The sequence below is a fragment of the Mobula hypostoma genome, chromosome 2 (assembly GCF_963921235.1).
Source record: "Mobula hypostoma chromosome 2, sMobHyp1.1, whole genome shotgun sequence".
Classification (NCBI taxonomy): Eukaryota; Metazoa; Chordata; class Chondrichthyes; order Myliobatiformes; family Myliobatidae; genus Mobula; species Mobula hypostoma.
The window spans coordinates 58925360-58997448 of NC_086098.1; the positions used below are offsets into that span (position 1 = coordinate 58925360).

At 40.6% G+C, this 72089-nt stretch overlaps 1 protein-coding gene across 3 annotated transcripts; it reads right to left on the reverse strand.

The window, feature by feature from the left end:
• Window positions 1-22297: 22297 nt before the first annotated feature.
• On the reverse strand, window positions 22298-34231 carry trib2 (tribbles pseudokinase 2). Of its 3 annotated transcripts, none has more exons than XM_063037390.1 (3): window positions 32852-34199; window positions 32145-32437; window positions 22298-25389 (listed from the first exon to the last, which is right to left on the reverse strand). In XM_063037390.1, the coding sequence occupies exons 1-3, from the start codon at window positions 33122-33124 to the stop codon at window positions 24915-24917; spliced, it is 1041 nt and encodes a 346-aa protein (XP_062893460.1). In that variant the 5' UTR covers window positions 33125-34199; the 3' UTR covers window positions 22298-24914. The 3 variants fall into 3 exon arrangements, with proteins under 3 accessions (XP_062893460.1, XP_062893478.1, XP_062893469.1); XM_063037408.1 differs by lacking the exon at window positions 32852-34199 and adding an exon at window positions 34207-34231 and having other exon boundaries at window positions 22299-25389; XM_063037399.1 differs by having other exon boundaries at window positions 22299-25389; window positions 34162-34202.
• Between the last annotated feature and the right edge of the window lie 37858 nt (window positions 34232-72089).

Below are 72089 nucleotides of genomic sequence, written 5' to 3' on the forward strand. Positions count from 1 at the left end.
TGTCAAAAGGACATTATTGTTGCAATCTACAGATCACCATAGCTTTCAACTTAGTTTGGTCAACTGGATGGCTAGTAATGTAAGAAATGTACACTAATTTGACAAATACGCCTTGTCGATATTCATGCATTAGTCTTATCAGCAAATGCTTGAAACTAGGTATATGGGTGACTATAAACACAAGAAATTCTGCAGATGCTAGAAATCCAAAGCAACACACACAAAATACTAGAGGAACTTAGTAGGTCAGGCAGCATCCATGGAAGTCAATAAATAATCAATATTTCAGGCAGAGACCCTTCTTCAGGAGTGAAGATTCCAGAATAAAAAGGTAGGAGGGAGGGGAAGGTGGATAGCTAGAAGCTGATAGATGAAGCCAGGTGGGTAGGAAATATAAAGAGCTGGACAGGAGAGTGGACCATAGGAGAAAGTGAAGGGGGAAGGGACCCCAGGGTTGGGAAGGTGGCAAGGGGTAAGAGTCCATTGTGGGGAATAGAAGAGGAGAGGAAGAGGGAATTCGTTTCACCAGAAGGAGAAATTAATATTCATGCCATCAGATTGGAGGCTACCCAGACAGAATATAAGGTGTTTCTCCTCCACTCTGAGGGTGGCCTCACTGTGGCACAAGAAGAGGGCATGGACCAATATGTCAGAACGGGGAAGGGAATTGAAATTAAAATGTTTGGCCACTGGGCAAAGTTGTTTTTGGTGCATGGAGTGGAGATGCTCGACGAAGCGATGCTCCCAATTTATGATGGGTCTCACCAATGTAGAAGAGACTCATAAGGTGGTAGGGTGAGGACAGGAGGAACTCTATCACTGTTATAGCAGTGGGAAGATGGGGTGAGCATGAATATTCAGGAAATGGAGGAGATGCAGGTGAGGGCAGCATCAATAGTGTAAGAAGGGAAGCCCTGTTCTTTGAAGAAGGAGAACATCTCTAATGTTCTGGAAAGGAAAGCTGCATCCTAGGAACAGATGTGGCGGAGACAAAGGAACTGGAAAAAGGGAATTGTATTTTTACAAGAGACAGTTTGAGAAGAGGTATAGTCAAGATAATCATGAGAACTGGTAGGTTTATAAAAGAATTCTGTTGATAGTTTGTCTCCAAATGTGGTGACAGAGAGATCAAGGAAAGGGAGGAAGGTGTCAGAAATGGATCAAGTGAATTTAAGGGCTGATGAAAGTTGGAGGAAAAGTTGATGAAATTGATGAGCTCAGCACGGGTGCATGAAGAAGCATCAATGCAATTGCCAATGAAGCCAGGAAGAATTGGGGAGTATTACTGGGGAAGGCTTGGAACATACACTGTTCTACGTATTCATCAAAGAGACAAGCATTACTGGGGCCCACGTGGGTGTTCATGGCTACCCCTTTTATCTTGGAGAAATTCCAAAGGAAAAAATTATTGAGGGTGAGAACCGGTTCTGCCAGATGGAAGAAGTTGTTAGTGGAGGGGAAGTGATTGGTTCTTTTATTAAGAGAGAAGCAGAGATTTTTAAGGCCTTCTTGACAGGGGCTAGAAGTGAATAGGGCCTGGACATCCATGGTGAAAATGAGGCGGTAAGAGCTAGGGAATTGAAAGTTAGTGAGGAGATCAAGAAAATGAAAAGTGTTGATGGGAATGGACTGAAACAAGGGGGATAGAATGGAGTCAAGGTATGAGGACACAAGTTCAGTGGGGCAGGAGCAGGCAGAAATAATGGGCCTACCCGGACAGTCAGCTTTGTGGATCTTGGGTAGGAAGTAAAAAGCGTACTGAGTAAGGGAACTATGAGGTTGGCCACAGTGGATGGGAGTTCTCCAGAGTTGATGAGGTCAGTGATGGTGTGGGAGACAGTTAAGTTTCTATTATAGATGTTAGATGCTTTTATAATTGAAACCTAACATCTTGCAGGTAGTGAACAAGATTTTGCTGGTAAGTGGCCTTAAACCATAAGACACAGCCTCTTATGGGATGGGATGACATTCAGCCCATCGAATCTGCTCCACCATTCCTTCATGGCTGACCCCGGATCCCACTCAGACCTATACACCTGCCTGCTTGCCATATCCTTTGATGCCCTGACCAGTCAAGAAACGATCAACTTCCACTTTAAATATATACACGGACTTGGCCTCCACCGCAGTCTGTGGCAGAGTATTCCACAGACTCACTACTCTCTGGCTAAAAATAATCCTCCTGGCCTCTGTTCTAAAAGGTTGCCCCTCAGTTTTGAGGCTGTGCCCTCTAGTTTTGGACACCCCACCATAGGAATTATCCTCTCCATATCCACTTTTTCTAGTCCTTTCAACATTCAGCAGGTTTCAATGGGATTTCCCTGCATTCTTCAAAATTCCAGTGAGTACAGGCCCAAAGCTGCCAAAATAAACCAAAAAAAAAATCTGCCTTCAGCCTGAATAACTTCACTCTCCTTCAGTACGCCTCCCTCAACAGTGGGACGCCACGGTAGCACAACAGTTAGCGTAAAGTTACTACAGCTTGGGGCATTGGAGTTCAGAGTTCATTTCCGATGCCACCTGTAAGAAGTTTGCACGTCCTTCTTGTGAGCACAAAGCCTTCCGTCAGGTGCTGCAGTGTCCTTCCACAGACCAAAATGTAGGTTAGCAGGTTAATTGATCATTGTAAATGATTCTATACCTCGGCTGGGGTTAAGTCAGTGGATTGTCAGACAGTGCAGCTCACTGGGCAGAAAGTGCCGGTTCTGTGTGCATCTCTAAATAAATATTATAACAGAAGGTTCATTTCAACAGAATCAAAGGGAGCACTATTGTCTGTGAACATACATCTGCTTTTCTGACACTACAAGTTCAATTTTTCAGACTTTTTTTCTAGGTCTGCTACCTCAATGGACACTACATACCTCAACTTTGCTTTTGCCAGTTATCTTTTTCAATAAGGAAAGAGGAAAATTCAACATTGTGTAGTGTTTTGGACCCTGAATTCCTGCTCCCTTCCTGTGAAAATCTCACTGTTAAAAACAAACCACATGTTCCTTGGTTGTGCAAGAATAATATCTGCACTTAAATGCTAAGGAAGTTATTAGGATTAAAATGGCATTTCAATCACAAATGATTCTTCCAAGTGAACATTACTGCTAACATTGTTACGTTGGCTGATTGTTTAACTTGGCATGATCAGAAACAAAACGAAAGGTACAATAAACAAGGCCAAACCAAGAGAATTGCATCATAGTTCAAATACTGTGATCATTATCACTATCACACTGCATCAAGAATGCAATTCACGATAAGCTATTGGCAGGCAAAGGTTTGAAACTAAAAGTAACCTTCTAGTTTTGCAATTTCCTTAATTGGCTTAAAGGTGAGCAAGCCAGGCATCTGCAAAGTCAAGATGAGCCAGAGTTCTGGGTAGATTTCTCCAACCCTAACTGGAACAATATCACATAGAAGAAAAATGTGGGCCCTATTCCATCTTTTTTAATGGAAATAGAGAACTGTGGAATGGAAATTTATTTATAGTTTCTCATTCAGCTGTGAACTTTTCTGATCATTTAAGAAAGCGATAGTGATTTCATAAGATTGAAGTAGATTTGAGCAATTTTGTTTCCCATTTGTACATTGATAGATTGCTTTGCAAAGTTTTTTCACTTTGTATTTCTTTCTATTGTCACTAAAACACACACAAGTTACAATTATTTTGGCAGCTTGGTTTTAGCTCCTAGCTTCTCTCTTTAAAAAATGTTTCTCTTTCATGTAGGGAGATAAAGCTCTATTTTGAGAACCCATCATCAACTATTCCATTTTAATAACACCCAGCCTGTCACGGAGTAAATATAAAGATAAAGATTAGCTTCCTTTGTCACGTGTAAATTAAAACGTTGACACATGAATTGTTTGCATCAAATCAAATCAGTGAGGATTGTGCCAGGCAGCCTGTAACACCACACTTCCGAAATCAACATAGCATGCATATAGTCCACTATCCCTAACCCATATGTCTTTGTAATGGGGGTGGAAACTGAAGCTCTTGGCCAAATTAGAGGCAATCTAGTGATGTACACACGACATCTAAGAGCAAAGTGCAGATTATCAAAATTCTTTCACTCCCAACACTGCATTTCTGACTGGAAGAGCAACATGAGGGTACCAGTGATAACTGGCCAGTGGCCGACCAGTAGGTTCTCTAGCATACTTAATTGAAGGTAGAAGCTGACTCTGATTTTATTTTGTCACACTAAGATTAATGCCAGAACACAGAAGTAGGACATCCATAGGATTGCCCTCAGCTATAAAGTGCAACCTTATATAACCATTAGCAGATGTCACTGTGTAATACTAGATGTACCTTTAGGTTTATATAGCTTTTCCCTCGTGTTTACTGGTAACACTTTCCACTGACTTACAGATTTACACACTCTGAAGATGTGTATTCCTGTTGGAGATCCCTGTGTCAATCAACAGAAGTGCCAGATGGAAAATCGAGTGCACAGGTGAACTTCAATATATGGGAATATGTAAGTATCCCAGAAAGTAACAGCTCTGATGACCCATCTCTTTAGATTGTTTAGACCACTGCACAACCAATGTGACCACTTACTGTACAGATAGATGATAAAAATGATCAAGCATTTGAAAATCTAGCAACAGGTTTTTAACATACTTCTAAATGAAACTGTCATGATTATCATGCCTATCATTACATCTACAGACAAATCTAGTGCTCCAAACAAAGATTAACATCACCAATTGCAGTTGCAGCAGGCTCATCAAGTGCAAAAAACAGATTACTGCAGATTTTGCCTGAACAACATAGAATAGTACAGCATAGTACAGGCCCTGTGGCCCACAATGATGTGCCGACCTTTAAACCCTGCCTCCCATATAAACCCCCCACATTAAATTCCTCCATATACCTGTCTAGAAGTCTCTTAAATTTCACTAGTGTATCTGCCTCTACCACTGACTCAGGCAGTGCATTCCACACACCAACCACTCTCTGAGTGAAAAACTTTCCTCTAACCTGCCCTTGAACTTCCCACCACTTACCTTAAAGCCATGTCCTCTTGTATTGAGCTGTGGTGTCCTGCGGAAGAGGCGCTGGCTATCCACTCTATCTATTCCTCTTAATATCTTGTACACCTCTATCAGGTCTCCTCTCATCCTCCTTCTCTCCAAAGAGTAAAGCCCTAGCTCCCTTAATCTCTGATCATAATGCATACCCTCTAAACCAGGCAGCATCCAGGTAAATCTCCTCTGTACCCTTTCCAATGCTTTCACATCCTTCCTACAGTGAGGCGACCAGAACTGGACACAGTACTCCAAGTGTGACCTAACCAGAGTTTTATAGAGCTGCATCATTACCCTGCGACTCTTAAACTCTATCCCTTGACTTATGAAAGCTAAAACACCATAAGCTTTCTTAACTACCCTATCTACCTGTGAGGCAATTTTTAGGGATCTGTAGACATGTACCCCCAGATCCCTCTGCTCCTCCACACTACCAAGTACCCTGCCATTTACTTTTTACTCTGCCTTGGAGTTTGCCTTTCCAAAGTGTACCACCTCATACTTCTCCGGGTTGAACTCCATCTGCCACTTCTCAGCCCACTTCTGCAACCTATCAATGTCTCTCTACAATCTTTGACAATCCTCTACACTATCCACAACACTACCAACCTTTGTGTTGTCTGCGAACTTGCCAACCCACCCTTCTACCCCCACATCCAGGTTGTTAATAAAAATCACGAAAAGTCGAGGTCCCAGATCCGATCCTTATGGGACACCACTAGTCACAACCCTCCAATCCAAACGTACTCCCTCCACCAAGACCCTCTGCTTTCTGCAGGCAAGCAAATTCTGAATCCACCTGGCCAACCTTCCCTGGATCCCATGCCTTCTGACTTTCTGAATAAGCCTACCGTGTGGAACCTTGTCAAATGCCTTACTAAAATCCACGTAGATCACATCCACTGCACTACTCTCATTTATATGCCTGGTCACCTCCTCAAAGAACTCTATCAGGCTTGTTAGATACGATCTGCCCTTCACAAGGCCATGCTAACTGTCCCTGATCAGACCATGATTCTCTAAATGTCCATAGATCCTATCTTTAAGAATCTTTTACAACAGCTTTCCCACGACAGACGTAAGGCTCACTGGTCTATAATTACTCGGACTATCCCTACTACCTTTTTTGAACAAGCGGACAATATTTGCCTCCCTCCAATACTCTGGTACAAATCAAGGTTGGGGTTGGAAACATCTAGCTATGCACAGACTATGTCGAATTATAATTTATGTAGTGCTGACAGGTGGAGGGTTCAACAAATGGAAAAGTTCCAGCAACCCATGTTGCATTTACTCTGAATCCATTGTTAGAGAAAAGCTGCCCCACCAAACATTCTTCTTCCATAAGCAAGCAAGAAGAACAAGAGAAAAGATATTGGGCAAACAAGGGGCAAGATCACAAAAACAATGAGTTGGAATCCTACAAAAAAAAACTATGGGAGTTGAGGGAAAAAGTAACCAGAAATATAAGGTTTTCGGAAGGATAAAATGGGTTTTAAGACTATTATTAAATATCAGGAATAAATCTCTGACATTGCACTGCCTGCCTATTGAAAATGAATCTTTGAAATTGTAATATATCCTGGATAAGAATTTGAAGATTTAGCAAGCAGTGTTGCACTGAAATTTATGACATGTGCACCTGGCAGACAAGGCTTCATTGCTCCCAGCCCAATATGTGAATCTTGCACTAATGAGCCTCATGTCTTTCAGTAGTAAAGTTACACATTACCTCATAAATCATAGATACATTGTGTCCAAGTGACCAGTGAATCAACACAACAGCAGATGACTAACCTGTAATTAAAACTATACGAGATTTACCATATATTATGAATTATGTGCCGCAGTACTCTGATAATAAACCAGATTTAACTGACCAAATATTTCTCTAGATTTTTGAGGATGTGACTAAACACATTGATGAAGGTAGCGCAGTAGATGTAGTGTATATGGATTTCAGCAAGGCATTTGACAAGGTACCTCATACAAGGTTTATTGAGAAATTAAGGAGGCATGGGATCCAAGGGGACATTGCTTTGCGGATCAAGAACTGGCTTGCCCACAGAAGGTAAAGAGTGGTTGTAACTTGTCATATTCCGCATGGAGGTCGGTCACCAGTGGTGTGCCTCAGGGATCTGTTCTGGGACCCCTACTTTTCGTGACTTTTATAAATGAACTGGATGAAGAAGTGGAGGGATAGGTTAGTAAATTTTCTGATAACACAAAGGTTGGGGGTGTTGTGGATAGTGTGGAGGGCTGTCAGAAGTTACAGCAGGACATTGATAGGATGCAAAACTGGGCTGAGAAGTGGTAGATGGAGTTCAACCCAGTTAAGTGTGAGGTGGTTCTTTTTGGTTGGTCAAATATGATGGGAGAATGTAGCAGTGTGTAGGATCAGAGGGATCTTGTGGTCTGAGTCCATAGGACACTCAAAACTGCTGCGCAGGTTGACTCTGTGGTTAAGAAAGCATATGGTGCATTGGCCTTCGTCAATCATAGGACTGAATTTAGGAGCCGAGAGGTCATGTTGCAGCTATATAAGACCCTGGTCAGACCCCACTTGGAGTACTGTGCTCAATTCTGGTCGCCTCACTATAGGAATGATGTGGAAACCATAGAAAGGGTGCAGAGGAGACTTACAAGGATGTTGCCTGGATTGGGGAGCATGCCTTATGAGAACAGGTTGAGTGAACTCAGACTTTTTTCCTTGGAGCACCGAAGGGTGAGAGGTGACTTGATGGAGGTGTATAAGATGATGAGAGGCATTGATCGTGTGGATAGTCAGAGGCTTTCTCCCAGGGCTGAAATGGCTAGCATGAGAGGGCACAGTTTTAAGGTGCTTGGAAGTCGGTACAGAGGAGATGCCAAGGGTAAGTTTTTTTACGCAGAGTGGTGAGTGCGTGGAATGGGCTGCCGGCAACAGTGGTGGAAGCAGATACAATAGGGTCTTTTAAGAGACTCCTGGACAGGTACATGGAGCTCAGAAAAATATAGGACTCTGGTATCCCTAGGTAATTTCTAAGGTAAGGATATGTTCAGCACAGCTTTGTGGGCTGAACGGCCTATATTGTGCTGTAGGTTTTCTATGTTTCTATGTCTATATCCACTATTTATAAAATCTTACTATGAAATGTTTGATCTTCTCAATGATTCTTCATTTTTGTGAACAGACCTTTGCTGTTTATTAAATTCTTCAGTTCTACTGTTTTCAACTCACTTGCTTATCCCCAGTTTATTGGAACACAAAACCCCTTCAGATCTCAGAATTATCTTTGAACTGGAACATTAACCCCCTTTCTGTCTCCACAGCAAAAGCCTGACCTGCAGAGTATTTCCAGCATTTTGTATTTTTATTTCAAAATTCCAGCACCTGCAGTTTTTGGGTCCTTTCAGACTAGCATTCAAAGGGGATCAGGTCTGCTTCCTCCTCAGCGGTAATTCAGGTTTTCCCCACCATTTCCCAAATGAGATAGCAGCTACCCACAGGAAAGAAGTGCCACTCATTTGTTTATTAGTGACATTCAAATCAGACATTGGTTTGTTCAAGGATTGCCGATCTCCATAAGCAGATATTTACATCTTGAATCACTATAGTTCTGGTAGTAGTAAATAGAAAGTTCCGTTTCAGCTTCAATATAGATGAGACAGAGCTTTCTATTTACCACTACCAAAACTATAATGAATTCAAGACCTCCACCCTTCTCAAGAGCTGTCCTCGATAGCCGTATCCATATTTAAAGAATTATTTTTATAATAAAGACAATTGAAACACTGCAAGATCATAGTTGGAATAAAAGAAAAAAGAAGGGTCAAACAAAATCACTACAAAAGTGAAACCATTAAGGAACTGGTAAACTGTAGTTGTGAATGTTACCCGAATCACATCCCAGGAGACATTTTAAAATTAGTTATACAGTTTATGTTTTTGTACATTAACAAGCAGATATTCTCCTGGAGACCCTCTTGGAACAGTCTCCCAAATTCAAAGTACACCTCATCTTTATACACTGAGGATCAAATGTAACAGCACATAATTCAATACAATTCAATAGTTATAATGACATTTTTACTTCAATATTCTGAGTCTGACAATACTTCCTTTGAAATACATATTTCTAATGGGAGACATACCTGAATCTTCTAACATCTTTGCTGGGTCAAAGTAATTCACATACCTGGGCTAAGTTTTGGAGGACAGAATTCCAAGACAGCCAAAATGTAGTTATGAGGGTTGACTCTCTAAATATATATTAATATCCCAAGAATTAATGGGGCAAATATGCCTGTGACCATGACAAATGACAATATGAGTTGGGCCTGCAAGTTTCTTTGAATTTGATATCAAATAAATGTTTTGATGCAGTCCAAATAACATGACCCCATTGATTTACATTTGACTGAAGCATGTTAGAGCATTTCATGGTCACTTCACTTTGCAAATTATATCTCTTGAGCAGCCAGCCCACTGCTATGGTCTAGCAGCCTCTGCCCTGTAGACAGTATTGTTTGTTTGCAAGGTTGCCCTTTAACTTAAAACTGATTACTACTTACAATTTACATTAAGAACAAAAGGCTGGGTTCTTGTTTGAATTAATGGCTGTTATATTCACATAATTCCATAAACTCCTGAATCCTTAAGCACTGTATTCTTTATTTTGTCCAAATATAAATATAGAAATAGAAGAAAATATGATATATGGGAAGAACTTGGTTAAAATAGAAAGCATATCAAGGAACATTATTTACTTATAATAGTCGGAGTGCTATAGAATGAAACAATATTTAAGCTGCTGACTGAAGGGTTGAACAAGAAGTAATAATAGAAATCATAGAAATCAACCACATTATTTAAATACAAGGCATTAGCATCAGCTCAATGACACCATTTGCAAAACTTTATTTTGTTAGACAGATTAAATGCAAATGTTTCTGCATTCAACTCCAATGCTTATTTTATAGTCAAGTTTTTATATTTCATCTAAAATGCAAATACTTTAAAAGGTCATAAATTACAAAATAATGGCATATTTACACCTTTTGAACTCCTACTTTGCAATTTATAACATGATTAATTTTGATGCTAACTAAAAATGTATAGGTATATGATAAAGCTCAAAACCTAGTAATTAATGCAGCTGAAAATTTCGAAAATATCACAGTAAGTATCCTAAAAAGACCGCACTGCTTTTTCCTGATGAAGTATAATAGCTTATTATAATACCATCCATCTGAAGAAAACAGTGACTGTTAGTTGTTAGCACAAGTATAAAACTAATACTTTATTTGATGTGGAGCAGAAGAATTACAAAACCTAACATTTAGAAAGTATTGTAGCTCGACTAAAGTGCAGTTAAAAACAATCAAAAAAGAAATTCTATCTCAATGACTAACAGAAAGCTTGTTTTCACAAGTTGGCAGTGATACCCATCAGTTTCAACATGTCAGTGGTGCAGTATTACATTCCAAAGGAGCCAAGTGACTTGTTTTGATTCATGTGCTGGAAAGATTCATTCCTACAAGTTGTTGAATCAAATTCAAAATGGCTGACAATTTCTGCAATGTCCTGTGGACCAGGCTACTGACGAATCAATATGGATGGCTGAAGCTAGTCATTAATGACAACAGTGCAATACTAGTTAGCAAAAAAATCTCTTTCACTACGACAAATCCAAAACTGTCCCCAGTAGCACATGCTAAACGTATAATAAGGAAGCTTATGCATCCTGAACCAGTTTCCAAGATACAGATCTATTGACTGTAACTGCGACCAATTTTTTAAAAAGCCATTCAAAACACAATAATTGTTTGTTTAGAATAAGCAGCCAAGGGCAAATTTATCTTAAAGCCCAAAGTAAGAGGAAGCACATCTGCTTGGAATTAGGCCATTCAGGAACTCTCAAGAGTATGTTTCTCTGAAAAAGTAATAGGAATCTGGAGTTCTTCCCACTCCCTCCTCCCCACCCAGCTGAACTATTGAACATTTAGCAACTGAGATTGTCAGGCAAGTGTATCGAATCAGAACTTCACAGGGCAGCCAATTTGACCCATCATGGTAAACATTGTTCATACTAGCTGAAAATTTGAACTTAGAACTTCCTTCTTTGTTATTAGCCACCAGGTTAGTTTTTAATATCAGTTAAATTTACACTTAAGGCAAGATCATTATAGAACCTTTCTGTATACACTCCTCCAGTTGCTAATACTCTTGCTTATCATCATCCTAGTTCCTTACCAGAGATAATTTCCTTGGATCCCATGTACTTTTACTTCCTAATTCAGTCTGCCACGTGGGAGTAACAAATGTCATATATAGTATATTCCATCAAATACTCTATCCCCATTGGCACCTGTCATCACTCTCAAAAATTTCAAGTTAATTATACATGAAATTATAATTAACTTGAAATTTTTGACAGTAACAAATCCACACTGAATATACTTGATTATTCCACTGACATTTATAGTGGCCAGTGTGAATGCCCAGGCTTTTTCTTTGAACAATACTATCACAACTTTCTAGCAGTTCGGCGCCATCTCGGTCAAATGAGCAGGTCATCAGGTTGTGCAGGTCGTGGAGCGAGAGATTTGAATTAAGGAGCTTTTGTGGGATTTCAGCGGCACAGTCACAGTTGAATCGATGCAGGAGGCCTCACATATTAGCAAAGGCAAATAGAAATAAAGCAGGGACAAGCGGAACAGCCTTTGTGTGAGGGAGCTAGTGCTAGAGTAGGGAGCCATCGGCTCATCAGGCTTGGGCGAGGTAAGTATCTGGTAAGTTTCTTCTTCTTCATTCCTCATTAGAGCAGTTAGAATGGCTCTAGGGGCTGTGTGGTGTTCTTTGTGTGCGATATGGGAATTCTGGGAGACCTCCACCCTCCAATATAACCTTCTCTAAACCAGGTACACTGAGCTGCAGCTCCTCAGGGAACGTATGAAGGAAGTGGAACTGCAACTCGATCACCTTCAGTTCATACTTAATCGCCCCTAAGTTACAGGATGCTGGAAAATGGAGAGGGAAAGGAAATAGGCAGCCAGAACAGACTAGCCCTGTGGCCATTCCCCTCAATAATAAGTATACAGTTTTGGATACTGCTGAGGGAGATGTCCAACCAGGGCGAGCCACACCAATCAGGTCTCTGGCACTGAGTCTGGTGCTGTGGACAGAAGAGAAGGGGGGAAAAGAGGACTGCAATAGTAATAGAGGATTCCATAATTAGAGGGGTAGACATGAGATTCTGTGTGAGCTATAGAGACAACAGGTTGGTATGCTGCCTCCCAGGTTCCAGAGTCAGGGACATCTCAATTCGGATCCACTGCATTCTAAAGGGGGGGGTGAGCAGCTAGCAGTCTTGGTACATATTGGCACCAATGCACAGGTAGGAAAAGCAAGGAGATCCTAAAGAGAACATTTAGGGAGCTCGGTAGAAAGTTGAAAAGCAGGACCTCCTGGGTGGCAATCTTCAGACTGCTGCCTGCGCCATGCACCATTAAGGGAAAGAACAGGATGGTTTGGCAGATGAATGTGTGGCTGAGAAACTAGTGCAAGGAGCAGCGTTTTAGACTTATTTATTAACTAATTTATTGAGATGAAGTGCAGAATAGGACCTTTCAGCCCTTCAAGCCATGCTGACCAGCCTTGTGCTAACCACTACACAATTGTGGGTCACTGGGATCTCTTCTGGGGAAGGTATGTAGAAAAGGGACGGGTTACACCTGAACCCAGGGGGACCAACATCCTGGAGGGCAGGTTTCCTGCATCTATTTGGGAGGGTTTAAACTAATTTGGCAGGGGATGGGAACTGGAGTAATAGTGCTGTTGGTTTATAAGCAGTGTGTTGTGAGACAGTCAGGAAGGACAGGCAAATAATAGGGCCAAATTGCAGTCAGTAGGATTGAGTTGTAGGGTAGAAAAGGGACAAAATCAAAAGGGATGTAGGATACACAGTTAAAGGTTTTATATTTGAATGCACACAGTATATGGAATAAAGCAGATGATCTCGTAGCACAGTTAGAGATTGGAAGGTATAATGTTGTGGGCATCTCCGAGTCATAGATAAAAGATTATAATTGAGAGCTTAGCATCCATGGATTCACATTGTATCAAAAGGACTGGCAGGTAGGCAGAGGGGGTGGGGTGGCTCTGTTGGTAAACAAAAATGAAATCAAATCTTTAGAAAGAGATGACATAGGATCAGAAGATGTAGAATCCTTGTGGGTAGAGTTAAGAAACTGCAAGGGTAAAAGAATCCTGTTGGGAGTTATATACAGACCTCTGAACAGAAGCCAGGATGTGGGCTACAAATTACAATGGGAGATAGGAAAAGGCTTGTCAAAAGGGCCATGGGAGGTTTCAATATGCAGGTAGATTGGGAAAGTCAGGTTGGTGCTGGATCCCAAGAGAGAGAATTTGTAGAATACCTACAAGCTGGCTTTTTTGAGCAGTTTTTGATTGAGCTGACTAGGGGATCAGCTATTCTGGATTGGGCTTTGTGTAATGAAATAAATTTGATTAGTGAGCTTAAGTTAAAGGAACCCTTAGGAGGCAGTGATCATATTATGACAAAATACACACTGCAATTTGAGAGGGAGAAGCTAAAGTCAGATGTGTCAGTATTACAGTGGAGTAAAGAGAATTACAGAGGCATGAGAAAGAAGCTAGCCAAAGTTGACAGTAAGGGGACAGTAGCAGAGATGATGGCAGAGCAGCAATAGCTGGAGTTTCTGGGAGAAATTCAGAAGGTGCAGGATAGATACACCCGAAAGAAGAAGTATTCTAAAGGCAGGATGACACAACTATGGCTGACAAAGGAAGTAAAAGCCAACATGAAAGCAAATTAGATGGCATATAATAGAGCAAAAATTAGTGGGAAGTTAGAGGACTGGAAACATTTAAAAAACCAACAGAAGGCAACTAAGAAAACCATAATGGGGGAGAAGCTGAAATATGAAGGTAAGCTAGCCAACAATATCAAAGACGATTCAAGTTTATTCAGATATATAAGGAGTAAAAGAGAGGTGAAAGTAAATAATTGACCACTGGAAAATAATGCTGGAGAGGTAGTAATGGGTGACAAGAAAATTGCAAATGAACTGAATATGTATTTTTTCATCCATCTTCACTGTGGAAGGCACCAGCAGTATGCCATAAGTTCAAGAGTGTCAGAGGGCAGAAGTGAGCACAGAAGCTATTACTAGGGAGAAGGTGCTTGGGAAACTGAAAGGTCTGAAGGTAGATAAATCACCTGGACCAGATAAATTACACCCCAGGATTCTGAAAGAGTTAGCTGAAGAGATTGTGGAAGCACTAGTAATGATTTTTCAAGAATCACTAGATTCTGGAATGGATTGGGAGGACTGGAAAATTGAAAATGTCACTTTATTCTTCAAGAAGCAAAGAAAGCAGAAGAAAGGAAATTAAAGCCAGTCAGCCTCATCTCAGTGGTTGGGAAGATGTTGGAGTCGATTATTAGGGATGTGGTTTTGGGGTACTTGGAAGCACATGGTAAAATAGGCCAATGTCATCATGGTTTCCTTAAGGGAAAACCTTGCTTGACAAATCTGTTGGTATTCTTTGAAAAAATATCAAGCCAGATAGACAAAGGAAGAATTTGTGGATATTGTGCAAGGTGCCCCATATGAGGCTGCTTAACAAAATATGAGCCCATAGTATTAGGGGAACGATACGAACATGGATAGAGCATTGGCTGATTGACAAGAGGCAAAGGGCGGGAATAAAGGGAGCTTTTTCCGATTGGCTGCCTGTGACTGTGTTGGGATAGCTTCTATTTATGTTGTAGATCAATAATTTAGATGATGAAATTGATGGCTTTGTGGCCAAGTTCACAGACGATACGAAGCTAAATGGAGGCACAGGGAGCGTATTGGAAGCAGGGAGGCTGCAGAAGTAATTAGACAGATTAGAAATATGGGCAATGAAGTGGCAAATGGAATACAGTGTATAGTCATGCACTTTGGTAGAACATAAAAGCATTAACTCTTTTCTAAACAGGGAGAAAATTCAAAAATCTAAAGCGCAAAGGGACTTGGGAGCCCTCATGAGAGATTCCCTGAAAAAGTTAAGTTGCAGTTTGAGTCAGAAGTGAGAAAGGCAAATGTTAGCATTCATTTTGAAAGGACTAGAGTATAAAAGCAAGGACGTAATGCTGAGGCTGTAGAAGGCACTGGTGATGCCTCACGGAGCACGGTGAGCAGTTTTGGGCCCCTTAGTTAAGAAAGTATGTGCTAACATTGCAGAGGTTTCAAAGGAGGTTCATGAATATGATTTTGGGAATGAAAGGATTATCATATGAGAAACAGTTGATGGTTTTGGGCATTTACTCACTGGAATTTAGAAGAATGAGGGTTTATCTTATTGAACGCTATTGACTGTTGAAATGAGGAGATGGAGTGAACGTGGAGAGTTACGTTTCCTATGGTGCGGGGGTCTAGGACTAGAGGGCACAGCCTCAGAATAGAGAAACATCCATTTAGAACAGGGATGAGGAGGAAGTTCTTTAGCCAGAGAGTGGTGAATCTGTGGAATTCAATGCCACAGATGGCTGTGAAGGCCAAATCACTGGGTACATTAAGATGGAGGTTGATAGGTTCTTGATTAGTCAGGGAGTGAAAGGGTACAGGGAGAAGGCAGAAGAATAGGTTTGAGAGGGAGATGGATCAGCAATAGTAAAATGGTGGAGCAGACTCAATGGGCCAAATGGCTTGATTCTGCCTCGATGTCTTCTGGTCTTATTCCAGTGTCAAGTTTTCAGATGTAAATATATTTGGATGCAGGTATGGATATATAGATCAAGTAAGTGAGTGAAAAACTGGCAAACGTAGTTTAATGAGTGAAAGTGCAATATCAAGTTAGAAAAATCAAAAGAAAGATAAATTCCTTCTAAGGTAAATAAAGTAGTTAAGTTTTTGAGAGATTGTAAAATTAAGAGTCATGGAGATCTGGTGCAGAGGAAGTTTTGAGAACTGGTGACGATCCGATGTGGCGAGGCAGACTGGAGAGGCCACGTGGTCTGTTCCTGCTCCTGGTTTCTTGAGTTCAGTACTTTACTCAGCACCTACATTATCGGGACTTTCAGATCTTGCTTGTCTCCTCGCTATCACAAGCATCCCTTCTTTCTCTCCGCCCATGCTCATTCTTTGCAGCTTAAGACATGATTATTGGTTCTGACTTTTATTCATTTTGATGAAGGGATATCAACATGAAAGTCACAGTTTCACAGATGCTACCAGGATTTAGCTTTTAATCCATTATCGAAGATGCTTTAGCCCTTAATTTATCCTTTATCTTCAAAGACTTTCAACTTCTTCCTCAGCATGAATGCCTATATAATGCTCCTTTTAGTGTGGTTTGGGAGTTGCAGGTTTGGCATTTATTTCCACCTCTTAATTATTCTTAAAATAGTGTTCACCTACCTTTTTTGAACTACTGTCATCTTTTAAGTGAAGTTTGTCTGGTTCAGTGAAAACAAATACCAATACACCAACAGGGTGCAACACCAAAGGAAACAGAACTAGAGTTAGGTTTATTGTCACTGCTTTATATGCTCTGAAATGTGTTGCTGTATGGCAGCAGTGCAGTGAAGTGAAGACATAAAATTAATATAATCACAAAACAAGTAGTACAAAAATAATGAGGTAATGTCGTGGACCATTCAGAATTCTGATGACAAGTGGAAAAAGGCTGTTCCTGAATTGTCGAGTGTGGGTTGTTAGGATCCTGTACCTCCCACCTAATGGTAGTAATGAGAAGAGGACATGTTTCAGGTGGTTAAGGTACTTAATGATGGATGCTACCATCTGGAGGCATCAACACTTTAAGATGTCTTGGATGGTGGGAAGGGCTGAACCTGTGAAGGAGCAGGTTGAGTCAAAAAACCTTCTTCAGCCTCTTGTGATCCTGTGCGTTAGAGCCTCCATACCAGGTTCTGATGCAGTCAGACAGGATAGTCTCCACAGCACATCTTTAGCAGCTTGAAAGGGTCTTAGTTGACATACTAAATCTCCTCAAACACCTCATGAAAAAGAGCCTTTATCATGACTAAATCAGTGTGTTAGGCCCAGATCAGGTCCTTGGGGATACTGACACTTAGGAACTTAAAGTTGTCACCCTCTCCAAAGCTGTTCCCTCAATGAGGACTGGTGCAGGGACATTCCATTGTCACTGAAGCTCCTATCCGACTTTTACGCAATCACTCTACAGCACTTATGACCACCAATCATGGCTCAAGTCCCACTGCTATCTGGAAGGAGATTGTAAATTTCTCCCCATGACTGCGTGGGTTTCCTCCCATATTCCAGAGATGTATGGTTAGTTGTGGGCATGCTATGTTGGTGCTTGGAACATGGCAACACTTGCAGGTTGTGCCCACCACAATCCCCAGACTGTGTTGGTCATTGATGCAAAAACAGTACATTTTGCTGTATGCTTTGATGTGACAGATGAAGCTAACCTTTAACTTTTTTAAAAATTTGGACCAAGGCTTTGATAAGATCTGAAGTTGAGTGGTCCTGATAAAAATCCAAACTAGGCATCAGATTATTGGTAGAGTCCATTTAAACGACTGTTAATTACAGCTTCCTTCAGTGGACAAGATTTAATGCAGACTGATTGGGCAATAATTTACATTTGTCATATCATCTTTGCAGAACACAATTTTTCAGTCAGGTAGATGCCAATGATGTAACAATTCGACATTAGCCTGACGTTAATAGCCGATAAAATAATGGAACTCAATGTTCAAGTACAAAATGCAAATAAGTAGCAATATCCTAATACTCAATATAGAGTAAAAGAGAAAGATTGGACATAAGCATTTTTTTTTACATTAATTAAAACAAAATAGCCTACAAGGGGGAAAAAAGTCATGCATATAAAAAACATATCAGCAAAACAAACCAAAACAGGGACTTAGAAATATAGGACTGCAATTTTACACTAATTTTCCAAAGGCACCAAATTGGCAGCTCTTATTTTTAATTACCATGCTAAAAGAAATCTTGTGCATAACACGAGTTATCTCAAATAAACTGCTGCTAATCTATGATAGCCAAAAGTGTATGCTTTTCCAAGAATTGTAAATGGAAAAAATAAAATAATCATCCATATAAATGCATTCAAGTTACTTCAAAGTCACTCAATAAAACTTAGAACAGAATACCCAAATGAAAATTGTATTATGTAAAAGAATGACAAAGAGCTTCTCAACTCTGTTTGATATGGGCAGCAACTTGCCAGGGAGTTGTTGAAATCTCAAGTTCAATTTTACAAGCAACACATACAAAATGCTGCAGGAACTTAGAAGGACAGGCGGCATCTATGGAAAAAGAGTACAGTCAATGTTTCGGCCCAAGACCAACTCAGCAGGACTGGAAAAAAACAGATGAGGAGTAGATTTAAAAGGTGGGGGTGGGGGAGGGGAGGGAGAAACAATAGTGATAGGTGAAACTGGGAGGGAGAGGGGTGAAGTATAGAGCTGGGATGTTGATTGGTGAAAGAGATACAGGGCTGGAGAAGGGGGAATCTAATAGGAGAGGACAAAAGGTCATGGAAGAAAGAAAAAAGGGGGGAGGAGCAACAGAGGGAGGCAATGGGTGGGCAAGGAGATAAGGTGGGAGAGGGAAAAGGGGATGGGGAAATGATGAAGGAGATGGGGGGGTAAAAAAGAGGCACACCAGAAGTTCAAGAAATTGATGTTCTTGCCATCAGGTTGGAGGCTAACCATACGGAATATAAGGTTTTGTTCCTCCAACCTGAGTGTAGTTTAATTGCGACAGGCCGTGTATTGACATATCAGAATGGGAATGGGAAATGGAATTAAAATGTGTGTCCACTGGGAATCTCGCTTCTTCTGGCGGATGGAGCGTAGGTACTCAGCAAAGCGGGCTCCTAATCTACATCGGGTTTCACTGACATACAGGAGGCCACACTGGAAGCAACCCCAACAGACTCACAGGTGAAGAGTCATCTCACCTGGAAGAACTGTTTGGGGCTCTGAGTGGTATTGAGGGAGGAGGTGTAGGGGCAGGTGTAACACTTGTTCCACTTGCAATGGTAAGTGCCAGGAGGGAGATCAGTGGGGAAGGACGAATGTATAAGGGAGTTGTGTAGGGAGCGATCCCTGCAGAAAGCAGAAAGTGGGGGGGCGGGGAGATGTGCTTGGTGGTGGGTTGTTACAAGTGTAGCTCTTAGCTATTTTATATGCTTATGCACAAACTTCTGCTTCCCTTGTTCTTATAGGAATTTCTGATAGGATATTCAATCTAGAATTTGTGGTTTAACAGTTTTGACAGTCACTTTGTTTGCCCTATATACAAAATAGCTGATTTTAACTGTAATTTGATTCGGAAAATCTGCTGAAATTGCAAGAGACATAAAAATAGTTACTTGCAATTATAATGGAGACCCATATGACATTGTAAACCTGATCATAAAATCTAAGGACACTTTTGATATTGGATCTGGGTGACAGTTCTTTATCTGAATTACCAGATAGACTTGATAGTGCTGGGAAAAAAAAACACATTTTCCAAATAATCCTACTGCTTATCTGTCAAACAAGTCTGCTTCATCACACTTCCTCAGCCTCTCCCCACATTCTTACTGATCAAAAAATACACTCAAAAACAAATATCCACAGCATTTCTGTGGTAAAAAATTCCTAAACTCTGCATAAAGTAAGTGGCTAACTTTTTCTAGATCTTAATCTCAGGACTCTCAAGAGATTGACAGCCCTTTACTCAGTGATCTGCTGCGGACTGAGTTGTGAGTTGGGATTCCAGTTAAACCCACAATTAAAAGGTTCTCATGTCAATAAAGTTAGTTTGATTGTATAGTAGGTAAATGGAAAAGGCAGCTAGCTCAGTATACTGTGAAAGGCAGTGTGCTTTTGTAATTATTAGAGCAAGTTAGAAACACATTGGACTTTGATTCTTATTATCAAAGAACACAAGGAAATACACATCCTCAAAATATGCTCTCCATTCAGTTATTTTGTAATCAACAAAGCAACTATTGCTCAGATGGTCGATGTCTTATATAAACACAATTCCCAGCCTTCTTCCACAAGGAGGCAAATCTGCATGGCAATACAAATCATCTCAATGGCTATTATTGAGGCAATGAGTTTGTTTTGTAGGCAACACCAATATTCAGTAGCTACATATCTGAGCACAGGGCACATGAGCTTTTCATACAGAAAAGACAAACAAGAATACTTCCTATAAAAACTCAAGTACATCATTTGTACAAAAAAAAGCAGAGAATTTAGCATACTGATATGCATTTTAATAAATCAGCTTTAAAAGGCAACAGTTGCAGACAAAGTTATGGATTAGTTAAGTGTGATTTGGCGAAGATGATCTAAGCAGCCAGAATGAATGCTTGCCACACCCCTCCAATCAGAGGAGAGGCAAGGGGTTGAGTAGTCAAGCCCCTGGGTCCGAGATGAACTGGCGTTTCTGTAAGTGAATGAGGAGGTCACCCAAATCTCATTATGCCCGTGTGGCACACCCCAGAAATCTAACAAAGGGCAGAAAACAAAGATCCTAGTACTACCAGTCCCTGCTGCAAAGAGTTGGCAGTTGGAGATATCACACAGGACAGAAAACCCGTGCGCTCTCTTTGAAGCCCAGCAATTAAAAAAAAGTGAAGTCAAAGCTGATGGGCTTGCATCAACCAAAATTTGGATTACTCCCACATACACTGCGCCAAATGACCTGGTCATCAGGAAGATTCTGACATTCGATAGAATAGTATTGATGGGGTTTCAGGGAACTTTCCTGGCTAGGACCAATGAAGCTGACTTACCAGGTCAAGTGCTCCCTAAATCTGGTCTGACAATTTGACCTAATATGGAATGCAAGTCTCTGTAGTAGACACTTGAGATATATGAAGACTGATACCAACAGAACTGTTTTATCTTAAGTAGTCTATCTCTAGAAATTTCCTTTGGGTCAGGCTCGCGGTTCACTACAAATTACAATAGTGTGAGTCAGCTGAAGTAACACATCTGCCAGCATATGTTGACCTGGTCAAAAATTCAAGCATCAAGTCCTCATGCAACAGGAATTTAAATTTACAATGATGAAATAACCTTAAGCAAGAAGGCAAGTTTGCACTTGAGGTTTTCTTGTTTTATTGGGAGGGGTTCGCGTTGGAAGGAGAAAAGGGGAAATAAAACAATGGTAAGTTAATGTAAACATTTTACAATTCTGGTTTCTGAATCTTCAAAGTTCAATAAATAAGAGAAAGTCATCACCAATAGTGCAACTTAATATTATAACCATAATAAGGAGCATAATCTCAGGCAAGATGAATTGTTTTAAGTACAAGCAGGCATAGATAACCCAACCATTCAATCTTTACATATATCCTGTTGTATCCTTTGTCATCCACCATCCGAAAGGTCAGAAATCACAACTATTAGAGAACTGTCCTCTGGGGAAAGTCAACCAAGAGCCCTTTTTTCAAAACAGACAAGTGTGGCTGAAGTTGAAGGGAAAGAGGCTTGGAGAAAACACAGGGAGTGTGTGCGACAGAAGGACATTAAAGTTGTCACAGTAACAACTATTTAAAAAGAATAATCAGCAAGCAGAACAAAATGCTAGCAAGACTGAAACAAATTAAAAAGGTGCAGGCAAAACAAGAATAGCCAAAAGATGTATTGCTGTTCAAGCTCTCATTGGAGTAATACAAGTGACTGCAGAGGCCTGAGTTCCAATGGATGGGGAATAGAAATGACGGGTTACTGGAAACTCAGAGCCAGCAGAGACATGTGATGCAAATTGGTTCCACATTAGGCAGAGTCCTCGTCTTCAGACATGGCACGTTGCAATGCATGGAACTTAATGCACAGTGCAACTAATTCACATGAACACCTCCTTATTGATAGATATAACTAACTTCATACCAATTTGCATCGTTTTGGTCCAAGTGGTGTTTTTAATGTAATTGTTACCTTGACAACTTTGGTCTGCATCCTGAGTATCGATTCTCCTGTCTGCTATTTCTCCTCTCTGCAACTTAAAACACAGTTCACTTATTTCTCCAGTCATAACAAAAAGTCCTGAGCAGAAATGCTGATTCGTTTTCCCTGCATGGAGGATTCTCTTTGACCTACTGAGTACTTCTTTCATTCTGTTCATGTTTCAGACTTCTAGCATCTGGGGGTTTTGGTTTGAAGAATTCATTGGTCACAAAAGAAACAAGGTAAAAATCTACACACACATACACATCTAGAAGAAAAACCAGCACTCAGTAGTTGTGCAATTCACAATTTATTTACTGAAGGAGAAGATTAGGACAAAACATCAAACCAAATACAATACAATCAAAACACCAGAGGCAGTAAAACCCACCATGCAGTCTCCTCTGTTCCCTTTCCACTTAAATTTAAAACAAAGTAGTCCTTCTCAACATAGCACCATCCGCAGAGTGAAAATAAATTCACTCCCATTTTCTTGTGATTTTATTTAAATTAACACTTGGCAGATCAGCTGCAGCTTCCCCCCTCCCCCCACCCCCACCCTTTCCAGGAGAACTTTAATGATTCTCATCTGTGTTTTTAATTGGCATATACAAGCTCTCCTGTAATGCAGGCAAAAGCATCCATAAGCCAAATAGGTCAAGTAGCTGTACGTACATGCAACATACTATAAAAGCACAAATTCAAGTTAACAGATACGTACTACATAGTCCACGCATACCTACGCAAGAACATGACCATTTCACAGAACTGGTACAGGCAGTAATCAAACAATCGAGGTACAGGAGACAACACGGGGCGGATAGAGGGTGGGGCTAGGGGAAGTATGCAAGGCAGAAGGTTCCTAATATTTAGCATTTCAAAAGCAGAAGGAAATTAATCTGGAAAACTAAAATTAAAATCTACAACCTATTCGGGGTTTGAAATACATTATGTAGGCACAGATTAATCTGAGTCCACTTGTTTCAGCTTTGTAGGTCCAATGTGCTTGTAATGAATACAATGTTTTGTAAATGGTCACATCTTATTTTCACAATGTTTTGACCATGGGTAGTAAGACTACAAATTACCAAATTGTCAAAGTACCATATTCCAACTCTTTAGATGAACTGTACAACTTTACAAAATTTAATCTAGGCACACAATGCCTTCATAAGTATTAAAAAACAATCTAATGAACATCTGGTGCTTCTGTATACAGTATTACGCTGGGCTTAATGTGAGAAGATTACAAGTGGACTCTCATAACATTGGAAGATATTTGTGGTCAGTCCCAGATATTGAAAATATTTTATATCACAAATCATGGAAGCCCAACTCACTGAATTAAAACAAAATTCTGACAAAAACAAATTTCATAAATTAATAGTCAAGATCTAACTCAGTTAATTAGAAAAAAACAATGACCTGGAATTGCCAGAAAAGCCAACTATCCAATCCAAAATGGAGTTTTGGGATTCATTAAACCATACAGGACACTCAATGATGACCACCTCTGTTCGTTCACTTGTGCAGCAAGTTAGGCATCTGCATTGTGATATTATTCAATTATGTAGGCTTAACACTGGCACATAGACGTTCTCAGCTCTTGCTACAAGCCAAGATGCCCAATGCTTGCTGAGGGGCAAGACCAGCTAAACATTTCTGTGGATCAAATAATGCTTGCTCTTGTTGTAGTTATCTTGCTCACCAACTGCAAAGTACTCAAATGTCTATTCTTAAGCTCCCTAAACAAGATGCAACAATGCAGATAATTGCATTTCAGTTTGTGACAGTTTCATTCAGTATGTACTCACTTTAAAAATTAGTAACCCCATGAAGTTTATTTAATCTTAAATGTTAGCTAAGAATAAAAGGGCCAGGATAGCTTAACTTCATGTCTGTATCTCTGCACAGCTAAAGGAGTTATTACCCAGAATTAATGGAAGAACAAATAGAAAGCAGTAAGGAGATAAAAGAGTAGTAGTTAATACTGTTGTGGGGTAGAAAATTATATTGAGATTTAAAATAAATACACTATCAAACCCAAAAATTAAGAAAGGAAACAATTTTCTTTACACTAGTACAACAGTTTCAGTCGGTGTACTTCAAACCCTGAATATTTGCCACTATGGACTTCACTACCAGTAAAGTCACATGTATGACATGTCATTTTAATAGTTCCTGCCAAGCTGCATCAAAAATATTGTACACAACAGATAACTTATTTCCTCCAAGGGAACGGAGCATCAAAATGCTCTTTTCTGACAAGAATATGTAGTTTACTCAGGAAAAAAAATTACACAAGATAATGAAAATAGCTACATATAAACACAAGCAGAACTCTTTCTTTTAGCACCCGCATTGCATGTCGGTTCATGTGCACCTAATTTTCCTTGTTACGAATCACATTGAATAAAATGCAAAACATCAGAAACAATTAAGGAGACTCTTAAAGGAGAATTGTACATTCCCTGAATAATGAGAGAAGGAAAATAATCTAACAGTGCGATGCCAATGTATTACATTGTGTCGACGCTAAGTTTCTATTTATTGTGATTTGTAACCATTATAAAATGGAGTGAGGTACTGCACTACTACCTACAATGCAGTAATCAGCGTTCTCCGTGGCTCCATGAGATGAGAAGCTGCAATATTTTACACTGCCATTTCATCCAAAAATCAATCTAACAACAGCAGAACCCCTAATTAGTTGTGCTACATGTAAATCCTTAGAAGTCCTACTTTGATAGTCATTTTAAAGTCTCAGTACATCGGCACCACTTCTGCCACCAAGCTAGGTTGATTCAAGGTACCATTATGCAATTGAGGAAGGATTCCTTCAGGTGATGAGGACCAGCTGCTGTTTCTTCTCAACGACACCCACTCAAACGATAAACTTCAGTTGAAAAATGGGTCCAACTCAACATCCATATTCACATCAGGTACCAGTTGATCAACTGCTTCTTTTTCATTAGCACCATATCCGGAACTAGAAGCTGCAAAATCAGAGGCAAACCAAGGGTGGTCCAAGATTTCCCGGGATGTTAGCCTTTCCAAAGGCTCACGACGCAAGATGCTACGGATAAGGCATTTTGCTCGTGGGGAAAGAGTTTCTGGAATGTTAAACTGGCCACGGCGAATTTTGCTAAAGAGAGAACCTGGTTCCACATCGTGGAAGGGATACCGTCCAACAAGCATTGTGTACAGCATCACACCTAGACTCCACACGTCGGCGGCCTTACCAGAGTAGCTGCCATTAGTGTTGAGGATCTCAGGGCTCACATACGCTGGACAACCATGCTTGTCTGAAAGAGCATCATCTTCACCATTTAAGATGTAAGCATCCTCCAGACTTTCCAATTTTACCTGTGTCCTACAAAAGAGAAAAAAATGTAACAATCAAACTGTCTAAAATGTACACCACACTTGAGATAGATCTTAAATTAGGAGGCTACAGAGACCATAAGACATAGGAGCAGAATTAGGCCATTCAGCCCATTGAGTCTGCTCTGTCATTCCATCATGTCTGATCCTGGACCCCACTCAACCCCATACACCTGCCTTCTTGCAGGTGAGTGAATAGAAAATAAGATAATAAACGAATACAAAAATAGGTATGCTGTTCAATTTTTCTGTATTTAACAGCAGTAGCACACATACGACAAGGCATTTCAAATTCCTTTGTTATATTTAGATATTTAGATCTTAAATTAGATAAGGTGTCAAAACCAAAAAAATATTTAGTAGAAGGTCTACAAAAACTGATGTATCTATACCATGAGCAGAGCATGTTCACTGGTGTTATAACCAAAAATAACTAAAGAATAAAATAGTACTACTGGAAACACTCCTCTAGTACGGCAGCATCTGTGGAGAGAGAAAAGATTTAACATTTCATTAAGATACTTTACCAGAATAGTCATGGATCCGAAATATCTCTCTGTAGATGCTGCCTCACCTGTTAAGTATTTCTAGTATGTACAGTGATCTGTTTTTTTTAAATTAGAGCAATGTGTTCCTACCACTTTCACAACAGGTTTTTCAACCTTAAGATGGGATGAAATGCAAACTCAAGTGATGTCAAACTTGCCTCATGTTTCTTCTATTTTTCCACAAAACTGGCAGTTTTGCAAAAAACTGAATAATAGATTGAAATATAGATCACATCCTTATTCACAACCAGCAATCTACCAAGTCATATTATGCAAAACAGCAGATTAATCGTGAACTTTTTTTTTTGCAAAGATCCTTCTAAAGACAGATGTATAAATGCCACAATTTCAGAGAAAAATAAAGTTTTGCATGTTAAAAATGTCAAAAGGCAACAAAACTCAGCTCCTTCAGTTAACCATGTGCAGAATCATAAAAATGCATGACCCATTAAAATTATAAATTATAATTTTCCATACAGGCAAACATTCCTTAAAGCCAAGTTCTATGTCTGGAAATTGGAGCATTACTTTTAGCAATTTGGTACCTCCTACAACCAATGGTTTTGTTGTGCAAGATTACAGTTGTGTATGGATTTAAATCATTACTTTCTATAAATAATTCTCTTAGTTATGGCTACTCTGCACCAAACCAGTTAGAGACCATTAACAAAAGTTTTTAAGAATTCAGAATTCTCTCTCAACGTTAAAGCACCCATTCTACTTTGTTTCTCCAGTCTAGAGGTTCCCTTATGATACTATACATCCAACAGAACATGCAGAAAATTCACAGATAGAACTGTCACAGAATTTATCATTTACATCAACTGGGATTATTCCAATGTGCAAATTCCATCAATCATATTAACAAAAATTATGGACCCAATGTAAAAAGATTACATTTGAAATAACATTAAAATGGACATTATTAGAATAATTGGCAATGGTTCAAAACTAAACAAAGCATTCATACAACAGACAACTTCCCTAACAAAGCAGCAACTTGTTGAATCAAGAGCAAAAAAAACCAGATGCAGTGTTAAAGCAGACTACAGGAATACTTCAGACTCCCACATTAATGACAGCTCTCTACAAATACAAAGAGCACAGGCAAACAAAGCATTCTTCAAATGAACTCAAAACGTCACTATGCAACTAAATACAAAATTCTAATTACATAATTTGGGCAGGAGTGTCCCAATTTATTTTGTTAACTGAACAGTTTCCTCCTTCTTGGGGCACTTAATTTGGAAATCATGAGCGTTCTGATTGCTCAACTCCTTAGCTAAATTGTCATTCAATAACACACAGTAACCGAATAGTTGGGAGTGAGGGTTATTGAATTCTGCTTCAGGTTGACAATTTTCAGCCATTAAATTTTCCCCAACTTATAATACTGTACATTTAGCCCAGCTCCTGTCTTGAACATCAATTGCACTCAATACTGCTTCACGTCCACAGAGCTGCAAACTCAAATTACAATCTGCATATCAACCTACTTGGTGTCTGAACTTAACTACTTTCGATATTAGAAAAAGTGATTAAAGAAAATCTGGTTGCTGATTACCCAGAGGCCATCATCAAGAAATATGCAGTTGCCTGGTCAGATCTGCTGTTGACTATAAATGTCAGGAGAGAACACCCTGCAAACATTTCAACATCTGGACTCATACATAAAGAATAGTTACATGGGCAAGGCTCCAAGGCAGGCAGAAACCTTAATCAAACATGAGTCACTACATTCAAAAGACAAAGTCAAGGCCAAAGGGACAATCATACTCTGGTAGTATTAAAAAAAGGCAGCAGATCCTAAGCAAATGAACTTTCAATATAAAGCTTATTGTGCCATGGGTGAACCCCATTTAATCCAAAACAACAAGCTACCTCTGGCAGCAAATGCAGCCACGAGCATTTTCTTCTGCATTAGGCCTGCAACATAATTGAGAATACAAATCTTAAACTGCAGGCATGCAAGCAACAGATTTGAGACACATGAGATTGAAGAAGGTTCCAGAACCCACTACTGTCTTTGAGTGGAACATCACAATGGTGAGACCAAGACACTTAGACCCCTGTAGCATTGATCCTTAACGTACTTCCAGAACATAGTGGCTTATCCATTCTAGATTTTTTTTTGCACTATGTAAAACTGTGCCAGTACTTCTGTTTTGATGAAAAGTGAATGGGTCAACAGTAGAAGGGAGCCGAAAGTATATCATTAAAGGACACTATGCCCAAAATGCATCTTGGAGGAAAACACATCTCAAGGTAGCAACTGCAAGGGCCTTTTGTGCCTGTAAGAGTCACTGCAGGGCAATACAAATAATCCAAATATTACCAGTTGCATGAAAGCATTAAATCAGCATTACACAAAATAAATTAAAATTTTCAAAGTCAAATGTTATAATTAAGTTATAATTAAGTTTATATGTTACCCAAAAATGTAATTTTAAATCGGCTACCTATTCCTTAAACCGTTGGATTACAGCTTGTAAGTTTCCAATCATTCCTCAAGTTTGGTTAATAATATTATAAAGTTCATTTGATTATAAGCATTTCTGAAACATCTCATTACTCCCCATCCTCATCTTAAAGGATACCCTTATATAGAAACTTATGCTCAAGCAGTGTATGGGAAGTTTACTCTCAACATATTCATTTAAAGAGCATAACAGAGTTCCCATTATTTGTCAGCTCAATATTCACACCCTCTTAAACAGTCTAAATATTCTGAAACCAGAGGAAAAAACACTATTAAAAGTTGCCAATTATCTGTCAGATACCCCATTACATCACTGGAGATTCAGTTTTGCCCGGAAATTCTTCTGTTACTCAAAACCATTATGGAATTGAACCTATTCCTTGCAACTACTGTTATCTCAAGTGATGTGCACATGCAATTTCCAACATACTGTGTCAACAGGTTCACAGCTCAAGGTGATTACTGAATGCAGGTGCACCCTTTACAACCAAGAATAGAAAAAAAATCTTGCTACCTAAACCTCTTCCGCACCGTATCCATCTTCCTTATTCCTTTCAGTTTACAGGCATCAGGCATTCAGTCCTACTTACAGTAAGCAACATCTTAATTGCCTTACAGTACAAATGGAGTGAAAGGAGTATTTTAAAGCTCTGGGCACTATATTGCATATTAAGCAATCAAGTGATGGATTTTTCTTTAAACTAGCCATTTTAAATACCCTCCCCCCCAAAAAAAACAGACACCCAATATATTAAAGTAATACCACCATAAGGTTAAAAATGGATGACAAGCCATGGCAAGATTGTTGTATTTTTAAAAAGGCAGAGCTATTTTTGTATCCTGCATTTAATTACTTTGATGTTTAACTAATGGAATGGTACGGCAGCAACAACCTGGCACTCAACATCAGTTAACACAAAAGAGCTGATTGTGGACTTTAGGGTAAGATGAAGGAACATATACCAATCCTCATAGAGGGATCAGAAGTGGAGAGAGTGAGCAGTTTCAAGTTCCTGAGTGTCAAGATCTCTGAGGATCTAACCTGGTCCCAACATATCCATGTAGTTTTAAAGAAGGCAGCGGCTATACTTTATTAGGAATTTGAAAAGATCTGGCATGCCAACAAATACTCTCAAAAACTTCTATGGTTGTACTGTGGAGAGCGTTCTGACAGTCTGCATCACTGTTTGATATTGGGGGGGGGCTACTGCACGGGAACAAAAGAAGCTGCAGAAGGTTGTAAATCCAGTCAGCTCCATCTTGGGCACTAGCCTACAAAGTACTCAGGACTTCTTTAGGGAGCGTCCATTATTAAGGACCTCCAGCACCCAGGGCATACACTTTTTTCACTGTTACCATCAGGTAGGAGATACAGAAGCCTGAAGGCACATACACAGCGATTCAGGAACAGCTTCTTCCCCTCTGCCATCCGATTCCTAAAGGGGCATTGAATCTACCTCACTTTTTTAAAAAATATACAGGATTTCTGTTTTTGCACTTTAAAAAGAAATCTATTCAATATACATAATTAATTTACTTGTTTATTATTTACTATTATTTTTTCTCTGCTAGATTATTAGAGGCCACAGTTTAAGAATTAGGGGTAGGTCATTTAGAACGGAGTTGAGGAAAAACTTTTTCACCCAGAGAGTGGTGGATATATGGAATGCTCTGCCCCAGAAGGCTGTGGAGGCCAAGTCTCTGGATGCTTTCAGGAAAGAGATGGATAGAGCTCTTAAAGATAGTGGAATCAAAGGTTATGGGGATAAGGCAGGAACTGGATAAGGGCCGAATGGTCTACTCCTGCACCTATTGTCTATTGTCTATTATTGCATTGAACTGCTGCTGCCAAGTTAACAAATTTCACGTCACATGCCAGTGATACTAAACCTGATTCTGATGCACTTTCAGGTGAACATTTTCAATGCTTAATTGCATCAGGTCTGTAAGTGACAAATTCCTCTTTAATACTAGCAGCCTGATTTACTCAGGCAATCTTCTACTCGCAGTCTGGTCCTCATCATTGGACGACAGTACGACCTAGCAAGTTTAAAATCTATTCATTAAAAAGCTTCTTTTAAGCAAATCGATGATTCTGAAGGCAATTCCCAGTGTTGATATCCAAACAGTTTACGAACAGGGCATATGGAAAAAGTATGGGGATTTAAAATGAAAGAGAGAGAGAAAAAAAACAGCTGTTTGGCGAGTGAAAAGGAAACTACCACTGCCAATACCTTCCCATTGCTTTGTGAATGAGACCACAGAGCAATATGCCGGAAATGCATTTTCGTCGCCATAGAGACACGAGGAACTTGCCACCAGGTCAGCCTACTTCACCACACCGCCTCCCAGAGCTCGACGTGATTATTCCTGGTCACGGGAATCGGGGTCTCACCCGTTGCGGGCTTCGCCAGGTGCCTGGACTGAGCAACCATCCCAGGCATAGGAGAAGCGTACCGGCCGCAAACAGCAAACCTCAAACGCTTGTGGTGAAACAAAAGCGCATGATGCAACCCACGGGTCAAAGATCTGAGTTTTCAAAATAGCATTTAATACTGCTAACTAAAATCGCCTTCCGAAATATAGTTTGCATTCACATTCGGCATTTTAAACATTAGAACTGCCCTCCTATTTTTCTATCAGTGGACGGGCAATTAGCGACTGTGAACAATTTTCCCCTGCGGACACAGGTACCGGGGGCTATACGGGTAGATTGGCGTGGGATCTAGCGCACCAAAGCGTGTTCCTATTTATCTTAAACCCTCAACGCCTACACCCTCCTCCTCCTTCCAAACTAAACAGCAATGTCGCAGCAAATTTCAGATTAAATTGTGTTAATCTAAAGGATTGTTGGAAAGACAGACGGTAATAAATTAAGATATTCGAAGCGTGATAATATTAGTCTTGTACCGTCGGGTAAACCATGTCTTTATCTGCATGTTATATGCAAACTCCAATACACAATGCAATAGCACGTGGGCCACTGCAAATACACAAAACATAGGCGCAGTCTTTTTGTTTAATTGTTCCACTGCACTAGCTACAAAGCCATCTCCTTCCGCCACTAGACTACTAGAGTTTATGACCTAGGTATCACTGCGTGGGAAGGACAATACAGTATCTTGCAACAACAAGGCAGCCCATCTATGTCTGCGGTTGTGATACCCTGGTTTGCTCCTCTGATAAACACAACGCACATCCTGAGCTCCAACTTCAACTGCAGTATTTAGAGTCCAGTAAAAAAAAACTGCGCCAGAGTGCCGTGCTCCAAGAAAACGCAACGTAGATATCAATTTTCTGTTTTATTTTAAGGGGAGGGCAATTATAAACTTAGAATAAGTGAATTAAATTGAGGAAATACCCCTTAAATATGACAAGTAAAACATAATCTCTTGAAACCCAAAACATACTGCCAATTTCTGGGACAGTGATACTAAGGAAGGGTTAACCGTGTTTTTTTTAAGTGGGTATTTGGTAGTGTTACAAACTTAAATCAATTGCCCAAATCTTCGTCTGCAACGTAATACAGAGTTGCTTTAAATATTTATCAAGTGATGTAAACGTCATTGACAAGGGATATCATTGGAGGAGGAGTGTTATACTTTTAAACAAATTACAGCGCGTCCTTTCTTACACCTCTGCGGCCTAACAATTATAATGTATAAAATTATTTGCGTTTACATCTGGCAGATTAACACGACAATTGTTAAATCTCACCGTTCTTCGTCCTTAAATACAAATTTTCTTAATTTGAGATCTCGCAGTACCACGCCATTATCGTGGCAGTGCGCTACAGCAGACGTTATCTGGTAGAATAATCTTGCTGCTTCATCCTCTTTGAGCCTTTTGCAAGTGCGAACAAATGAGTGCATATCCCCATGGCTCTTTTCAAAGAAAACGTACGATCTTTGTTCCCCTAGAAGAATTTCAGTTATCTGATTGATGCCTTCATGTGCAGACAAACAAAAATAGGCTGCTAATGTTTCTTGATATCGACCAATATCGAATACCTGTGGAAACAAAACAAATTAAGTTGCGCACCTTTCCCCGCCACTCCAAAAAGTAACACTGAGTGATTCAACCTATTGATTGCTCTACAACAACAAAAAAAACTCAAGGCTAAAACCCTGGGTCCAATACAGTGGCCTTTATATTAAGTTTTCTTACTCTGTAGCTTCAGAGATAAATTTAACCGAAACTGAACAATTAGCAAATCAAATAACAACTGATGTTTAAATTTTAGAAATATGCTTATTTCTTAAAGGAAAGCTCGCGTTTCTGGCACTCTTTTCACATTAACAAAGAGACTGCACTTTCATGCATTTGCACTAGTGAATTGTGTTACGCTGCACGCGCACACGTAATTGATGTTGAACCAAATGGCGTTTTATTGATCAAGGTATTGGTAATTGTTATTTTTTTACCTTACAAATGAGCTCCTCGCCGCTATGCAAATGCACTGCCCCAAGAACGTGGTCACCCTCTAATGGCTCCAACAATAGATACTGTCCGATTTGAGAAATGCAATGACACGAGTTAGGGGTTTCGGGTGGGCTGGGAGAGCCTAGGTTCGGGCTGAAACTCTGGCTGCAGTCACTAGTCCTCACACAAGATAATTCTTCATATTCGTGATGAGTCTTATGCCTCGATCTTCCATGCCTTACAATGGTGATTGGACTGGATCTCTGTATGCTCATGGGGCTGTAAATAGAAATCCTCTCAAAAATAGATTCACTGACAAGCGTTCAGACAGGAATTTAGGAAGGATTTTACTCAGAAAACCTACTGTGAGAGCGTTTCCCCCTCGTTTTTCGTACTTTGGTCTAGGCTTGTAGATCCAGTAGTGGGTTTCCTTTCAAATAAAAAAAATCAGGAGTAAAAGAGGTTTCTTTATTATAAGATAAGCACCATTTGGAGTAACAATGTTAGACTATGTTTTTATTGCTACAGTTTGTCTGTTGCATAGATCGTTGTGATGTGTCAGATTTAAAGCACACAATCAACTGGAGTCAAAGCCCTGGAGTTCTCGAAGCGGAACGTGGAACGCCAACTCACTATGCTTTTGTTCTTGTGGCTACGAGAGGGCATTCGCCGCAGCGAACACAAGAAAGAGTAGCCGAAGCGCTCGCAGACAAGCCAACCAGGTGGCAACTCAACTCCTCGCCCTCCAACTCTAGGTGGCGTCCGATCTCCTCTCTTGCCGTCTTTCTCCTTGCAGCTGGAAACAAATAGCCTCAAACTATCATAAAACAAGAGTATGGCATTCACTCTGTTGTCATCTGCTTTGCAACGTCCAGCAAGTAAAACTTTAAGGGAATTTCTTTTGCCCACACGCGCTCTCTCATGAGCAAGTCTTTGGCTGACGATTTCCTTCCGATATTGGCGAGCAGCAATGTGTGTTTATATAATTATATAAAATATAAAAGGTAACAGTCAAGGACAAAAGATCAATCGTATCGTGTTCCACCGTGCACAGTCTATTTCTTCCAAAACTCGGAATCAAACACAGCGATGGCTTTAAATATCTCAAAAAAACTCCCGATGCGTTTGCAACTGCACAGTTGTTCAGATGACGATCTTGGATGCACAATTTGTTGGCAAAACAAAATCCAAACCAAAACCCAAAAAATCTGCAGCTTGTTTGCTCTAAAGTAAGGGATGGCCGACAGGACCAGGCCAATCCCTCTCAGCAACAGCCGATATAAGACATTTTCGATCGCTGTGTGTTACTTACGTGGCTGCAATCTGAATAATGTCAGCAGGGCTCACACTTACTTACATTAAATGCAATCGCTGACTGCGGTCCACTGCGCCTCACACTAACCTGATAAGTAATCAGCCCGCCTCCCGTTTCCACTGACCTGTCAATAACACAAACCTTCTGAAATGCATTGGATAAAATAAGTGTCAATCAAATCGTGCGTCACTTCTGGTGCTTATATTAGGCTGATCTTTACCTCACTTCGTTAAGTAGGTGATATCCCTCCGCATAGAGTGTGCGGCTCTAACCTTCCCAGTCTCTTGTTATACTTGCAGATAATTCGTTATGTGACTCATAATAAACCTCTAAGGAGGTGTCGCTGTGAAAAGAGTTGAGTTTCGTGTTTTCAGCTTTTGTGCAGCGGAGGGAATACTTAGGATTTGTGCATCGAACTCTTTTCTTGTTACTTTGGTATTCAATGAAGTGGCAGCGGGTGCGGAGGGGGCTGCGAGGTGGTGAGTGGGCTCGCAACCTGATCCCGAGCAGCTGCGTCTCTTTATTCATAGTTATTCATAGAGGAGGTGAATGCTGAGTGACTGTTGTGCAATACAGGCAGGAATGTAGTCAGCAGGAAGAAAGCCACAGGCAACAGCATTCTTTCTCTTGGCTTGTTCACCATCTCCCAAAGTAAATGGGAATGTAATGATAACTCGTGTTTCGGGACCACGGCTATATATTTTTATCAATCGTTTTCTCGCAAAATTCATATCCTGAATTTAGTCATATTTCACGACTGGCAAATATGCAAAACTAAGTTTGGAGAAAATGATTTCCAAAATTATAAAGTCACGAGGCCTTTATTAAATACCACACCGTCATTGCCTTTAAAAGGTCATATGGTTTCTCTAGGTTTTGATCCCTTCAATTACTGCGGCTTTGTGGTCCTTGTTGGTTCACTTTGAGTTTTTTTTTGGCATTGCTTTTGTTTGGCCAGGATACGGCCTGTCTTCCAATTCGTTTATTTTTGTGTCTTGATACCTACTTATTAGCCAACCCTGGCAGAGAGTTGCACTACACGTTCATTAACTTCCTACATTACGTTTTGATTTTTCGGACCTGATCCCTTTACACTGCAGGGACTAACTTACTGTATTTGCATTTGATACTCTCCACTCTGAATTTTTCCAGAATATTATCCTGCCCTGCAGCACAATTATGCCATTTCATCAATAAGCTGTTGTGCCTTATTTTTTTTCTCTCTTGTAGGATAATGAAATGGATTTGAGAGGGATGACATTGCAGTGTTTTTATTTCTTGGGTATACGGTATCTGAAAGCTGAGTGCATCCTTTATTTGACATTTCTCCAGCTGTTTTTTTTTTCTTTTGCACAACTGGACTGAGGTTAGTTGAAGTGGTCAATAACAGATAACCAGACTAGCCTCATTTTCAACTGAGTTTTCCACAAGTGTGTAGATATATATATCTGCTATGAAACTGCCTGTGTGGTTTCAGCTGCACTAACTTGCTCTGAACATTGAGGGAGCCCTATACACAGTGTTCCCTTTCTCTGTTAGTTTTCGTCCAGTGTTCCCAATAAACCACCGAAATCTCTACAGGCCTCATTTGCCCCAAACTGCTGACTGTTCCCACCTGACAGCACTGGATATAACTTATTGATCAGTACAGTAACTGGTTGCTCTGGGAGTGAGCACAAACTCAGTACACTTTATAAGCAGGAACTTTAGCTTTTTCAATCTTCATTTATGATCTTTAGAAGAGTAAGAAGAGACCTGTTGGAGACGTTCCTATTCACACGAGGAGAGAAGTATGCTAGGCGCAGGATTCTGTTGGATTTTTGCAGGGCTACAAAACAGCATCAGTGAATTCAAAGAAACTTCTTTACCCAAAAAGAATTAGAAATACTACTGCAGGGTCTCATTGAAGTCAGCAGTATAAATGAATTTAAGGGGAGTATGGCCAAGTGCACAAGAGAAAGGAATAGAAGATTGTGCTGATAGATTTGGATGAGCAGAGAAAGCAAGGAATTCTAGCAGACTCAGCAGACCAGGCATTCAGACTCAGCATCTCTGGATGCTGCCTGGCCTGCTGAGTTTCTCCAGCATTTTGTGTGTGTTGCTCGGACTTCCAGCATCTGCAGATTTTCTCATGTTTGTGATTCTAGCAGATTGATTAGTTGGAAGGGCCTTCTTATGTTTACCAGATATGAAAACGGATTGTGATGCCAAAATTCATGGGAAAGAGAAATGTTTATTAATCAATTTAAATGTTTGAGAAAGGAGTTAATCATCTGAAAAGCAGAAACATACCATTCCATAGAAACATCAGATGCCATCATATGTCTCCAATGTTAATTCTGTATTAATGATTTTAAAATGCATATGTCCTTTTAGCTGTTATACTTGGAGAGGGTAAAAAGCTATGTAGACAACATAACTGTCTTTTAAATAATAAATCACTGGCACAGCAGTGTTGAGAATAGTTGGTAATCCTGATGGTTCAGGCCAATGATTTCAGCAGACTAGGAACATGGAAATGTCACTGAGTCCATTCCAACCGTTACACTCCCAATTACACAGATACTACATTTTATTTCATTCACCTCAACTCCCTGTAGATTCGACCACTTACCTACGCTAGGAGCCAATTAGCACCAGGATGTGGGAAACACAATGAAGCATATGGTCACAGGGAGAATGTGCAAAATGCACATAGGTGGATCCCAAGGCCAAAAATGAACCTTGAGCCAGCAGTTCTACCAGCTGTGGTAGTGTGCTTAAATCTTTACTTGTCTAGTACATAAGTCTGTTAATTTATACAGAATTGTAAAGTTGAAGAAAAGGATCATTAACAACTTGAACTAAATATTCCCCATGTTGTTTGTTTTTAAAAAATACGTGCATTTTATTTTGGATTTGCATTTCTACTTCCATGATTGGATTTTAATCCAGTCCAGATTTATCATAAAAATTCATTTTATACATAATTTATTTTGGCTTTTTCAGCATGGGCACACCTAAAATTGCAACTAATGTAATGGCAAACCAATCAGACTGCATGATTAGTAAAAAGTAGAAGGAACCCATTGAGATTACTCTATCTTTGGTCACAGCTAATCTGATTTTGGTTTTGATACCACTTTCCCCTTAGATTCCTCCTGAATCCCCCAATAATTCAGTATTGATTGTTGCAATTGATCTACCTCCACAGCTACCTAGTGTAGGGTTCAAGAGTCATCATCCTCTGAAAGAAAATCTTGCTTTTCTGCCTTAGGTGGGTAACCCCTGAAATCATAGAGTCATGGAATCATTACAAAAAACATAGCACAGAAACAGCTCCTTCCGCCCATCAAATCCTTGACAAACCATTTAAACTGCCTAGTACCTTTAACCTGCACCCAGACCATAGTCCTCCATACGCCTCCCATCCACATACTTATCCAAACTTCTCTTAAATGTCAAATTTGAAATCGTTCCACTACTTTCGGTGGCAGCTTGCTCTGCACTCTCACCACCCTCTGATGAAGAAGTTTCCCTTGGTGTTCCCCTGAAACATTTCACCTTTAACCCCCAGCCCATGACTTCTAGTTGTAGTCTCACCCACCCTCAGTGAAAAAACCTGCTTGCATCTACCCTATACCCCTCATAATTCTGTATAGCTCTATCAAATCTCCCCTCATTCTTCTACATTCTAGAAAATAAACTTCTATCCTATTCAATCTTTCCTTCCTACTCAGGCCCTCCAGACCCAGCAACATCTTCTGTACTCTTTCAACCTTATTTACATCTTTCCTGTAGGTGGATGGCCAAAATTGCTCACACTACTCTAAATTAAGCCAGAAGCTTTCTTTATGACACAATCTTCTTGTGATGCCACTTTCAATGCATTATGGACCTCTATTCCCAAATCCCTTTGTTCTACCACATTCCTCAGAGCCCTACCACTCACTGTGTAAGACCTACCCTGGTTGGTCCTCCCAAAGTGCAAAACTTCAGCTTGTTTGCGTTAAAATTTCATCTGCTATTTACCAGCCCATTTTTCCAGCTGGTCCATTTTTCACTGCAGGTTTTGGTAGTTATCCTTGCTGTCCAATACACCCCCAATCTTGGTGTCATCCACAAATTTGCTGAGCCAGTTAATTACTTTATCATCCAGATCATTAATATAGATGAAATACAACACCAGACTCAGTGCCATTCCCTGGGGCACTCCACTAGTCACAGGCCTCCAGTCAGAGAGGCAACTATCTACTGCCACTCTCTAGTTTCTCCCACAAAGCCAATGTCTAATCCAACCTACTACCTCTTCTTGGATGCCACGTGACTGAACCTTCTTAACCAACCTCCCATGTGGTACCTTGTCAAATGCCTTGCCAAAGTCCATGTAGACAACATCCACTGCCTTGCCTTTATCAGCTCTCCTGGTAACTTCCTCAAAAAACTCTATAAGATTGGTTAGACATGACCTATTATGCACAAGGCCATGCTAACTATCCTTAATCAACCCCTGTCTATCCAAATACTCATATATCCAGTCCCTTAGAATACCTTCCAATAACTTTCCCACTACTGATGTCAAGCTCACTGGCCTATAATTTCCTGGTTTATTCTTAAAATTTTTGTTAAACAGTGGAGCAACTTCAGCTATCCTCCACTCCTCTGGTACCTCATCTGTTGCTAAGTCTGATTTAAATATCTCTGCTAGGGACCCTGCAATTTCTGCACTTGCCTCTCACAGGGTCCAAGGGATTTGTCCGGCCCTGAGGATTTGTCCACCCTAATTTGCTTCAAGACAGCAAACAGCTCCTGCTCCATAACCTGTATAGGGTTCCGAACCTCACTGTTGCTTCTACAGACTCCGCGTCCATCTCCCGAGCAAATAGAGATGCAAAAGCTCCATTTAAGACCTCCCCAATCTCTTTTGGCCCCATGCATAGATTACCAATCTGATCTTCCAGAAAATGAATTTTGTCCTTGCAAACCTTTTGCTCCTAACATCTCTGTAGAAGACTTTAGTGCTCCCTCCCCCCACCATTCCCATTGCCTTTTCCCTCTCTCACCTTAACTCCATAATTTCTGAGCCAAGGCCTCAATATCTCCTGAAAACCAAGGTTCCTACATTTGTTATTTTTACCTTTTATTTTGACAGGCAGAATCAAGCTTTGTTCTCTCAAAATCTCGTTTTTAAAGGCCTCCCACTTACTAAGCACAGAATTGCCAGAAAACAGCCTGTCCCAATCCACACTTGCCAGATTATTTCTGACACCATCAATATTGGACCACACTTATATTTTTGCTTATGTACTTTGAAACAAGTGGCATTATGATCACGAGATGCAAAGTTTTCCCATACACAAACCTCAGTCACCTGCCCAGTCTCATTCCCAAATAGCAGATCAAAAACAAAGGGTGATGGAATTGATGGCTTTGTTGCAAGGTTTGCAAATGATACGAAGCTAGGTGGAGGGGCAGGAAGTTTTGAGGAAGTACAGAGGCTACAGAGGACTTAGACAGAATAGGAGAATGCTCAAAGAAGTGCAGATGGAATACAGTATCAGTAAGTGTATGATTAAGCACTGGTGAAGCCTCACTTGGAGTATTGTGAGCAATTTTGGGCCCCTTATCTTAGAAAGAATGTGTTGACACTGGAGAGGGTTCACAGGAGGCTCACGTAAATTATTCCAGGATTGAAGAGTGTTTGATGGTTCTGGGCCTGTATTCACTGGAATTCAGAAGAATGAGGGGTGACCAAATAGAAACCTATTGAATGGTGAAAGGTCTTGGTAGAGTGGATGTGGAAAGGATGGTTCCTATGGTGGGAGAGTCTAAGACCAGAGCACACAGCCTCAGAATAGAGGGGCATCCTTTTAGAATGGAGATGGTGAAGAACTACTTCAGCTGGAGAGTGGAGAATCCCCCTCCCCCTTTGATCCCATCCATTCTATCATGTCTAAAACAACTACAGTATAATTTCCTTTCTCAGGAAAAGTATCTTTTTACATCTCAAGTATTTCCAAATTTATGCCCTACGTCACAAGGAACTCACGACAGCCTAGCCCTATTCTGCCTCTAATTTCTTCTACAAGTATGCACCTCTCTACAATAATACAACACTATGGGGTGCATCTCAAATAATGAGTCAAGTACAGAAAGGAGATACAGAGCTCAGTAACTTGGTGTCACTACTACAAACTTTCCTTTGATGTCAACAGAAGAGCTGGTCATTGACATTAGAAAGGAGGGCAGTGCACCTGCCCATGTCTACATCAATGGTGTTGTGGTTTAAGAGTTTTAAGAGCATTAAGTTCCAAGGTGTGAACAATGTCAATAGCCTGTCCTGGCCCAACCACATTAATGTCATGTCAATGAAGCTTACCAATGTATCTATTCCCTAAAAGGCTAAAGAAATACAGCTTGTCCCCACTTACTCTGAGCAATTTTTGTTGATGCACCATAGAAAGCATTCTTTCTGGAAGCAAAATGGCTTGGTGTGGCAAATGCTCTGCATGTGACTGCAAAGAAATTGCGGAGAGTTGTGGGCACAGCTTAGCACGTCACAGGGACTAGGTTCCCCTCTATGGACTCTGTCCACACCTCAGTAAAACAGCCAGCATAATCAAAGACCCAACCAAGTCAGGCATTCCTTCCTGCCCTCTCCCATCAGGCAAAAAATACAAAAGCCAGAAAGCACACACAGCCAGGTTCAAAGACAGTTTCTATCTCAGTATTTTCAGACTCCTGAAAAGACCTCTTGTATGATAAGGTGGACCATTAGCCTCACCTTGTTGGATTTTGTTTTGTTTTTGTTTTATCTTATTCTAACTGTGTAATGTTTTGATCTGTGTAAACAGTCTGCATGACAGTCTTTTCCACTGTATCTTGGTACATGTGACAATAGTAAACCAAAGCAAATACCAAGTACAAATTGGAGGGTAAGTTACTAAAAGTATCTTCAGATATATAAGGCGTAAAAGAGAGCTGGGAGTGGATATTCAACCACTGGAAAATAATGCTGGAGAGACAGTAATGGGGGACAAGGAAATGGCGGACGAACTGTATAAGAATTTGGCATCAGTCTTCACTGTGCACAGTCTTCACTAGCAGTATGCTGGAAATTCAAGTGTGTCAGAGGGCAGAAGTGAGTAAAGTTGCCATTACTTAGGAAGTAGGTGTTTCAGAATCTTGAACGTCTGAAGATAGATTAGTCATTCTGACCGTATGTTCTATGCCTCAAAGTTTTGAAAGAGATGGCTGAAGAAATTGTGGAGGCATTAGTAATGATCTTCCAAAAATCAATAAATTCTAGCATGGTTCCTGAGGACAGGAAAATTGCAAATGTCTTTCTACTCTTTAGGAAGGGAAAGAGGCAGAAAAAAAGGAAATTATGGGCCAGTTAGTCTGACCTCAGTGGTTGGGAAGATGTTGGAGTTAATTGTTAAGGATGTGGTTTTGGGGTACTTGGAGGCACATGATAAAATAGGCCATAGTCGGCATAGTTTCATTGATGGAACATCTTGCCTGACAAATCTGTTGGAATTCTTTGAAGAAATAACAATCAGGATAGACAAAGGAGAATTGGTGAATGTTGTGTACTTGGATTTTAGAAGGTCTTTAACTAGGTGCCGCTCATGAAGCTGCTTAAGAAGTTAAGAGCCCATGATATTACAGGAAAGATGCCAGCATGGATAAAGCAGTGGCTTGTTGGCTGGAGGCAAATTATTGGAATAAAGGGAGCCTTTTCTGGTTGGCTGCCGGTAACTAGTTGTGCTCCACAGGGCTCTGTGTTGGGACTGATGCTTTTTACGTTATATTTCAGTGACCTGGATGATGGAATTGATGGCTTTGTGGCCAAGTTTGTAGACGATACGAAGATAAGTGGAGGGGCAGGTAGTTTTGAGGAAGCTGAGAGGCGACAGAAGGACATACAGAAATTAAGAAAGGAAGTGGATTGTCATGTACTTTAGTAGAAGAAATAAAAGGGTAGATTATTTTTTAAAAGGACAGAAAATTCAAAAATCAGAGGTGCAAAGGGACTTGGGAGTCCCTGTGCAAGATTCCCTAAAAATTATTTTGCAGGTTGAGTCAGTGGTAGGCTAATACAATGTTAGCATTCATTTCAAGAGGATCAGAATATAAAAGTAAGGATGTCATGTTGAGCCTTTATAAGGCACTGATGAGGCCTCACTTGCAGTATTGTGAGCAGTTTTGGGTCTCTTACTTAAGAAAGGATGTGCTGACATTGGAGAAAACTCAAAGGATGTTCATGAAAATGGTTCTGGCATTGTAAGGCTTATCATATGAGGAGTGTTTGTTGGTCCGGGCCTGTACTCACTGTTATTTAGAAGAATTAGAGGTGATCTTACTGAAACCTATGGAATATTGAAAATCTTCAACAGGGTGGATGTGGAGAGGATGTTTCCTAATGTGGGAGAGTCTAAGACCAAAGGACACAGCATCAGAATAGAGGATTCATCCATTTTAGATGGAATGAGGAGCAAGTCTTTAGTCAAAGAATTAGAATTAGAATTAGAATCAGAATTAGAATTGACTTTATTTCCTACATCCTTCACATACATGAGGAGTAAAATCTTTACATTACGTCTGCGTCTAAATGTGCAATGTGCAATTTATTGTAATTTGTAATAAATAGTATAAAACAGGGTAGTCAATATAACATAGAAATGCAGTTGTGTCAACATGAATTAAGCAGCCTGATGGCCTGGTGGAAGAAGCTGTTCTGGAGCCTGTTGGTTCCCGTTTTTATGCTGCGGTACCATTTCCCAAATGGTAGCATCTAGAACAGTTTGTGGTTATGGTGACTCAGGTCCCCAATGATCCTTTTACGCACCTGTCTCTGTAAATATCCTGAATTGTGGGACGTTCACATCTACAGATGCTGTCCACACAACTCTCTGCAGAGTCCTATGATTGAAGGAAGTACAGTTCCCATACCAGTCAGGATGGTCTCAATTGTGCCCCTAAAGAAATTTCTTAGGATCTGGGGGGCCATACCAAACTTCTTCAACTGTCTGAGGTGAAAGAGGCACTGTTGTACAGTGTGTACAGACCATGTGAGATCCTCAGTGATGTGTGTATGCCGAGGAACGTAACGTTGTTCACCCTTTCGACACCAGATCCATTGATGTCAGTAGGGGTTAGCCTGTCTCCATTCCTCCTGTAGTCCACAACCAGCTCCTTTGTTTTTGCAACATTGAGGGAGAGGTTGTTTTCATGACACCACTGTGTCAGGGTGATGATTTCTTCTCTGTAGGCTGCCTCATTATTATTTGAGCTTTGGCCAACCAGTGTAGTATCATCAGCAAATTTAATTAGCAGATTGGAGCTGTGTGTGGCAACACAGTCATGGGTATACAGGGAGTAAAGGAGAGGGCTTAGGACACAGCCCTGAGGGGCACCCGTGTTGAGGGTCAGAGGGCCAGAGGTGAGGGAGCCCACTCTTACTACCTGCCAACGATCTGACAGGAAGTCCAGGATGCAGCTACACAAGGCAGGGCGAAGGCCGAGGTCTCTGAGCTTCTCGTCAAGCCTGGAAGAAATTATGGTGTTGAATGCTAAACTGTAATCCAAGAACAGCATTCTTACAGAAGCATCCTTCTTCTCCAGACGTGTAAGGACACTGTGTAGAGCTGTGGCTATTGTGTCATCTGTCAATTTGGTTGTGCCGGTAGGTAAATTGTAGAGGGTCCAGTGTGGGTGGTAGCTACAGATGTAGTCCTTGACCAGTCTCTCAAAGCATTTGCTTATTATTGAGGTGAGTGCGACAGGACACCAGTCGTTCAGACATGTTACCTTGGTCTTTTTAGGTACAGGGACAATGCTGGATGCTTTGAAAGAGGGGGGCACTCTGGGAGAGGGAGGGATTAAAAATGTCTGTAAACACACCTGGCAGTTGTGCCGTACACATCCTGAGTACCTGCCCTGGGATGCCTTCCAGTCCCACAGCCTTGTGGCTTTCCACCCATTGGAAACACCTGGGTACTTCAGCCTCAGAGATGACCAAGCTGCAGGTTGCTTTGGCAGCTCTCCTCAGGGGCTCAGTGTTGGGGATATGGAACTGAGTGTGAAAAAAGATATAGCTCATCTGAGAGAGAGGCAGCGATGTTGGCCGCACTACTGCCCTTAGCTTTGAAGTCTGCGATGGTGTGCAGACCTTGCCATGAGCCGTGTGTGTTGTTGTTGGACAGTTGTGTGGGAAAGACATCCTTGCCATAGAGGGAGTACAAAGAAGGTTCACCAGATTGATTCCTGGGATGGCAGGACTTTCATATGAAGAAAGACTGGATGAACTGGGCTTGTACTCGTTGGAATTTAGAAGATTGAGGGGGTTCTGATTGAAACGTATAAAATCCTAAAGGGATTGGACAGGCTAGGTGCAGGAAGATTGTTCCCGATGTTGGGGAAGTCCAGAACAAGGGGTCACAGTTTGAGGATAAAGGGGAAGCCTTCTAGGACCGAGATTAGGAAAAACTTCTTCACACAGAGAGTGGTGAATCTGTGGAATTCTCTGCCACAGGAAACAGTTGAGGCCAGTTCAGTGGCTATATTTATGAGGGAGTTAGATATGGCCCTTGTGTCTATGGGGATCAGGGGGTATGGAGGGAAGGCTGGTACAGGGTTCTGAGTTGGATGATCAGCCACGATCATAATAAATGGCGGTGCAGGCTCGAAGGGCCGAATGGCCTACTCCTGCACCTATTTTCTATGTTTCTATGATACTGTCCCTGTATTGTCGTTTCGCTGCCTGTTGAGGCTAACTCATTGGGTGTATTTAAGTCAGAGATTGATAGCTTCTTGATTAGTCAAATCATGAAGGGATACGGGGAGAAGGAAGGAGATTGTGGCTAAGAGGGAGAATGGATCAGCCATGACGAAATGGTGGAGCAGACTTGATGGGCCAAATGGCCTAGTTCTACTCCTATATCTTATGGAATGCTTGATGCTGTGGGTGCAAGGGTTAAAAAAATCTTTCTTTCCAAAGTAGTACACCCCTAATCCAAAATGTTCTGATGAAAATGCACTAACCCACTAAGGTAATCATTGGATAGACTCCAAAAAAATGGTTGTATCTGTACTCATTCCCATTGTATTTTGTGCTGCATGCTTATTCAATTGATTTCTGTATTCAATATGCACTGATCATACTTTTCATTGACATTATAGAAGCTGGGGAGCCAAGGTCAAATCTTCAAATGCCATATTGTACATTAACCTCAGTCACTGCTGATGCACCACACTGGCATCGCTCATCTATCATTTGGGGCTCACAGCTAACAGTTATAAATTCCATTGCACCCTCATACAATTAACACTGCTTCAAATCCTGCCTGCATACTCTGTCATCTGTCCACTTTGGCAGCAGCTTTGCCAAAAAATTTTATGACATTTGCTGCTACACTTTGTTCTCTCCTGCTGGTCAAAGGGATGTGTGCTCGGAAGCAGCAAGAGTTGATAGATTCCTGGTGGTGACATTTTGTGCCATGATTGCATCAATTGAAGGGGACCATATTGTCATGTCTAATTCTTTCTTTTGTTTCACTTGTGTATGAAAAAAAAATTGGACTTTGAGGATACATATGTAAGTACACACCTAACTTCCTGTACTCCCCTCACCACAACTTAACCCTTACGGTATTCTGCTTCTAATCACCAAAGAAATAAACTTGACCATACAGCAGAGGAAGTGCAGGCAGTGAAAACCTGTATTCAGGCAGCCTACATCCAGGACAGGGACCCAGGATGGCAAGGTACCAGTTGGCAGACAGCATGGTTGCGCACAAACTTTGTTCCAAATGCAATTCCCCTACACGCTGCTGCTTTCCAGCAAATCCATCATTTTCTTTCCATGTTTTGTATTTTCAGTCTGTGCAGTGTTTTTTTACATTTTTTGCACATGGAATTACATTGAAGGATAAAGGGATATTTTGAAAAATGAGGGAAGTGTGTTTTCCTGTTAATTTGATAACTTCTCTTGGCTATGGTTCTTTGTGCTCACTTTTAAGATACAAGGGGATTGGTTTTGATCACATTTTCCAACTTCCTCCCATCCACTTTTATAACAGCCTTACTTTTTTTGCAAGCTGTAATGTAATAATTATTAATTACCACATGTGACAGAAGAATCTACGTTCTGATATCCCACGTGTGTAAAGATTCTACTAATCCCTTTTGTATCTAGTTCTTATTTTGGATCTTGGATTTTATGAATGTAATGCACACATCAATGAAAATAATCAATTTACAAACATTGTCTTCTAAAAGACTTCTATTAAAACCACAGAGTGGACTTTGTGCTATTTATGTAGCAGGAATTGTTGTGCAGGCTATTCCCATTGGTTCACTGCATCAACAAATAATTATTTTTAAGAGCTGCCACAATATTAACACAACTAACATTGCTGTAAAATGTCATGCAGCAGGAATGAAGAGGCATCGTTCTCACAGCATGAGAAAGAATATTTTAATCCCTATGTTGAAAGAAAGCTACAATCCATGATATACAATACATAAATACTTGCTCACAGTACACTGACTTTGTAACTCTAAAAAGAAAATAACCATTCTTATTTTAGTATGTCTTACAACAATATAGGCTGACATTACACAAGGAGAGAAGACCATTATTTTATTCATTTGAGATAGATCAAAGCTCAGGTTGAAGTCCTAAAGGGAGCAATAAACTGTAAATGTTTGCATTTGTTTAGTATCTCAGTACTATCCAAATTAATGAGCTATTTACTAATTAATACTGCATTTGAAAAATCTGTCCTTTCTTCCTTTCAAAATTTAATGCCAATTTTATCAAAATTGGATTTATTATCACTGACATATGTCATGAATTTTTGTGTTTTGTGGTAGCAGTAGAGACCAAGACATAGAAATGATTGTAAGTTACAAAAACAAGTAAATAGTGCAACAGGGCAAGTAGTGTTCATAGGCCATTCAGAAATGAATGCTGCTGAACTATGATGTTGTGTTGCGGGCTGCTTACAAAACTTCTAAATATGCCTCTCCTGAATTACACTCACTGCAATCTTCAGCCTATAATTTTCCTTTAAGCAACATACTTTGAACTCTCTTAATCTACCAGCATTTTTCATGATCCTCTGAAGGATGGTGAATTTAACTCTTAAGCATGCAGGTATGGCACCTTTAAGCAGACATCGCCATAGTCAGAAGAGAGAGAGAGGAGGGAAGTACTCCAAGCCAGGCTGAAATGCCAAGCAAAGAAAAGTCCTCTACCCAGCATCTCGTTAGCAAATGTATAGTTGCTCGTGAACAAGTTTGAGGATTTAAGGGCAAGATTTCTCTATTGGAGGGAAATAAGGAATTGCTGCACTCTATGTTTTATGGAGACATTGCTCATTCAGAACATGCCGCATTTGGTGTTACACACAAGGACTTCTCAATACACAGGATAAACTGGATTTCTGATTTGGAGAAGGCAAAGGGTGGGGGCTGTGTTTCATAATAAACTCTCTGTGATGCTCGGACGCAGTGTCTTGGTCTTGTTGCACTCCTGTTCCCGCAACATGGAACATCTAACGATTAAATGCCAACCATTCTACTTACTAAGAGTGTTCTCCTCCATTATCCTCACGGCAGCTTGCATACTGCCAAAAAGCAACATGAGCCAAACACTCAAGATGTTGAATGCTGCCATCATCAAACAAGAAGCTGTCCACCCCCGATGGATTTCAAATCATAGTTAGGGACTTCAGTCAGGCTTATTTGAGAAATCGCTGATCAGTTGTCATCAGCGTGTAATCTGCAGCACCAGGGATCCCAACACACTAGACCACTGCTATACTACCTTACGAATACATATTGTTCCATGTCTAAGCCAAATTTCAGACAATCTGGTCACTTGGCTGATGTTTTCAGACCTGCAAACAGGCAGAAGCTAAAGAGCAAGGATCGAGAGATAAGGACAACAAAGAGATAGTTGTGGGAGGCAGAGGAATGGCTACCAGATTGCTTCATATTGGTAGACCAGACCGTGTTCAAGGACTCATCAGAGGATCTGAATGAATACATCACAGTTGTCATGAACTTTATTAAAACTTGCGTAGTCGAGTCCTGTCCCCACCAAATTATTCAGAGTCTTCCCCAACCAGAAGCCCTGGATGAACCATGAGATCCACAATTTGCTGAAGGCCAGATCAGAGGCATTCAGATCTGGTGACCAAGTAAGTTACAAGAGGTCTAGGTACAATCTCTGCAAAGCATTCACGTGTGCAAAGTAGCAATTCCAGACCCAAGGGGATGCTTTGATGGCTGTGACAGGGCTTGAATGCTACAAAGTGAAACCAAGTGACAAGGGTGACAACAGGGCCTCGTTTCCAGATGAGCTCAAAGTTTTTTATGCTTGCTTTGACCATTAAAACATGGAGGAAACTTCACAAACTCCCACAGCCCCTGATGACCTTGTGATCTCAGTCTCTGAGGCTGATATGAGAGGATTCTTGAGGAGAGTCAACTCATGGAAAACTTCTGCCCAGAAGAGGTATCTAGGTATCTGGCCAAATAATAAAGACCTATGCTGATCAACTAGCTGGAGTGTTCACCGATATCTTTAACCTCTTGTTTCAGCTGTCTGAGCTACCCACCTGCTTCAAGCAAGCTTCAGTTATACCTATGCCCAAGAAGAACATGGTAATCTGCCTCAATGACTATCATTCAGTAGCAATTACATCCACTGTGATGAAGTTCTTTCAGAGGCCGGTGTTGAAGCATATCAATGCCTGCCTTAGAGACAACTTGGATCCATTCCAATCTGCCTACGGCACCACAGGTCCACAGCAGCTGACATTTACTTGACTCTCCACTCAACCCTGGAACATCTGGACAGCAAAGGTGCATACATCAGGATGTTCTTTATCAAATACAGCTCAGCATTCACTACTACCATCCTGTCAAAACTAATCAATAAGCTTCAAGACCTTGGCCTCAATCCCTCCTTTGCAATTGGATCCTCTATTTCCTCACTTGAAGATCCTGTGAGTTTGGATTGGCAACAACATCTCCACATTCTCCCTCAGCACAGGTGCACAAGGCTGTGAGCTTAGCCCCCTGCTTTAGTCACTTTATAGTTATGACTAAGCACAGCGCCAATGACATATTCAAGTTTACTGATACAGCCACTATTGTAGTCTGAATCCAAGGTGGTGTCAAACCAACCTCTGTAGTAGGGAGATTGAAATCTGGCTGAGTGACGCTACAAAAACAACCTCTCACTAAATGTCAGGAAGACTAATGAACTGATTCTTGACCTCAGGATGTGGAAAGCAGAGGTTCCATGAGCCACTGGTGAATCAGAGTTGGAGAGAGTTAGCAACTTTAAGTGCCTCAGGGTTATCTTTTCAGAGGATCTGTCCTAGGCCCAGCACGTAAACATAATTATGAAGAATGCACCGCAGAGCCTCCACTTCCTCGGAAGTTTGTGAAGATTTGGCATGACATCTAAAACTTTGACAAAATTCTGTAGATATGTGGTGGAGAATTTATTGACTGGCTGCATCACAATATCCTTGAACAGAAAATGCTACAAAAGGAATTGGATACGGCCCAGTCCATCATGGTAAAGCCCTCCCCATCATTGAGTACATCCACACAGGAGTGCTGTCACAGGAAAGCAGCATACATTTTCAATGACCTCCACCACCCAGGCCACGCTCTCTTCTCATTCTGCCATCAGGAAGAAGGTACAGGAGCTAGAGGACCCACACTACAAGATTCAGCAACAGTCATTACCCCTCAACAAATAGGCTCTTGAAGTTGAGTGATAACTTCACTTGCCCCATCATTGAACTGTTTCCACACCTATGGATTCACTTTGAAGGACTTGTCATCTTATGTTCTTGATATTTATTGCTTAACTATCTATCTATCTATCTATTTATTTATTTATTTATTTATTTTCTCTCTTATGTATTTGCAGAGCATGTTGTCCTTTGCACATTGGTTGGTTGTCTGTTCTGCTGGGTGCAATTTTTCAATGATTCTATTCTGTTTCTTGGATTTACTATATATAGCCGCAGGGTTGCATCAGGTGACATATATGTATGCACTTTGATAAACCATTACTCTGAACATTATACTTCAAAATCTGATGGCAGAGAGGAAGAAGCCATTCCTAAAATGTTGCATGTGGGTCTTCATGCTCCTGTACCCCCTCCCCAATGCTAGTCACATGGAGAGGGCATGTCTCAGATGGTGAGCATCTCTATTGATGGATGCTGCCTTTTTGAAGCACTGCCTCTTGAAGATGTCCTTGATGGCGGGTAGGATACAACATTCTGCAACCCCTTGCAACCCAGTACATTGAAGGCTCCATACCAGATAGTTATGCAAGCTTGATTTCTCATTATGGTCTTTCTATACAGAACAATCTTCTAAGACGACCACAACCTTGTCATGATTTGGAGACTTGCGTGCCTCAGTGACTCGGAGACCTCTGTTGGCTGGAGTTGGGTCCTATACTTTGATTTTTGGTATGGTCACCCATGCCAAACTGCATCAAAGAGTAGAAGCCAGACTAAGAGTGGCTCTACAGGTTCAGGGGTTCAGCTCAGGGCTAACAACCCTGACTGGTAAAACAAAATTGTTATGGAAGTGGCAATGAAGAATCCTTCTACATCTGAATGCAACGGTGCTCCTGAGTCTCCACCCAGGACCTGCATGACTCACAATAGTGAAAACTGAGAGGAAGCTACTGACACGATGAAGGAAGCTCTGAACACTGTCAGAGATGAAAAATCTTCTTTGCTGCCCTAAAAACCAGTGGCATATTGGGCAGTAAGTAATACAGAACAATACTTAATTTGCTTGAATGTTGACTTTTTTTAATTATTAGCGTGTGGCACCAGACAGTCAGTCATTCTTGTCTGGCGCGTGGTGTCAGGATTGGTCTCCTTTCAGATTAACCGGGTTACGATATGAACATTCCTGACTCGACTCCTTTTTTTTTATGAGGCCGAGTGGCTAGCTCGATGCTCAACCCGGCACAGATGCAAAGCGTGCTCGGTGGGAGTCCCGACTTGGATTCGAACTCAGGAGCCTTTGCTCCGGAGTCCGGCGCTGATGCCATTGTGCCACCAGCCAGCCTAGTGTTGACATATGTCTGTAATTACGAATGTGATCTACCCCAACCAAATTCTATAATGAGAACTGAACAAAAGTAAAACAGAAACAATGCAGTTAAATTAATTGTCCACTACATTTTTTAAAAATCCTTTGATTTTACAACTGATTTCATTCCATTAATGTGCCTACCACTTTTCTTTGGTCTTGAAGTAAATTGTTCCAGTCTGGTATTTCATAGAAGTGCAAGTTCTCTTTCCTTAACACGACTGCTGCTGTAATTTTGATGAAAAATGACTCTGACAGACAGAAACTATTATATTAAATCATGCTACATGAAAGATTTGCTAACCTTTCCAGATACAATGAAGAAAAATAATCATAGTCTGTGGTCAACTATCATGACACTTTCAATAGATTTCAACCTTGCTTATACAGGAAACAAGATATGACAACAAAGGGGATGAATCACTTCTAGGATAATCTACTTTATATAGTAAAATTTGTATTGATTGTACCTTTATGTTTTGCATTGGTCAATATCTCAGTGTTCATTGTTGGCACCGGCATGGTCAAGCACTTACTTGCTTTCCTATCCTCTCTCTGCTGTGCTCCTCTCAATACAAGTCATTCAGATTGACCTTTTGTTCTATGTCACTGGTTTTTTGTGAGTGTCTTTTATGTTTTGGAGTTATAAGCCAAGTTGTTTATCTGCTGCTAAAAATAGCTGCATATTTTTGACAGAGGAGATGTTGCATTTTTTATACAGTAATTGTTTTCATTCATGTCTAAGCCTTACAAAAAGATCCTCATATTTCAAATGAATTTAGATCATAAGCTCATATTAATTGGCAGTGTGCTCTCCCTCTTCATACATCCCTGCTACCCTCATCCCAACACAAAATTAGCATAAAACGAATGTAAATTTTCCTAGTAGTGCATTATTCCATTTGCTCTAGTGCGGAACATTGTTTATGATTCCAAGAATCACTGTGCAAGATCTTTACTAATTGATTATACATTTCCTTACTGGTTAAGGAGTTTTCCACAGAGTCCTATTATAAATGCTGCACATTTGACTGTGTTCTTTCTCATGGTTGTTCATTGTGAGGTCATGGGAATGTCACTATTATATACAGTATGTGGTAATCTGAATGCTATCAAATGTACAGCCTTTTATTTTAATACAGCATACTTTCCACATCTTCCCAGATTCTGCATCATGATACCAGATGTGCCGCAAGTCAGGTTAGTTGCATAGGTTATATATTTTCAGTAAAATATTGCTATTGTGGTTGCTAGACCCATATTAATTAGCGTCCCTTGGATGTTACCAGTTTAAAAGAAAGTATCTGCTAGTATTTAAAGGGCTCAGTTTTAATTCTTGGGTCTGAATGGGGCAAGGAATGGAACCAGCTCCTTTGCAAACACCACACACAAAACACTGGAGGAACTTAGCAGGCCAGGCAGCATCTATGGGCAGAGTAAACATTCGATGTTTCAGGCTCAGATCCTTCATCAGGACTGGAGAAAAAAAGATGAGATGTCAGAGTAAGAAGGTGGGGGACGGGGAGAAGGAAGAACCACAAGGTAATAGATGAAACCAGGAGGGGGGAGGGGTGAAGTAAAGATTTGGGAAGTCGATTCGTGAAATAGATAAAGGGCTGGAGAAGGGGGAATCTGATAGGACAGAATGGAAGGCTATGGAAACAAGGGAAGGGAGAGGAGCACCAGAGGTAGGTGATGGGCAGGTAAGGAGATAAGCTGAGAGAGGGAAATGGAAATGGGGAATGGTGAAGGAGAGTGCAGGGGGGCTTTACCGGAAGTTTGAGAGATCAATGTTCATGCCATCAAGTTGGAGGCTACCCAGACGAAATATAAGGCGTTGCTCCTCCAACCTGAGGATTGTGATAGTAGAGGAGACCATGGACTGTCGGAATGGGAATGGGAAATGGAACTAAAAATTGGTGGCCACCGGGAAATCCTGCTATTTCTGGCATATGGAGCATAGGTGCTCAGTGAAGCAGTCTCCCAATCTACATTGGATCTCACTGATATACAGGAGGCCACACTGGGAGCACTGGATACAGTAGATGATCCCAACAGACTTACAGGTAATTTCACCTGTAAGTGGGGCCCTGAATGGTAGTGAAGGAGGAGGTGTAGGGGCAGGTGTAGCACTTGTTCCACCTGCAAGGATAAGTGTCAGGAGGGAGATCAGCGGGGAGGGACAAATGGACAAGGGAGTCGCGTAGGGAGCGATCCCTGCGGAAAGCAGAACATGGGGGGTGGGGAAGACCTGCTTGTTGGTCGGATCCCGATGGAAATCTCAAAATGCTAGAGGAACCCTGCAGGCCAGGCAGCATCTATGGAAAAGAGTAAACAGTTCATGTTTTGGGAAAGTTTCTCTTGTTTGTGATTGGACTTTTGCAAACACTTCTATTGATGATCTGTTAATTTTGGTGCCTAAATTGCTGTCGAGCTAATTTGTCGACCACCCAAAAATTTAATGAGAAATCAGGTAACCACTGTAAATATGCAGTCAATGATGTCTGGCATATGGTGATTCCTTAGAGAGTATCCTTTCAAAGTGGTGTTGAATCCCAAAGCAGAAAATGGCAGAGATTACCACAGAAGATTCAAAAGAGCACACCTGCTCTTAATTTACCAGGGAACCCATTTTGCTTTTGTTGCTTTAAAACTGAAATCTCACTTAAGCAGGTTTTCGCAAGGAAAGCTTGGACTCTTTGACTTCTCCTCTGGTTAAAAAGGCCCTTTAGGAGCCAAGTAATTCTTTTTTTAACTCAACCTGTAGATAAATACCCTCCTTGTTTGGGCTGTATGTCATTGTGCATGTACTGTAAAGTTTGTGCTCCTCCTGCCCCAACCTCCATCACTTCTGAGTGTGTTTGCCATTGTCTGAGGTAAGACCAGTCTTTGATATCAGTGGCAATTAATTTTAATTCAGTCACAACTAATGCAGTTATTGAATTAAAATTGAAAAGACATGAATACAGTCTTTGAAAAGAGAATCGATAATTAACTTTGATGTACAAATAGTACAATTATGTGAAATAGTATTGTATTTAAATGAGACATTAGCAAAGCACACTACTATGCAGAAATTCATAAAAATCCTAATTGTGGTGGATAAAACTCATCGACAACTAGCCAGAGGTAAGTCAAAGGAAGATGCAAAAATGGAAGGATGATGACAAAATACAAAAGAGCAGAAGTTTATCGTCTACTACAGCGATGTTTGGCTTCCTTAGCTGTAGCTGATGATTTATTATGACACAAAAGGAGGCCATTCAACCTGTTGCATTCATCTTGACTACCTAACCTCAGTGACCACTTTATTAGGTATCTCTTGTACCTAATAAGGTTGACAATTAGTGTATGTTCATGGTCTTTTGTTGCTGTGGCCTATCCACTTCAAGACTCGAAGTGTTGTACATTCAGGTAAGATTGCTGCACACTCACTGGGTCCAACTAAAACTATGATTGTCCTTCAGATATTTCTTGTGATCATAAGAAACTGCTTGATTTTAAGAGCAGCAAGTAGTGCATACTGAACTAGCAAGTTGTTTTTGACAGCAATAGAGCTGGACTTGTTGCACATCATGTTGCAGCCTGCTTCAGCCACCCAGGGAAGAAAGCATCTGTGATGGCATGCGATCCAATGAATGTTGCAGGACATTTTTGTTAGGATCACAAGACCCCGTTGGACATTAGTAATGCAGAATACTGCGCATCGGATTCACTGGTTTCTTTGTGTGACTGAAGACAGGGGAGCAGCATGGCCTCAGCTGTGGCATGGGCCAAGCTCTCATTAATGTCTAGGGGTGGCCTATTGCGGCCGCCGTGGAAGGTAACACTGGAGTTGGCAGTGTGCCACTGGATTCCATGCTAGGTTGGAGACTGGCCCCTCCTGTTGGTACTGCTCTCCAGTGTTTGCTCCCGGGGAAACAAACTGTATTGACTTCAGCTGCGGTTGTCCTACACAATATGAGGAACTGCTGTGGGCTTGTTCTTGCAGAAATGTGGCTCCAGGACAACATCCAAGCACCATCGATCTACAGCCCATGCCACTCAGGGATGTGAGCTAAATTGTTTTTCTTTTTTTTTGGAATTACGTTTTACTGTTATTATAACTATATGTGCTGTGTGCCGTGTGTGACTGCTGGTTCTGTGTTTTTGCACCTTGGCCCCAGAGGGACATTGCTTCATTTGGCTGTGTTCATGTGTATGGTTGAATGATAATTAAACTGAAACTTGAGGTGCTCTTCCGCACACCACTATTGTAATGCTTGGTTATTGTCACCTTCCTGTCAGCTTGAACCTACCTAACCATTCTCTTCTGACTTCTCTCATTCACAAGGAATTTTCCCCCACAGAACTGCTGCTCACTGGATGTTTTTAGCATTTAGCACAATTCTCTGTAAACTCCAGATACTGTTGTGCATGAAAATCCCAAGAGATCAGCAGTTTTTTAAATAGTCAAATCACCCCGTCTGGCACCAACAAACATTCCACGGACAAGGTCACTTAGATCACATTTCTTCTCCATTCTGATGTTTGGTCCAAACAAAAAATTTACCACGTTACCGTGTATGCATAATTTTATGCATTGACTTCCTGCCACATATTTGTTTGTTTAGATATTTGCATTAATGAACAGGTGTAGATATGTATTTAAACAAGTGATGGCTGAGTGCATGATTCAATTTCCCTCATTTCCATAAGACCATAAGATATAGGAGCAGAATTAGGCCATTTGGCCCATTGGGTCTGCTCCACCATTTCATGATGGCTGATCCATCTCCTTCACAGCCCCATTCTCCTGCTTTCTCCCTGTAATGCTTCAGCCCTGACTAATCAAGAATCTGTTAAAATCTGCATTGTCACGAAGAGTCGAACTCGACTTAACGACTGAACAACAACAACAACAATAACAATAAATACACCCAATAACTTGGCCTCTACAGCTGTCCATGGCGAAGAATTCCACAGATTCACCACTATCTGGCTAAAGAATTTCCTCCTCATCTTCATTATGAATGGATATCCCGCTATTCTGAGGCTCGGCCCTCTGGTACTACAGTCCCCCAACTTATGAAATACCCTTTCTGCATCTGCTCTATCGAGGAATTTCAACATCTGATAGCTTTCAATGAGATTCCCTCCCCCCATTCTTCTGAATAGTTTTTTATGTTGTATCTGTTGGTTTCCCAATCCTCTAACTTCCCATTAATGTTGCTCTATTATATTATATTAATGTTGCACTATTATAATTTTGCCTCTCTTTGACTTATGTGCTGACTTTGACTTCCCTTGTCAGCCACAGTTACATCATCCTTACTTTAGAATACTTCTCTTTGAGATATATCTATCCTGTGCCTTCCGAGTTGCTCCCAGAAATTTCAGTCATTGATGTTCTGCTGCCATCCCTGCTAGTGTCATCTTCTAATCAACTGTGTCCAGCTCCTCTCTCACGCCTCTGTATTTCCCTTTATTCCACTGTAATACTGATACATCCAACTTCAGCTTCTTCCTTACAGAGTGAATTCTATCGAATTATAAATCCCTACCTCCTAAGGGTTCTTTTACCTTAAACCCTCCAATCAAATCCAGTTAGAATAGCTGATCCCCTAACAGGCTCAACATAGGCAGCTCTAAAAAGCCATCTTGTAGGCATTCTACAAATTCCTCCCCTTGGGATCCAGAACCAATCTGATTTTCCCAAACCACCAGCATATTAAAATCCCCCATGCGTATCCTAACATTGCCTTTCAATCTCCTGTTGCAATTTGTAGCCCACATGGACTCTTTCTGTTTAATGTTTTGTATTCTGTGTTTTCACCTGTTTTTTCTTGTTGCTGCTTGTGTGGGGAGGGGTGGGTTTGGATGTTCTTGTTACCATTTGTGGGATTAGATTGGTGTTTTTTTTGTGTGGGGGGGTTGCCGTTCTTGTTGCACAATTTGTTTCTTTTTTTTTGCATGGGGGGTTGGGGTTAGGGGTTTGGTGTTCTTGTTGCAGTTTGTATGATTTGTTTGCTTTTTTGTACAAGCGGTTAAGATTTGGAGTTGAATTTTCTTGTAACCTCTTGCATGATTTGTTTTTTTCACACAAGGTGCAGGGTTGATGTTCTTGTTGTCGTCTGCATATTTTTTTTGCGCGTGGGGGCTTTAGTGTTTTTCTTTGTTCTATTGCTGTCTGGAGAAGATGAATCTCAGAGCTGTATACTGCATACATACTTTAATAATAAATGTACCTTGAACATGTTTGCTACAATTCATATATAACTCCTAGCACTGGTCCTTTTACCCTTTTACCCTTGCAGTTTCTTAGCTCTATCCACAAGGATTTTAAACCTTTCAATCCTACGTCCCCTCTTTCTAAGGATTTAATTTCATCTTTTACCAACAGGGCCACCCCATTCCCTTTTCCTACCTACTTGCCCATTTAGTACAATATGTATCCTTGGACATTAAACTTCCAACTATAACTTTCTTTCAACCATGACTTACTGATGCCCACAATGTCCCACTTGCCTGTGCTACAAATTCATCTATCTTATTCCATATACTGCATGCATTCAAATATATCAACTTCAGTCCTGTATTTATCACCTTTTCGATTTTGTCCCCCTTTTACGTTAGACATGACTGCAATTTTGCCCTATAATCAGCCAGTCCTTGCTAGCAGTCTCACTACGCACTGTCTCTGTAAACCAATTGCCCCATCCTCAGCCCTATCAGTCCAGTTCCCCTCCCTCTCGCAAATTAGTTTAAACACTCCCGAACAGCTCTAGCAAACTTGCCCACAAAGATGTTTGTCCCCTTCATGTTCAAGTCTAACCTGTCCCTTTTGTACAGGTCATAACTTCCCCAGAAAAGATCTCAATGATCCAAAAATCTGATTTTCTGCCCCCTGCACCAGTTCCTCAGCCATGCATTTATCTGCCAAATGATCCTATTCTTACCCTCACTGGCACGTGTCACAGACAGCAATCCACATATTTCTACCCTGGTGGTCCTGCTTTTCAGCTTTCTACCTAGCTCCCTAAAATCTCTCTTCAGGACCTCCTCGCCTTTCCTACTATGTCATTGGTGTCAATATGTACCAAGAGTTCTAGCTACTCCCCCCGCCCCTTTGGAATGCCATAGACCTGATCTGAGACATCCCTGATCCTGGCACCTGGGAGGGGACATACTATCCATGTGTCCCTATCGTGTCCTCAGAATCTAATTGCTATTCCTCTAACTATGGAATCTCCTACCACTACTGCAGTCTTCTTCACCTCTCTTCCCATCTGAGCCGCAGCGCCAGACTCAATGTCAGAGACCCAGTTGCTGCGGCTGCCCCTGGCAAGTCGTCCCTCTCAACAGTATCCAAAACGTTATACAGGTCGACCTTCACTAATCTGGCACCATTGGGACCTGAGGAGTGCCGGATTAGTGAAAATGCCGAATTACAGAAGGATCACCTTAAGTAATAGCTAACCTTCACTAATCCAGCACCACTGGGACCTGAGGAGTGCCGGATTAGTGAGAGTACTGGACTACAGAAGGATCCCATTAAGCATAATCAGTGCCGGATTATCAAAGGAAACGGATTACAAGTAGTCAGATCAGTGAAGGCCTGTACTTTCAACCTGTACTTATTATTGAGGGGAATTGCCACAAGAGTACTCTGTACTGGCTACCCTTTTCCCTTCCTTCCCCTGACAGTCACACAGTTGCCTGCCTCCTGCAACCTAGGGTGACTACCTCCCTATAGACCCTATCTGTCTTTTCCACAGCCTCCTGTATGAGCTGAAGGTCATCCAGCTGCAGCTCCAGTTTTTTTATCACCTTTCCTGAGGAGCTGCTGCTCAGTGTTGATGTTGTTATCTGGGAGGATGTAGGGAAAGCCAGAATTCCCTTTCCTTACGCAAGCAACGTAACACTGCCCTTGGGGTCATCCTCACTGTTCTAACTATGACCTAACAGATGAGAAATGAAGAATAATGAAGAAGAGAAAAAAACATACCAGATACTTACATCGCCTAAACCTGATGAGCCAAATCCTCCTCACTCTAACTCTGGCCCTCTCCAAAAACAACCAATCCAACAATGACTGCTCTGTTTGTCCCTGCCTTATTTTTATTCACCCTTACTAATGAGTCCCATTCACTGGCAGTTCAGAGCAGTACATCCCTGGAATGTGGCATAATAACCTTGTTCTTGCATCACTAAACACCAATATCACATCCAGAACTAAAATATATCCAGCAACTCAATTTACCTCCAAGTAAGATTGAGTATTAGTCAAAATTACAATCATATTACCATTTTGTACTTTTGTTTTCCTACTCAGATGCTATGATGATTTTTTCCCGTGTCTACAACATGGAAGAAGGAAGGTTGCTGAGTTTCCATTTGAAAGATTGCAGCTGTTCTAGACACTCTAATCTTTGTAGGATCTGGTAAAGGATCTCATTGTTTGCTGGCTCAATCTGATCAAGCTTACTTAACAAGAAATTTGATTTGATGAATATCTGGAGAACATCACAAGAGAGGTTGGCAAGTGCTAGCAACAGGGAGCCAGGACACTGTCTTGATGCCATGATGGCTCCATGTAATGAGCTGCAAGCACCAATGTCACGTGGCTTCCAGACTTTGTGCAGCACACTCATCCCTACCCACTTGTTTCAGGAACAATTGAATTTCTCTGCCATCAACATTAGATGGAGTTAATAATGAAGACAAATGGAATTTAATATGTTGTGTGAGTCAGAAGTTCCAATTCTGACAATCTGATTGAAAAGTCTGAGAGATGACAGCAGCTAATTAAAATGCAGAAATATTGCTTCTTTGCTGGCTAATGGGGGTATTTTCAGAAAATGCATTTTATGTTTTGTAAATCTTTGTTACCTTGAAGTTTAAATAAATAGGTAAATTATTTTGATGGGGAATTGGTAATACGAACTCTTTGGTATGGTTAGTTCCACTTGGCTAAACATTAGTTTGAGGAGAGCAATTTCAGATAAGATAAATCACACTATATCTATTCAACTGGTGACTGCAACAAATATATAATGTCTTTCCGCATTCTCTGCCTCCCCCAGAGCAAAAAAAAAATTCCTTACTGAGGAAATCAAATTGGACAAATTTTTATAGCTTGCTTTCATGCAGAAATTCAGTGGAAGATTTTTGTTCTGTGATTGTAATTACGTCTTTCTGCAGTATGCATTTTGATTACACCATCAGAGCAAAGTTTTAGCTTTTCTTTAACACTTGTGGTGTCAGTAAACTGATTTTTAAAAATATCCAACTAGAAATCGTTAACCCCTTTTGGTTAGAGGTGCTATTCTTGTACTTCTGACTCTATATTAACAATTTCTCAGTTAGCTGCACAAAGATATTATATATGAATCCAGTCAATTAACATAAGCGGGCTTGTTTTGAAGCTTAAATGTCCAAACATAATTCTGTGGCCAGTTGGTATTTCACATTTGCACATTTTCAAGATACACTGTATCTTGTATTCCACTGTACCATCCTTTCCACTGATAGGAGTACTCTCACTTCATATTTAATCTCATTCTTTTCTCAAAACCTACATAACATCAAGATGGTCCCTTTCCAGATACTGTCTGTGCCACTGCTATCTCTGCTGCTACTACCATGGTCTATCTGCTGTCGAAACACTTTCAGACTGATTAATTCATGTTGATTTGAGTGTTAAGTCAAGTCAAGTCAGTTTTCATTGTCATTTCGACCATAACTGCTGCTACAGTACAGAGTAAAAATGAGGCAATGTTTTTCAGGACCATGGTGCTACATGAAACAATACAAAAACTACACTGAGCTGCGTAAAACAACTCAAAAACTACACTGGACTACAGACCTACCCAGGACTGCATAAAGTGCACAAAACAGTCTAGGAACTACAATAAATAATAAACAAGACAGTAGACACAGTAGAGGGCAGTAGGTTGGTGTCAAGCCAGGCTCTGAGTATTGAGGAGTCTGATGGCTTGGGGGAAGAAACTGTTACAGACTCTGGTCGTGAGAGTCCGAATGCTTCAGTGCCTTTTGCCAGATGGCAGGAGGGAGAAGAGTTTGTATGAGGGGTGTGTGGGGCCCTTCATAATGCTGTTTGCTTTGCGGCTGCAGCGTGTGGTGTAAATGTCTGTTATGGTTGGAAGAGAGACCCCAATGATCTTCTCAGCTGACCTTGAAATCTGCTGCAGGGTCTTGCGATCCGAGAAGTGCAATTTCCGAACCAGACAGTTATGCAGCTGCTCAGGATGCTCTCAATACAACCTCTGTAGAATGTGGTGAGGATGGGGGATGGTGGGAGATGGACTTTTCTCAACCTTCGCAGAAAGTAGAGATGCTTCTGGGCTTTCTTTGCTATGGAGCTGGTGTTGAGGGACCAGGTGAGATTCTCCGCCAGGTGAAGACCAAGAAATTTGGTGCTCATATTTCTACGTTACAATAACTGTTCTATTTATCATAAATTATTATTAAATTACTATGATTATTATGATGAGACATAATATATTTACTCCTCATGTATGTGAAGGATGTAAGAAATAAAATCAATTCAAGTCAATTCAATTCAGTTCAATTCAATTTCCCATGATTTTTGATGTCTTCCAGTTCTGACTTTTTCACTGCTTTTTCTGTCGTCCCCCACGCTGAAGACTTTTTTTTGCTTTTGCAATTCTGCTGCATCTACTTTTCTATGCACGTTATCTTAATCCCCCAATATATGTTTTCATTTCTTTGTGTTTAATTCCCTTCATGGACCTCCCCATTTCTGTAACACTCTCTACAGAGCGTAATGTATTAGAACTAGAGCCTCCTATGATTATGTAAATGTTCTGGTCAATATTGAACTGTGTCATATTTATCAGGACAGGCACAGTTATCTAATCTCAACTGTGACTGGGGGAGATCAGGCAGGATTCTTCTATCTCATTTACTACCTAATCATCCCTATTAGAAGTGGTATATACACAACCAACGACACCTTGCTTTTTCACTGTAAGTCATATGCCACTAAGCTTCAACTAGAAGTACAAAGAGGATGCAGACTAACTAGTGGGGGAGGGAAAGAGTGACTGGTAAAGGAGGAGATAGAGAACTGCTTGGTCAATCTCACAAACAAATCTCATCCTCGAATCTGCATTCCTCTGACAAAGTAATGGAAACCTGTATTATGTCGAATGACTTCAGTTCCTGAAGTTCGCTCTCAGTTTAATGAAGTATCTTTTAGATTATACCACATGAAATGAAACTCTTTGTGTTAAATGAATATTGATTAAGTATGTGTGTACTGACAAGTCCAAAAGATATATTTTTATATAGTGAAACATTGGACATGTCCATTAAAAGCACTCATTGTAATTCATGATGATGATCTGCAAGAAATGCATCTAATGTAGATGGGAGATCTCTCATCAGAGGTCCACTGAGTCTTGGCCTTGAAACAAATCAGTTTCAGTTGTACTTAAAATGAATAAATTGCTTCAAATCAGGCCAAACTAGAAGAAAATCTCTGGAGCCTAGATCTTGTGTTGACTGTTCTAATGTCCACCCACCAGAATTGAATATTAGAGGTGCGCCCGATGCAAATAGTGATAAAATACATCAGCAATTGTATGCTTATACTTCCGCTAAACCTGGTAATCAATTTTCTCCCATTAGCTTTTCCATTGAGGTAGCTTTAGGTCCATAGTGCCACAGAATTTAATGTTATGCTTCATAGTGCTTTTTTCATTTTAATTTGAATTTTTTGGGAGTCTCATTTTGTGTGACGATAAATATTATATTCTATGTTCAAGAAGCATTTGAGTATAAAATTTGGACTTGGGGAAAAATGGAATCATAGTTTGCTTTTATTTCCTGCATTTACGCGCACCAAGGTTAAGAATCCAATGAATTTTTACACTTACTCTGAGGTCTTTTTGTTAAGTACCTGACCAGGGATGTGATTTACAAGTTGTGAAATCATTGCTTTAAATGAAAATATATGAGAATCACTCAAGCAAAGATTTATATTTCTAACACCACCGGCTTGTGATGGAAAGTTACAGACCCATAACTGTTAACTTTAGGTGAAGTGCTGTATTTTGTATCTTCACTGCTATACACATGAAAAAGACATTGTATGCTTGTTTTTAGTGACTATCTTGAATAAGTCAGTAAATTATACAAAGATGCAATGGAAAGTTACTTTGAAACATAATAAAGGTGGCTCCTTTATTATCAGGTGTGTATTTCAACTGATACAACCAGTACTTTATTTTAGAGAAAGGAATTTTTAGACTTATTGTTGGGTATATACTTTATCAACATCAACATTCATTTAATTTCTGAAAGTTTCATTTCATATGATATAGTCTGAAAAAGATTTCTGCCTGGCTAAGTGAAATATTAGACCTAGAGCTTTCCTGTGATTATGTAAATATTTTGGTCAATATTGAACTGTGCCAAAATGATCAGGACATCCACATTTAACTACTCTCAACTGGGACTGGGGGAAATCAGATAGCATTCTTTTATCTCATTTGCTGTCGATTCATCCCTATTGGAAGTGACACATACATAACCAACAACACCTTGTTTTTAATGGTTTGACTAGAAGTATAAAGAAAATAAAGTGTAACAGGGTGGTGGGGGGAAGAGAGTGACACAAAAAGAAGGAAATCGAGGACAGCATGATTGTAGGCCATTTTTTAAACTTATGTATGTAAAATAATCACAGGAGAAATTCCATGTTGATTGAACCCTGGTATTGTCTGTCTACTGGGGAAGAACTCAAGCTATAAATATAAATATAAATTTGCAAAAAAAATTAAAATTTGCCTATTTATTACTGGAAAACCAAACTGTGCCTTTAAACTCTGTATCACCCCCAAGATACCATCAAACATTTTTGAAGAAAGACAGCTATCTCTATCTTTATTGTCACCTATCTGATACTGATTATCCAACAATGCCTTTATCTTTTGTTTTGAATACTCCAATTAGGTCTCATTAATTCCAAACCATCCCCATGGCTTCACACCCTCCCAAATTCTGTTCCTTTGCATAATATCTGTTTTCTTCCCCCCTACATTTGTCAGCAGTATGGGCAATGGCTTTTCATGCATAAAGACCTCCATTGACAGTCTCTCTCTGCTTTCTGATCATTCTTAACATTTCCTTCCTGCCTGGCTGTGAATAATACCATTGTCTTGGGATGTTTTAGTACGTATAAATTTCTATTTGAATAAAAATCATTGTTGTTCTGTTGTAATCTGATTTACACTTTGTAGAACATTCAGGATTATTTTACTTTCAGTCATGATACACTCAGTGGTCTTTTATCAGGTATCGAAGCTTCCTAATAAAGTGGCCACTGAGTGTATATTTGCGATCTTCTGCTGCTGTTGCCCTTCCACTTCAAGGTTCAGCGTGTTGTACATTCAGAGATGCTCTTCTGCACAACACTGTTCTAACGCAAGTTATTTGAGATACTGTCACCTTCCCGTCAGCTTGAGGAGGCCGATCTCCTCTGACCTCCTTCATCAAGAAGGCATTTGCGCCCACAGAAATGTTGCTCACTAGATTTTTTTTAGTTTTTTTGCACCACTCTCTGTATAGTTTAGAGACTGTTGTGCATGAAAATTCCAGGAGATCAGCAGATTCTGAGATACCGAAACCACCGCTTCTGGCACCCACGTTCATTCCACCATCAAAGCCACTTAGATCATATTTCTGCCCCATTCTAATGTTTGGTCTGAAAAATTACTGAATCCCTTGACCATGCCTGCATTCTTTTATGTATTGAGTTGCTGCCACGTGATTGGCTGATTAGATATTCACATTAACAAGCAGGTGTACAGGTGTACCTAATAAAGTGGCCACTGAGTGTATGTTCTCATGTCCTTAGAATAATTTGTGAAGCAGGAGTAAGCAAATCAACCCTTATGCCTGCTTCAGTATTCATTAAGGTCATAGCTGAGCTAGTCTTGGCCTTAGCATTACTTTCCTGCACTCTATCTATCCTATATCCCTTATTTCCCGGGGGGAGGGGGGAAGATAAAAACAAGCTGCTGGAGAAACTCAACAGATGAAGCAACACACATAAAAGTTGCTGGTGAACGCAGCAGGCCAGGCAGCGTCTCTAGGAAGAGGTACGGTCGATGTTTCGGGCCAAGACCCTTCTTCAGGACTAACGAAGTCCTGACTAAGAGTCTCGGCCCGAAACGTCGCCTGTACCTCTTCCTAGAGATGCTGCCTGGCCTGCTGCGTTCACCAGCAACTTTTATGTGTGTTGCTTGAAATTCCAGCATCTGCAGATTTCCTCGTGTTTGGGAGATGAAGCAACATCTGTGAAGGCAAAGGGATAGTCAATGTTTCAGAACCAGAAATGTTGCTGTTCATGGTCCTTTAATTTTGTGGTAATTTACTGTGCATTAAATGTGCAATATCAAGGTAAAAGCTGGATATAACATGTGTTTTCTGCTGATGTCATGGCTGAATCCTTCCAGTGTGCGCCCTATACACTTCGAAAGTATGTAGGATAAAATGTGATAGAGTAAGCCACCATTGCCCACTTTCTTGATCACTCTGTGGCTTTTAGCAGAATGGTGGACTTCGGCATTCAACTCATTTGTGCATTCACTAGGTACAGCCATGCTGCTAGCAATATAACGTGTATCTAGGAGCAAAAAAAAGGAGAGGAGAGGAGACTCCATTCAGACAGCCCCTTTTTGAATTAGCTCATTTCATTATGGGGGGAATAAACAATCACAAACCAAATTCCTCACTCACCAGGGGTCTCATATCCAGTTGTCCCACCCCCTACCCCCTTCACTGCAGTGATTGTTTGGTCACAATATGAAAATAAAAACCATTATAAAACAAAAATACAACACAAAATTTAACATTTAACAACAGATTCAAGCATTTCCCCTTCTACTGATTTCAGGCTAACTGGTCTATAGCTCCTACTTTTTCTGTCTCCTCTTTCTTAAACATTTGGGTTACATTATCTCCCTACAAATCTCTGTGAACTGTTTTAGGAAATATTAAGTTTTGGAAGATGACAGCTAGCCTATCCAATATCCTTTTGATGTAGGACATCATGCCCTAAGGATTTATCACATTTAGATCTCATTAATTTCTCCAGTAATTTTCTTCAGCAATGCTCTTTTCAGGAGAATTCCTACATCTTACATGAAGACAGACAATATATACACAGACATATACAGATATATATACTGTATGTACTCACTTTTCTTTAATTTCCCAATATAACTTCTCTTGCCTGGTCTGTGAGGGGCCCAAGCTAAGTTTTCTTTATCTCTCAAACACGAGGGAATCTGCAGATGCTGGAAATTCAGTCCACTGTACTTTTTCCTATAGATGCTGGTTGGGAAGGAGTGGGAAGCACTAGAGGGACATTCCGTAAAGATCAATAAACCAATTGATTGGAATCAAATTACTTTGCCCGGCGTCTCAAGTCTGAGTGTGTCTGTACTCATGCCAATACCTGCCCTGGCACTCCTTCTCTGCCACCTGTCCCACACCCTTCCCGTGGTACTCCACCCTCACCATTCTCAGCATCCTTTGCTCCCGCCTGATTTATAAACTTGCTGTCTGCTCCATGTCGATAAATACGGTACCATGTAAAATTCTTAGGCACTCTATCTATATATATGTACCTAAGACTTTTGCTCAGTTCCGTAGATGAAATTATGCCAGACAACCAAACAATTTCACAGAAAACGAATGAATTTATTAGGGATGATTTTAAAGATTAAAACTCTCTGGTTCACTGTTCTTGGGTTTTCTAACCCCGTTTGTCCTACAACCACCATCACCACACTTTCAGGGTTTGCTGTCCCCCCGCTATAAGTCACATGATTTGCAATCTGAAATTGATGGAACTAGCTTTTGAACCTGTAGGAGGAGAAGATGGCGGCACGACGCAGCACGCGCGGCCACTTTGGTGAATGATATCTGTAATCTGTCAAGTAGGGTACCGTGCACAATTCTGATTTGATGGAGACAGACGTGAAAATACGGAGGAACATCTGGAGAAACTTCTGAAATGCCCGCTTTGCCGCCGCAGCTACTGTGTGGCTGGAATCTATGGAGGAGAAGGCCCCGAATCCTCGGCTTTGCTTGCGTTGGTGACCAGGGCAAGGTTGAAGGCACTTGGCAGAAGATGGTGCTCGGAAGGCTGTATCGGAGGGGCTGGTCGGAGGCTCGAAGTTTTCAGATGGACGGACTCAGTGTCGGCTGTGGTCGGGTGCTTCCATTGCATCGGCAGTTGTTGGCACCTGGAGGTTCATGGCAGGGAGTTTCTCCCTTTTGCCACCTGCTGTCGGGGACTCGGGAGTCGATCGGGACTTTGAGACTTTTTTTTACCGTGCCCATGGTCTGCTCTTCATCAAATTATGGTATTGCTTTGCACTGCTGTAACTATATGTTATAATTATGTGGTTCTGTCAGTGTTAGTCTTTGGTTTGTCCTGTTTTTTTGTGATATCTCTCTGGAGGAACATTATATCATTTCTTAATGCATGTATGCATTTCTAAATGACAATAAACGAGGACTGAGTGTTCTCATAATCTAAAGTATCTTAACTAGTTGTGATTCTAAAGCCTTTTGTTACTCTTTGCCATGGCCATTCGGGGTGAAATTATAATTGTTTCTGATGGGAGGAGATAAATAGTCAATCCCAGTAACGTCTGACAAGACACTGAAACTTAAAGGTCAACCTATTCCTCACCTAAATGCAGGAATATCAGTTGAAAATAAGCCCTTCAGTTTATTTCGAAAATTTTTACATGGGTCTTAATCATGCCAGTTTTTAATTTGAAATGTGTTTCAACTTTTGTTCCAGTGCTATCCAGATCCCTAGCATCAGCTTCATGTCTAGTACTGCGGAGTTGTACAAATGCTGCTTGCTGCTCACAATCTATGTAACTGTTACATAGCTTATTTCCTTTACATGCCTTTCTTTCTTAAATTCACAATATCCGTTTCGTATTCCTTGAATTCATACCTCCCTCTCTCTCTTTTTTACAAATGTTTGCTGCACTAACTTCATGTACTACACAGAGTGCACTGCCTCCTACCTCCTTCCTAAAAAGGATCTTCCATTCTCTCAGTTCCTCAATATATAAATCATGCTTATCATCTCTTTCGTATTAATACTGCTAATACATTTTCATTTTTCATCAATCAAGGATTCCTTTCCAGCCGCAGAAAAATGGTTATGCTATCCTTATCCAAGTTCAAAGTTCAAAGATCAAAATAAATTTATTAAAGTGCGTATATGTCACTATTACTATCTTGAGATTCATTTTCTTGCAGATATTCACAGTAGAACAAAGAATTACAATAGAATCAATGAAAACTACACACAAAAACTGACAAACAACTAATGTTCAAAAGACAAACTTATGTTTTATTTGTGCAAATACAAAAATAAATAGACAAACAAACAGACAAGTAAATAAATAAATAAATACATAAATGCATGCTGAGAATAAGAGTTGTGGAGTCCATATGTTGTAGAATCAGTTCAGTGTTGAGGTGAGTGAAGTTATCCATGGTGTTTCAGAAGTCTGATGGCGACAGGGTAATAACTGTTCCTGAATCTGGTAGTGTGGGACCTAAGGCTCTTGTACCTCCTTCAGGATGGCCGCAGCAAGAAGGGGGCATGACCTGGGTGGTGGGGGGTTTCTGCTAATGGATACTGCTTTCCTGTGACAGCACTCTGTGTAGATGAGCTCAAAGGTAGGAGGGCTTTATCCATGATGGACTGGGCCATGTCCACTACTTTTTGTAGGATTTTCCATTCAAGGGCATTGGTGTTTCCATACCAGGTTGTGATGCATCTATAGAAGATTGTCAAGGTTTTAGATGACATGCCAAATCTGTGAAAGCCTCTAAGAAAACAGAGGCGCTGCCATACGTTCTTCAAAGTGGAACTTACATGCTTGGGCGCAGGATAGATCCTCTGAAATGATAATGCCAAGAAGTTTAAAGCTGCTGACCCTCTCTACCTCTGATCCACTGATGAGGACTGACTGGCTTCTTCCTCTTATAGTCAATAATCAGCTCTTTGGTTTTGCTGATGTAGAATGGGATGTTGCTATTATGGCATCACTCAATCAGATTTTCAGTCTCACTCCTGTATGCCAATTTGTCAGCACCTTTGATTCAGCCAACAGTCGTGGTGTAAATCCAGATCAAGTGTGATATCAGACTCACAGAGGTGAGATTGCAAGTACCTTGTTCAATCACACCCAATTCCTTCTTTCCTTTTCGCAGCACTGAACAACACAACAAAGGGCATGTAATGGCTGAACAACACACACAAAATGCTGGATGAATTCAGCAGGTTAGGCAGCATCTATGGAACTGAAAAAAGAGCCGATATTATGAGCTGAGACCCTTCTTCAGGACTGTAAAGGAAGGAGAGGATGCCAAAATAAGAAGGTGCAGGGAGGAAAAGGAGTACAGGCTAGATGGTGATAGGTGAATCCCAGAACGTGGGGGAGCGTTATGAAGTAAGAAGCTGGGAGGTGATGGGTAAAAAAAGCAAAGGCTGGAGAAGAAGGAATCTGATAGGAGAGGAGAAAGGATCATGGAAGTAAGGGAAGGAAGAGGGACACCAGAGGGCAGTGATAGGCAGATGAGGAGAAGAGTTAAGAGGGAAGCCAGAGTGGGGAATTGAAGCAGAGAGGAGGGGAAAGGGGAAAAATTACTGGCAGTTGAGAAATCGATGCTCATGACATCAGGTTGGAGGCTACCTAGATGGAATATGAGGTAATAAGAGGAATGTACTCCTCCAACCTGAGAGTGTGTCAGAGGATGAGGCCATGGACTGACATGTCAAAATGGGAATTGTAATTAAGATGGCTGGTCACTGGGAAATCCTGCTTTTAGCCGATCAACCAATGGTGATCGACAAAGTTGTCCCCCTCCTTACATCAGGACACTCTAATGTAGAAGAAGTCACATCAGGAACATTGGATATAGTAGATGACCCCAACAGATTTGCAGGTGAAATATTGCCTCACCTGGAAGGACTGTTTGGGGCCCTGAATGGAGGTGAATGGCCCTGTGGTTGGAACCTGCAGCAACATTGTGTGCACCGGTTTTACACTTCCATTGATGCCTTGGTCATTCAGGTGGAGGGAGTGTGAGGCTGGGGATATGTGGGGCTGGTGTGCCAAATATTACATTTAGTACTGATCTTTATAACGGAGTGCAATGAATTAATTCTAGCACTGGGCCATGTAGTAAGGATGTCAGATGTTCTCCAATGGGAACCTGCAAATCTGTTCTCTACAAATGACTTCAAACTAACAGTAAAAGTTAATTAGCCCACAAGTTCAAGAACTTCCTCACCTCTGTTCCTCGCTGCAAACCCACTTCTACTTGGATACTTCTCTTTCCAGGTGGTTGCAAATGTAATAATTCTCACTCTGAGTGTGAATTATCTGTGTAACATCTTTGGGGATGAAGTCTGGCATTAGCAAATACCCTTGCACTGCTATTTTTGTCTACCTGCTTTGTTGCCAATGAGTGTGCATCTTGTAACATGTCACAAGAAAAGTATCAACACAGAGAATACAGAGTTTTCTTTGGACTTGGCCATGAATACTGACATCAATTAAATCACTGCTATTACATTAGCTTGCTTCGGACAGGCAGAGCAATGAACCACAGATTTTTTTCTATCAGTTGTCACAGTTCCATACTGGGTCATGTATTAACTGACAGGGCAACTGAGGAGGAGCAATTTTCTTCATAATGAAAATTGTAGTTTTGATTGAATTAAATGATGATGTGGGTGGATTATTAATACCATGGCAAATAAGGCAGAGTTGAGAGTGAAAAGTAACAATGCAAATCAAGATATCGGTTATTTAAGTTGTCCTCGATGTCAGCAGTCCCTGATTTAAGAGAATCATTTCCACTTACCATTTGTGTAACACTTTAATAATCTCAGTAGTTCCTATTCACTTTAAAGACAAAGGAGTAGTTTTGAAATGCAATTAACATTGTGAAATGCCACAAATGGCAAAGTGATAAGGATGACAGAATAATCTGTTTGGCTAAGATATAATTTTTAGCAGTCCCTTGGTGAGAATGCCCAAGGCCAATTTTGCAAACTGTAATATTAAAATCCATGTTTAAGAGCAGAAAAATGATCAATTTTAAAGAATCATACAAAAGACAACTCTTCCAAAAGCATAGTACCCCTTTCACAGTAACATATTTTTTCCAGTACATTGCTAATGACTGACTGTGACAAAAGTGAACTCTCTATGACTTTCATGAGCCACTTGCAGCCTTTGACAGAATTAATCCAACCTTCCTCCTTCAATGTTGGTGGATCTAATTTTATTTCATCCAGTCAGTGAACTTCCATCAGTTGTTGGATGTTAGTGCAGATGATCAAAACTTTGTAATTGAAAAAGGGTTTAAGGTCATAAAGGAGATTAAGAGAGAGAGAGAGGTTGGATTATAAAATCAGATAGGATTTCAATTAATGTACATGGAAACTTGGTGTTAGAAAATGCATTGGCAACTGCCGGAGGTGAAAAGCTTAACAGTCTTGCACTATTTATGTATTGTTAGATGTGAAGTTTATATTTAAAGGTTTAGTGTTTATAAAAATCTAAATATAGTATGAGGTACATTTCAACAATCTCAAAATCCAAGCACAGGTGAGCAAAGTGGGCCAAGTAGTATGTTCTTCGTAACTATTGCATTACATGGATAAGGAAAACTCACGGAATGTCGAAAAGGTGAAATAAATATTCTAAAGA

What these genes read in the sequence shown, in the direction of transcription:
- trib2 (XM_063037390.1), bottom strand. Translation starts at nt 33,124, where the DNA reads ATGAGCATACAGAGATCCAGTCCAATCACCATTGTAAGGCATGGAAGA. An exon ending in GCGAGGAGCTCATTTGTAAG is followed by an intron (nt 32,438 to 32,851) that starts GTAAAAAAATAA and finishes TTGTTTCCACAG; the next exon opens with GTATTCGATATTGGTCGATA. An exon ending in GTATTTAAGGACGAAGAACG is followed by an intron (nt 25,390 to 32,144) that starts GTGAGATTTAAC and finishes TCTCTTTTGTAG; the next exon opens with GACACAGGTAAAATTGGAAA.